Source organism: Sciurus carolinensis, chromosome 13, assembly GCF_902686445.1.
Source record: "Sciurus carolinensis chromosome 13, mSciCar1.2, whole genome shotgun sequence".
Classification (NCBI taxonomy): domain Eukaryota; kingdom Metazoa; phylum Chordata; class Mammalia; order Rodentia; family Sciuridae; genus Sciurus; species Sciurus carolinensis.
The window spans coordinates 85596441-85667850 of record NC_062225.1 but is presented as its reverse complement, the minus strand read 5'-3'; the positions used below and the strand labels follow the sequence as shown (position 1 = coordinate 85667850).

At 47.3% G+C, this 71410-nt stretch overlaps 1 protein-coding gene across 1 annotated transcript; it reads left to right on the top strand.

Annotated features, from left to right (window-relative positions):
- Positions 1-24503: 24503 nt before the first annotated feature.
- Positions 24504-47755, top strand: Trib2 (tribbles pseudokinase 2). The gene is made up of 3 exons (XM_047523396.1): positions 24504-26130; positions 30800-31092; positions 45390-47755. The coding sequence occupies exons 1-3, from the start codon at positions 25861-25863 to the stop codon at positions 45856-45858; spliced, it is 1032 nt and encodes a 343-aa protein (XP_047379352.1). The 5' UTR covers positions 24504-25860; the 3' UTR covers positions 45859-47755.
- The last annotated feature ends 23655 nt before the right edge of the window (positions 47756-71410 follow it).

The following is a 71410-nucleotide window of genomic DNA, read 5'->3' as shown; positions in this document are numbered from 1 at the left end:
AGCTCCTGCTTCCTTCCTGCTTCTTTCCAGGTTCCACAATCCCCTTTTGGCTTCATCTGCGTTTGGCTCCAGTTCTTAGTCAACCCTGTGACTCAACGACTTGATCTCAGCTTAGCATCTCCGGGTCCACCCGCAGTCTCCGCTCTGCCCCCTGCCCCCACCAGCTCTCCCCAGTCCTCTCTCTCTCTCTCTCTCACATCTGGCAGTCTCCGCAGAGACCCTCGGCGCTCCACTGAGCCCCGGGCTTGCCTGGCTCCTCCCAGCCTCACCAGGTCTCTGCGGTGGGTCTGACTCTCCCCGAGACTCAGGGCTTGGCTCCCATCTCGCCTGTGTGTAAACTGCCTCCACGTTTGTGAAATCGGGGGCGCCACTGAGCCCTGCACTGTCAGTCCGAAGAGCTCCTAGGGATGAAATGCACCTTCTGCCTCGGTGCGCAGCCCTCCTGGGGCTGGGTCATGCTCCTTCCCCTGCTCTCCTGTCACTTGTTTTGCCTTTCTCTGCTCTTGTTTGTTTCTCCCTAAGTTTTAAATTCACGTGGAGCTTGGAGAGCCGCTTCCCTGAGGTCTCGGCATGTGAAGTCCTGAGGTTGAGAGGGGCACATGGCCCCGAGGGTGTGAGGCAGAGGGGGAAGCGGGGCTGGCGGGGCAGGCGGGATGGTGGCTGCCAAGGGTGGGGGCCGAGGCTGGAAGAGCAAGATGTCGTGAGCCACGACAGAGGCTCTCCACGACGGAGAGGCTCTCCAGGACGGAGGAGCGTGTTCTGAGCTCTGCGTGGGGCGGTGAGAACTCATGGGGGCTTTCAAGTTTTCAAAATGACTCAGACAAAGGAATATTTAAATGTATCCCGGAAACACAGGTAGGAACCAGTTGAAGGGTCTTAGAAGTTTCCTAATCGAACGTTTGCACTTTAAAAATAGAAATGCAAAGTCCAGAGGTGAAAACCACCCGAATCATGCGGAACGTGTGTCAAAGTCAATATTCTTTACGCCATCACCCATTGGTTTATCAAGTAGCTACTTTATCCTCAAAGGACAGGGCACCAAGGTGGTTAAGAGAATGGACTTCGGATTTAGTCCTGAATGTCGATGCTTGTCCCATGTGCCACTGAGCCCCCACAGCAAGCTCTGCAAGGTTAGCCTTGGCTTCCTTTCCTTAAAACAAGATAGTAGTACAGTCTTGCGCCCGATGATGATAGTGCTGTTTGGAAAGCTCTGGGGTAAATGATTTTGCCTTTTTTTGAACACAAGGGAGCACGTAGGCAAACTAAGATGTCCTCAATGTCAGTAGGAAACAGAACCTCCTGGGACCGTCATGCAGGCACTTTATCTTTCCCCAAAACATTGTCATGCGGCACCTGACTACTTATTTCAGAGGTTTGTCCCAAGGACAGAGGGAGGTCTGCAGCAGAAAGCCTTCTATACAGTACCCAGCATGTAGCGAAGCTCAGAGAGATGTCAGCTGCAGCTTGGCAACATCTATGTTCCAGGCACAAGTGGATCTCACACACACACACACACACACACACACACACACACGTATGTATTATATATATCATATATGTAATTGACTTATACACTTAGATTTTGACATCATCATCAACTATTAAAATGCTCATCAGTACCCTGAACTTGATCGTGTTTTAGTTTCTCACCCTGTCTGCAGGCAATCGACCATGTTCATGTAGCCTGTCAGAAGGGCAGATGCTGCAAATATTAGGAAAAGGAGCAGCTTCTTCAAGCATCCTAAACAAGGACCTTCAATTCTGCAAGACCAGTCCTTCTCTGTTCATGAATATGCATGAGCTCAGGTCAAGGAGGCTCTGCCTCTTCCCAGGCATGTGACTTTTTGGATGCGTCTTTGAATCTTGATGTTCTCGTATTTGAAATGAGGGAATGAGTAACCACCTTTGGAGGATGCTTGAAAGTTAATTAACGAAAATGATTCCAGGCTGTCCTAATGAGTTCTACTCCCTTCTGGACCCCTCTGCCCCTCCTGTTCCAGTTTCTGTCCCTGAGCCCTCTTGTCCTCTCCATGGAGTTTCAAGCTAGCAAGGTGGTCTCAGGCACGTGGTGGGGAGGATCCTGGGGTGCACTGTAATAATCCTGCTACGTTTAGTGGGAAGAACATGTACCTTGGAGAGGTGCTTATTAAGTTGGCTGAAAGGAGAAATGTTGTCTTTATGTATGGTGCAAAGCAAAATAAATAATAAAACACATTGTTAGGCACAAGCTGGTAGCAAGTGGAGGGTCCCTGGAAGACCACAGCTCCAACCTGCCTCGCTTGAGTTACCTGAGGAACAAATTGGACGGAACGGAACGAGGGGAGTAGTGAGCACCCACAGATGCACTTGCCTTCTGTGCAGATGGCTGCTTTGCGCCAGACACTTTGCTTTCTTGAGCCCTAAAGTCTTCCTGATATTTTAGATTCATGCTGTGACTTCTTAGTGGAATGAAATTACAGCAGCTCAAAATTATATCAATAATTATATTCTACTCAGATGAGAACAATTGTGTGTTCCAAGATGCTAGCAGGACCTCTAGTAACAGTCTGGAAAGTAATTTCTTTGTGCCAAATTATTAGGTGGAACATTTTAGCAAGAGAGTTAGAGGAGAGACTGGGAGGCCACTCAGACCTGAGGAATTTTGTTGTCATCCATTAGCTCTGTGGCCAAGGGGTCAGTCCTTGATGCCTGAGTATCTTTATAAATTAGAAATAATAATATGATGATGATGATGTTTGAATGAGAGATATATTTGTACCTGTGTTATAAATATTATCTCAAAAAATAAAGTATCAGAAAAATCCACAAAGAGATCAAACCCATGATGAGAGTTCCCTGGGAATTGCCCATGATAGAGTTTAGGTTCATGTTAAAAATAATAGCTTGATTCTTTCTACTCCCATTTGGAGACTACCTTCACCTCTCGATTCCGGAATTGGCCATTGAGGTGTTAGAAGATGGGACATAAAATGGATATGAATCCCAGGAAGCATTGCAGGGCTGGGCTTGGTCTCTTCTGGTGGCCTTTTGATCCCAGAAGAGAAAGACCCATGGATCAGAAACCAGCCAGAGCTGGCTGACCCCAGGGACTCTTAGAAGCTGGTTTCAGTAACAGACTTCAGTTGACCGCAGAACTCTAAGAAGGCATGCTGATTGTGTGGGCCGTGGAATTTTGCCATGGCTAGCAAGGCAGTGATTTTTGTGATATTAACTAACTCACCTCCTCCTGACGTATAGCAACCTGTATCTCTCTTTACTCAGCACAGGCCTCGTTTATACTTGCTGTTTTAGTGTCTCATCTGTTTTACATTTTTCTTTTCCTTGTTTTTAAGAATGTTATAATTGCTTGGTGCACCAAAGTGAGATAGTTGGTCTGATAACCTTGACTTTGAGCTCAGAGTTCCTTTCAAGATCTGTACAGTAGAGCAGACATGCATGCAGGCAAGAAACTGCCCACTTCAACATGTGATTAAATCTGGAAAATGGCCCAAGACAACACATCTGCCCTTTCCAGACAGGATGTGTGACGGTTCTCGCCAACAGCAGCACGTGGGGGACTCTGGTGTGTCAGATGGCAGCTCCCAGGAAGAGCTAATTCTTTCCACTCTTGAACAGCAGTGTGAGAAATACTGGAAGCTGCCACATCCAGGCATCTGGTAAACCATCCGTTGCGCCAGGAGTAATTAAACTCAAAAGGTTCCTGGGGTTCTCAAGCCACCAACCGAAGAGGTAAAAGAAACAGGTAAAAGGTTAGATGTTAGTAAATTATGTGCAGGTAACAGCCTGAAAAAGCTGCTTTAAAAGAAGTGAATGCCATTTATCATGTAATGTAAATCTACATCTATTTTTGAATAATTTTACTTTATACCAGGTTTTTTTTCCTGCTATTAATTATGTGGGCATTGAAGAACTTTTAAAGTGCTTCCTTAATTGTATATAAAGACTAAGCTTCTCTTCTTGAAGAAAGTCAATTATGACATGGCACAACATCTTCTAGCCTGGAGTTACTGTGATATCACCAACCATAGGGAAGCTCTTAGACCAACTGTGCTGAAGAAACATCAGAAGTCATTTCAGAATTATTTTAAGAACATGCCTCAGAGCAGTGATTTAAGTGGCAGAAGGCGGGGTGACATCTTTCTGAGGAGCATGACTTTGCAAGGAGGGCAGGTCCCTGTTAAAATAATTTTGTTCATTTATGATCCTAAGTTTTGTTGTGCCTTTACCAAGAAATGAGAATTCTCATATGTGGGTTCTATTAGTACAGGAAATTCACCAAGAGTTCAGTGATTTTTAGTTTTGCAAAATATGTAATTCAAATAGAAAGTCAAATTAATTTCAGTAATGAATCTTTTCCTTTTCAAATCATGGAATCAAAGTAAAGGCACACAAATGTTAAAATGAACAGGAAATTCAATTTAAAAGTTCAATATTAAAGATCAAATTAATTGTTTTACAGTGTAATGTAAATGTTGAGAAATCCACGGAACAGAACTGTCCTTGGAATTGGTTGTGAGACAAATGTAATTAACAATAGCATTCAGACAAGCTGCGGAAATCTACCAATCAACACGAAAGATGTCACTGTTGAAACGTACAGATAAATACAGGCTCATATATATGCACTCATAGATGTGAACATGTTTAGCAACTAAACTGCAAAATTTCTACTAAGCGGAGGTTGAATACTAAAGAAGAATCTATTTACATACATAGAGGTACACATACGTGTCTACATTTTTTGCTCTTCTTTAATCAGATTTTAGAAACGTTTGATTTATTCAGAACTACTCTGAAAATCAACCTAAGTACCCTATAAGACCGTTAAACTTTTTGTAAACAGGCCTCCTAATTTGGTTATATTTTGTTAAAAATTGGTTGGAAATCTTTAATCAAGCATTCAAAAAATGGCATGAACCCTCTCAAAAAAAAAAATAACAACCAATAAAAATACTGCAGCTTTTGAAGCGCTTAACAAGTCGCAATTATTAAAACAAAGCTGGCAAACAAGGAGACATTAAATTCTGTCCCTATAAAAGCAAAGGAAGAAGTAAACAATGACGGAAATGTGAGGGATGTTCAGGTTCCGGGGGACAGCACAGGAGCAGAGGTGTTCTGAATGGGGCCAAGCCTGGCAGCTGGGACAAGAGTTGATGTGAGGTACTTATGCTTTTCGGTATGAAGAAAACGGTTAACAATATCCTCCCCATCAGTTGAATATGTTCTGATTTTCCCAAGTACTTCAGCATACATACAGTCTTTTCACAATTAAAAAAATACAATCTACAGAAATGAGTCAGCTGAATGTGTCAAATTTATTAATTTCATAATGAAATTCTGAGGATTAGAGACAATTCTATTAAAAATAAAGAAAATGAAATTATGTTGAAAACATTTTCACAAAAATATTACATAATTTTGGAGACATAAATGGCTAAGTAATTGTTTAAAGTATGTAAATATATTCCAAGAGTAAAGATTCATCTTAGGTTATTTTTTATGTCTCAGATAATCATAAAAGGAACCTTTAATATTTTCTTTTATGTATGGGGATACATAGTGTTTAAAAGTTTTCATGTTTGAAAAACAATTTTCGTTTTGAAAATGGTTTTGAGTAGGACTCTCTTATAGGTCTCCAATATTATAAAATTAGTTAATAAATAAAAATGCCCCCCCCCACATATGTAATTGTGACTCTTTTTATTACCCCCTTTTAGTCCCTAAGTGCATCATGGTTTGAAGAGTAACTTTGAAGGGTGACTCTAAATCAATGCCACAAGTGACAGCTGGGTCATGCCTGGTTGAGTATCACTCTGACTTGGGAAAACAGGTTCTCTGTCACCAAATGCAGTAGAGAATGTCAGAGGGGAAGAGGCACAGGCACTTGTAGAGCATCTCATGACTAACAAGGACCAGGGGACTTCAGTCCTTCCTCATTGTTCAAGGTGAATGTGAGTCCTCCCCAGCAAACACAGGTGCCACAGTGTTTTCCATGAACTGTGAGTCATGCAAGGTAAGAGAGAGTGCTTTCCTACCAGGGGCTGTGATTAGTCAGTTTTCTCTTTCTTGAAGGCTAAACCAACAATAAAGCATTAATAATGCTTTTAAAAATAGCTCACACAGGATACTGAGGTCAATTTAATTGGCCATGCATGAGTCATGTATGTGCTTTGGGTCTTGGGTATATTTCCTGATCATAAGACACACATGTCCCAATTGTGTCTTACCTTTACACTCTCCAAAATATTGAGGCTCAAATGGAGGAAATGTGAAGATCATAAGTCCAGTAACAACGCCTTTGGGCAGTCCTCAGGACTCTACCTTCTTGTGCTCCCTGCCAACCTTCGTGGGTTCTAGAACCACCGTACCTGTCTGTGGGTGTCACATTAGAGTGGCTCTCTGCATGTGCCATTTCATAGGACGTGTTAAGTCACCTGTGAGGACAGACCAGTGTTACAATCCCCTCTACCCTCGAACAAAGTAAATAAATAAATAAAAGTCATGTTTCCTTTTATTAAGTTTCGCCTTGCATCATTTAACTCTGAAAACAACCTAATGAAAAGTCAAGATCACCAGCTACAAAGTCTTAATGTTACTCTTTAGTTCTAGGCATTTGACGGCAAAATAGTGCTTTAAACTCTGTACTCCCTCTCAAAATTCTTTACATTTAAATATTATCTCAAACTGGGTGCAGAGGTATACACCTGTAATCCCAGCAACTCAAGAGGAAAATTGAAAGTTTGAGGCTGGTCTCAGAACCTTAGCGAGGTCCTAAGGAACTTAGTGAGGTCCTGTCTCAAAAGAAAAAATACAAAAGGGCTGGGGATGTAGCTCAGGGTAAAGCACCCCTGGGTTCAACCCCAGTACCAAAGAAATAAAAAAAAAATCCTATCAAATGCTTAAAACAAATTGTGGAATTTAAAATTCAAGCTCAAAGTCTATCCAGCTCTTTTAATGTAAATATTATTAGAAGACATTGGGAATGAAACAAAGATAAGTGTATGTAGATGCACACACACTAAAACAGTTCATCACTATTACAAGGTGCAAGATAAGGAAGCACAGATTCCAGAAAATGACCCATTTCATATACGAGCACTTTATATATAACCAAGTTGATATTTCAAAATGTCAGGGGAAAAATAAATCAATCACAAAACGAGGCAGAGAAACGAGGTATCAAATTTGGCTCAGGATAAGAACCATGCTTCAAAATGTTCAACATTTGAAATTCTAGGTTCTGATGTATTACAAATGTAGGTTCTTTATTTAATACATATTTATGAAACATCACTATCACCTAATGTTAACAGGACAGCACTGACTCATATCTGAAATTGTTCTCAGGTCAGTTTTGTCACTTCAATAAAATATATCCTCCTTAAGTACAATTTTTTTTTTTTAATTCAGCAAACATTGACCAAGCTCTTTCTCTGGGTAACACACTAGGAATGCAAAGTTAAAGGGCACAGTTTTCCTCTTATTACCAACTTTGTGGTTCTTCTGCATTTACCATGGAACCCAGTTCAATTCTGGTTCACAAAGAACTTTAAATACACATTGAGGGCCAAGAACTTTCCTGTAACCTAAAGAAAAGGAGGAGGAGAAGGAGAGGAAATGGGAGGCATGGGAAGAGAGAGGGGGAGAAAAAAAGAGAAGGGAGGGAGAGAGTTATTGATTAGTTTCTGCATTTAGAAAAAGTGTGTAGTCTTCCCTCAGATTCTGTCAGGCATTCCCTACAGGAAGCCCACATCTGTAGAAGCTCAAGTCCTCTAAAGGAAATGGTTTGAGATTTGCATATAACCAACACACACCCTCCCATATACTTTAAAGCAGCTCCAGATTATCTGTAATGCTAATATGATGTAAATGCTCTATGAATACTTGTTACACTCTATTGTTTACGAATAATGGCAAGAAAAAGTCTATACATGTTCAGCACAAATGCAATTATTTAAAAATATTTTATCGACACGTGTTGATTGGTCACATTGATGGAATTCATTATAATACTTCCATACATGCATACAGTATTCATTGGTTATGACCACCTACCCTTCCTAAACCCTTGCCTGCCTTCCAGAACCCTTCCTCATCCTGTATGTGGAAACTAAATGTTTTTTAATCCATGGTTGCATATCCATGGAAATAAAACTGACCTATTAAATATTATTGTTAAAAGGACAAACAGATAAGCAATCTCAATGCAAAACAATAGTTCTAAAAAGGATATAATGAGTGACTGTTAAGGGTCTGTTAAGGCACAGAAAGAGAAATTTAGCCAAAAGTGAGGATGTCAGAAAGAGATCTATCAGGTCATGATGCAGGGTCCTGAAGGCTAGCAGAAGCCAACCAGTGCACTAGAGAACTGCTACCCATTATATAAACGCATGCCACACTGACTGAATGAAGAGAAAAAGATTTGTTGGACTGGGTGAATAGGTGAAAGGATGGTGGAATCAAAATTGTCTTACATGTGGTTTCTGACTTCAGTGATCTGTTGGAAAGAAGAGACGGGACCTCAGGCACTCAGCTACTTCCCCCCGGAAGTCTAGAGTTTTTCAGTTAGGATGCTCCTGGCTGCAGGGTATGGAATGTGTGCCTTTGTGTAGCGTGAGCAGCAAGTGCTGGTGAGTGGTATCTTAGTACCGAATCTTGAGACAGGAGTCGGTTATCCTGCAGCTCGGTTACTCCAGTCCTCTTCCTCTGGGCAGCTGCTCTCCTCTTCTCTGGCTTTCTCTGTCAGGTCTCCAGATGCTCCATAACTGTCAGCGTTACATCCCACACAACAAGTCCAAGGCAGGAGTGGGGCTTCTCTCCATCAGCCTCTCTCTTCTGCTGGAGAGGAAAATCTTACTCCAAATTTTCCCAAGTGCACTTTCCCCAAACTCCATGTACTGCATCACCTGCCTTGTGCATGTACAGGAAGGCTGGGACATCCCTGTGATTTGGGGCTCTTTGGAGGGAACCAGGTTTGATCATCACAGAAGCATGGGAGAATGGCTGCTGGCTAGGCCAACAGCAGCACCTGCCTCATGAGCTAACGGAACACTACAGAGAAGAACTGGTGACACATAAATACGATGTCCCATGTATTAAGGTGACACATGTGACCTCAGTTCCTAAATATTAAACATAAGTGAAAATTGAGATATGGTCTGTAAATTATTACCATTTCTTATGCTCTCCTTCTCTCACCCAAGGTTCTCTCCATAATAAAAGAAGTGAAGTTTTAAAACATATCATAAGTTCAGTAATGCAGACAACATCTTCTCTTTTCCTCACTTGACTCCATTCTGAGAAACTTTATGAGCCCGCTAGAAAGATGGAACTGAGCAGGGAACATCTCTTTCGTGCCAGAAAGTTTACAAGGAACCTGACACACCTCATCTCACTCCCTCCTTACACTGATCCCAAGACAGGCATGAGCAGAAAAGGGAGGATCGCGGGATGAGTACTTGTCTCAAGTCAGAGAGTGGAGAGACAGTGGAGCTAGATGTCCACACTGGCCCTGCCAGATTGCAGAGAGTGCTCCTCCATTAGCACATCTCCGTCGGGAGGTGATTCCATGACCGTCTGAATATGTTAGCCATTCCACATTTGTGAGTGCTGCTGCTTTGGAAACTCCTCAGTACTGACAACTGGCGGAAAATGTCTCTTTTAAGCCCTTCCTTGCTTGTTAATTTATTACTGCACATGAAAGATTCCATTTTCATAATCCAAGAAATTTACACAGATTTTGCAATGACAATCATAAATCATATTCAAAACAACTGAGAGGACTGAAATTCCAAGCGTTTGCCCGAGGTTTGCAGAACCTTTCATTTGAAAGATTACGTAATTTGTTTTGAACCTACACGTTCATTACTGAGTCAACAGATAATTCACTGAACACCCACCATGCATCTCACCATACACTCTCGTGGACGTTGTGAGCCTTGGTTTGTGATCAGACTTTAATTCAACAAATATTTCTTGATTATGAGACTGGCATAATGATAGATTCTGACGGGTTAACGAAATAAGCTGAGGCCAACTGGCCCTTGTCCTCTGGACTTCTGTTACTTGAAAATCAATCTTCAACTGTTTCAGAAAAAAAAAAAAAAAAGTTACACTCTTTTCCCTAACACAGAAGCATGATCACATTTATAATGGCGCAGGCTGAGTCCTGGGTTTTCTGTTTTTATCCACTGCACATCCATCCTCAGCTCTCTGCTCTGAGACAAATGGAGTCAACCCCTTATGGGTGGCTTAATCTGGGCCCCTTGCTGCATAGCTTCCCCTTGGGTTCAACCATACATTATCACCATGACCAAGGTAATATTTGGGTGATTTCTTTCCTACTCCCTCCTTCTTAAGCTCCACTCCCTGGTAGGGGCTTTCTCCCCCACCCCCAGGACTCTGGCTCCCCCTGGGGGTTTCTCCAGGCTTCTGGTTCTCTGGGGTGTACAGTAACACCATTTCCCCTTTGCCATTTCAGTGATGGAGGTAGTAATGGCTCCCGGGTTTTACTAGTCTCTGGGTGCCTTGCTTTCCATGGTTTATCCTCCTAATCTGACCCACACACCTGCTAGGATTCCCTATATTAAAATCTCTTTATTTGAACCATTGGGGAATATTCTGTTTCTTACTGGTACCCTGGCTAATCAAAAGATGAATGCTAAAGAAAACTTTGAAATCCAATCTCTCCTTTACATTTTCCAGAGATGGAAACTCGGGTCCAGAGAGGGTTTCACTTGCCTGAGGCCACGCATCCGCTGGGAAGTATGGGAGCCAGCTCACCTTCCTCTCTAGCTCAGACCTCTGGAACAACCTCAGAGCACCGCTGTGTGGGACCCATTTCCTTTATGGGTTCAGCTCTCCCAGACTTTGGGCAATAGCCATTCTGCAAGCTTTTGAGCCTGCAAGCTAAGGACATGAATGAACTGAGTCATTCCCACAGAGTTTCATTAATTTTAAGGCAATTTAAGATTTCTGAGTCATGGGTTTCAGTCATTTAGACTTTCCCAGCTGGTACTGTACTTGCCCACACACATTTTTCTTCAAAGATTGCATCTGTGTCTAGATGTGTGGTTCTGCCCACTTTCCATCAGTTTCTGAGAGAAACCGACCTCATAGAGTGATACATGCACAGCTATGCCTTTTCCATTTGCCACGTGCATTTTCTTTGCAGGAAGGCTCAATGGAATTAGCAGTCTGCAGCCGCAACCAGGCTCGATCCACCAGAGACATGCACAACTCCAAATTCCATATCCAACACAATATTTTACCCAGCCTCCCAGGAAAACTCAGTTATACCATATGGCGACTACACTCACTGAATAATATTTAGCAACTTGATGAACAAGGACTGAATCATATCTCAACCATCTTGGCCAAATATTGTTTTATATAGCAACAGTATTAGTAATATATATGTTTTAATTTTTTATACTAGTACTTCCTGCTACACCCACTGAAAATTAAGAGCTAGACCTCACTGGAAGTAGACTGCACAATAAAAGAGTTCTTGCTCATTAGCAATCTTCAGTTCAATATTGCGTTGTATGTATGATACATTCAGAATGTCTGCTTTTTCTTTTCCTCCAGAACAGCTGCTGGGATTGAGCAATAGTCTCCCAGGGTAACGCAGCAGGGAATCCTGGGGCATTTCCCAGACATTGAAACAAAGGCTGTGTATCCATGAGGAGGACAGGTCTTGAGCCCTCTTCCTCCCACCAGGGAGAAACCCCCACCCCATAGTGTCGAGCTGTAGAGAAGAACAGAAACAAGCCTCTGTGAGTGGGTTGCCTCTGGCTGGGTGATCTTAAGAAAGTCACTTTCCTCTTGGAGACTCAGTTCAGTTGTTTAGCAAGAATAATGATAAAAACCATTTGTAAACTGTTACACAGCATGCAAGGACTTGGTCGATCATGCTTAATGTCCGGACATGTCTCTGCTCTACATAAGCAACCAGGAGGAAATGGAGTCCTTACCTTAGTAAACCCACAAGTTGAAAATGGGAAGATGCAGAGATAATTTCAATAAAATATGGCAAGGCTAAGACAGAGATAAACTCGTGGGAGAGACTTAGCTCAACACTTGATTTCCTGAAGGAGCTGGTACCCAAGATGAATCTCATATGATCAGCAAGATTTGTGGAGCTAAGAAGGATACATCTTCCAGTGAAGACCACGGATATTTGTTATTAGAGAACATGATGGGTCAGGAAATAAGGCCATATTTATAGCAATTAAAATATTAGTTATTACTACTACAGCATCCATGTTTCAGAAAAATAAAAAATAAATAAATAAAAGAATTTCTGTGAAAGCAAGCCCTGAACTATAGCAGCAGCAACTCGTCTCTCCCCACTCCTATGACAACACTTATGGCTATCTCCATGGGAGACTGTTGGTTGTAAAATGTAATATAACACAAATGGGGGAAAAGGCATTCTGCTTTACCTGGACGCTCTTCTGCACTCAAATCCCTAAAGAAAACAAGTCAGTGTCTTCATTCTCGGAGAAGTAGCGTTGCCTTCCATAGCCGCTGTGCGACAAAGTTTGAAAAATGAGGAATGAACAAACTCTTTATTGCCAAAGATGGAAGGAGTTTGTTCATCGGGAAATCGAATGTCCTCATTTCATAGACAATGCGATTGAGCTCTAGTGAGATAGAGGAATTGACCACAGACACCTAGAAAATTAAGTCAGTGAAAATAGGTATAAGGTGCCCTGCATCACAGCTGAGGGCTCTCAGAAGATTCAGATGGATTCTAACTCTTTAGGACAGAGGATATAACTTTCTAGACATGGTCCTGGTACACACGGAGTTCCTGATCCACTGAGAGATGAAAATGTACCTCTCTCAACTATGACAGAGTAATCAGAATTCCTTATAAAAACACCATTGCAAGAGGCCATGCACACCAGGAAAGGAGATAGCCCCTTAGCCAGACATATTAGGAGAAGGAGGAATTGAGATTTATTCAATCTGCTTAATAAATATCTATCATCTTACAGTGATCACCGCGGGAATCTTTCTTTCCTACTCTTCTGGGTGAGGCTGGTAGAGGAACTGGCTCACAGAGCAACTCAGCGATGCCCCTTCCTTGTTGCAGTTGGCTATTGCTGAGCGAAAACCGACCCCAGCTCTTACTGATGGGCAACGACCATCGCTCTTTAGCTCATGACTGCATGGAACAGATGGCATGACTGTGGTCATCTGGTGGCAGTAGTTTGTCAGCTCCTTGTGCTGTCCAGAGGCAAAACACAGCTTCATTCCTGTGCCAGAGCCTTGTCAGGTTGGTTGCAAGGTTGGGTTGCACTGGGACCCTCTCCCTCTCCACATGGCTGTGGGGCCTTTCCCTGGGGTGCCTCCAGCAGGCTCGTTGCTTGGACTCAAGGCATGCCAGCTCAGGGCTCCAGAAGAGGAAGGCAGAAGCTTCCAGCTACCGAGGCAAGACCTAGACCTTACCATGCATCTTATCTGTCATTATTATTGGTCGGAGCAGTCTCGGTGCAGTCCAGATTCCAGGGGAGGGAAGTAGATCTGCCTCCTAACAGGAAGTGTTGAAGCGTTGTGGCCATCATCTGTCTGGCACATTTCTCTCTCTCCTTTGGGTTGCTTCATGTGTGTAAGAAAATCATGTTGATTCACGGCCCAGGAGAGAATGTTAAGGGGAAAAGAAAGATAAAATTCTCAGATGAGAAAACAGTGCAGTATCCAAAAGCTGCCATGATACCGTAAGTTCACAGAGGATCCTGCGTCCTGTGCCAACTCCTGGCACAGTGATTGGCACCTAGAAGGTGATCAATCGACAGAGCTGAGCTAATTGACAAGAATCTGCTACTATATTTGTTGTTATGTCAATGAATTTCTTACACTGAACCTCCCAGGAAAGGTGCCAGGGGAATCTTATTGCAAAACTAGCAGTTTATTGGGTTGACAAAGAACATCAATTAAGGAGATTTTTCAGAACACAATGGAGTCTTTTAGTTGTGAAATGTGAACTTAAACAGTAATCGTTTAGAAATATCCTGCAAGCATTTGAAAACTGGCTGGCAGATGTAGCCCCTTTCACTCAGGGGCAGACTGAGTCCTTGGTGGGCACCGAAGAGCAGAGGCACCTACGGATCTGGTTCAATCCCAGGATCCTTGGCCTGGTGCAAAGTCCAGGCTTTACGTATAGCACAAGACAGCTAAAACAATGTCACTCTAGATTCATTCATCCAACAAACATGGTGACAACCAGCATGTGCCTGTCACCATCCTAAGCACTGAGGGTATAGAGGGAAGGACAGACTCCAGAAGTCAGAACCCCCGTATCTCCAGATTATGGCAATCTGTCCATTCTGAGAGTCCAGGCAGATATGTGGATTTCCTGAGGTGGTAGACCAAGATGGTGGGGGGCAGAAAGACTCCCAGCCATGGAGCAACCATGAGGGAAGAATGCTTGACGGATATCAAAGGTGCTTCCTGCCTTTCAGTGTATGCCAACAGGTTTTAGTTTATTTCCTTTCCTTTTGAATATAAACATTTCCACCCCAACATTCTGATATGCCACTCTAAAAACTGTTATGGTAAACAGCTTTTGAAATGGCTTCCCATGATCTCAGTCTCTCACCTTGTGTAATGCCTTCCTGTTGCATTTAGAATGGCCCTGATACTTTGCTTCCGATGAGTAGCGCTTGGCAAAAGGGATGTGGCTACCAAAGATGGACAGCCACTGGGCACAGCCTCCCTCCCCGGCTCTTCTCACATACTTGCTCTGATGAGACTGGGGAGCTGCCTTATGCAGAAGGCCCTGTGACTGGGAAGGGAGGGGGCCTCCGGTCCACATCTGTGGAGGAAATGAGACTCGCTGTTCCACAACTTAAAGAGAACTGAGTCTGGCCAGTAACTATGCCAGCAGCCTTGGAAGTGGATCTGTCCCCATTTGAGCCTTCAGATAAGACCACAGGCCTGTCCTGCACCCTGATTGCACACTCGTGAATGGGCCTAAAGCAGAGGACTCAGTTCTGATCAAGCACATACAGATTCCTGATTCACAAATATCATAAATCTGTGTTAAGTCACTAAATTCAGAGAGCTAATTTGTTATGAAGAAATAGACAATATGTGCAAAAATGAGGAATAAAATTCAGCTACAAATGTCATACACTTTCTACTATGCCATGTGATTTCTGGCCCATAGAATCTCTCACCTAGGGGACAGAGACCATCTGGCCAGAGGAATGAAGTCCTAGTGTTTTAGCTCACCATCACATGGACCTGTGAGGGTATAAGGCCCTCCTTCCCTTCCCTGTGTCTCTGCCTCAGGACATGTTCTTCTTTTGACCTGTTGGCTCAAATGCTTCTTCCCTCACTCCATCTACTGATGAAAAGATTCTTCTGCTTCTCCAAAGACTCCAAATACACCCATGTGTACATACACACTTAGACACATTCTACATACTTTGTGTGTGTGTATTCCCACTGCTTTGCACCAAGGACTATTCTAAATAATAAAGTGGCAAATTCTGAGCCTTTATTTACTTTACATTTTATAATTGCAGTTGGCTTTGTGGTAGGATTACTTTCTGTAAATCTTGTGTGCCTTGACTCTATTATAAATTCTGAAGTCAGGGATAAAGCCCTGTTCTGTGATGAATATAGTAATAGGGTCCCCAAAATGATAGCAGTTCATTGACAACAGAATTGTGACCACCCCAAAATTTCTCAATTGAAATTCTCAGCTTCAAAGTGACTGTTTTTGGAGATAGAGAGACAGGGCTTTTAAGGAGGTAATTGAGGTTAACACAGGTCATAAGAGTGGGCCCTCATCCAATAGGGTTAGTGTCCTTCAAGAAGAGGAAGAGATATGGGGATGCACAAGCACAGGGAAAAGGCCAAGCAAACTCTCAGGACAGAGCAGCCATCTGCAAGCCAGGGAGGCAGGCCTCGGGAGAAACCTACCCTGCCAACGCCCTGATCTTAGACTTTCAGCCTCCAGAAGTGTGAGAAAATAAATATCTGTTAATGAAGCCACCCTGTCTGTGTATATTGTTATGGCACCCGAGCTGACTAAGGCACTGTCATTTGACAAGAAGCCAGCCAGGCAGGGCCAGAGAGATCTGGGATGGTATGGAAAGGTCACCAGCAATAGGCTCAGACACGCCTGAGCTTGGATTCCAACCCTACCTCTAAGAGTCAACCAAAGCAATTCTTCCTGATGGAAACCCAGATTTTCTTCTCTGCAAAATGGGGTTCCTCTTCTCTATAATTCATGTTACATTAGGAAGATGTGAGGTAGTGTTTTCAAAGTGCTTTCCGTGAACTAGTAGAAGAAAGTATCATTTCCTTTCTTCCTTCCTTCTTTTCTTCCCTCCCCAGGGAGAGAAACAGGAGAGGTAACAGGGTCAAACCAGTAATGCAGAGTCTGAAGCAACAGGATTCAATAGCACGTATTCACACCTTATTTAAAATACGGATACATTCCTCAGCATAGATATTTTTAGCATTAAATTTTATTTTAAAAAACTGTTCTTTGAAATCTTATTTCCCTTAAATACTGGTTTTGGGTCTCTCCATTAGAATTTTTTTGCCAGAAACAAGTGTTGCCCCCTCCATATCCACATTTGGGTCCTGGATATCTGACTCCTCAAGAAATCCTCTTTGACCAGTGTAAAAAGCTGACCAGGATTCTTCTTGAACATCCCCAACTCCAAAATGTCCTTGTACCCCAGGTTCTGGCAGGTGGTGTACAGAACCCTTTGGTCTGCAATGCAAAATGATTTTCTAGTCTTTTGGGCATTTACAGAATCTTATAGCTATCAAGGTAACGTTGTTTATTCCTGAAAAGACCTTGCAAAAGAGTTTGCAGGAAGAGAGGGGATGAACTAAATAAAAGGGTTTCTGCCATGTGGTCTTTGACAGTTCAACCTTTGTTTTGCCTGTTTCCTCGAGACGTTTTAGTGAACTTTGTGAAGGAATATGTCAGCCACAGCTGGAATTGACCTGACTTTGCAACAAGAGCTCTGGAGAGATTCCTATTTTCTTTTCTTTTAAAAATGTTTTTATTAGTGCATTACAGTTATACATAACGGAAGAACTCATTTTGACATAGTCAAAAATGCACATAACATAACTTGCTCCAGTTCGAACCCCAGTATGGATCCCTATTTTCTGACTGGGAATCCCAGCCACGACTCTTTGATTTATGCACCAGAATGTTGAGGTTCCCGCCTCTCCCCACTAGGCTGAGAGCAGCTACAGAAAGAAGATGCAGCATCTTAGCATGTATTTAGATTTCTTGCCTAGCACAGCATCAGTGTGAGGGAGAGAAAGGAAAGATTCGGAGGGAGAAGCAGGGGAAGAGGAGAGGGAAGGAAGAGAAGGAGGAGGAAGAGGAGCACTAGTATTGACTGACCTGCTGGTAAGAGCTAATGCCCACTACCACCCACACACTGGACAGAGGACTTCACCCACATGTTACCTCGGACTCACAACTCTATGAACTTCATACTGTCGTTGTGTCGTTTTGAAATTTAGCAGAAACTAAGGTTTAAAGATATTACATAGTTTACCTAAAGCCACAGAGCTGCTAAACTTCAGAGGAAGTCCTCAGTTAACTTGGTTGACTTTTGCATCGAACGTTTTTCTAGATGTGGTTTCCCCAGGGGCTGTCAGGGATTAAGCCCAGGAGTCACTGAGTGGCATGCCATTTAGAAAGCTGTTTACTTCCTGGAATCAAATCCCTTTTAAGTCATATTTGCTAGCACACCCTTTTATTGAATGATATAAAATTTTATGTTGTCCCAATTATAACAATTATACTTTCATATATTTCTTATTGCCTAAGAGGACAAACTATGAAATCAGTTATTTCTTTACACATTTTGCATTTTATTAACTGCAAAAGCATGTGAGCATATTTGTATTTTGGAAGGAGCATCGTGTAGACAGGAGTCAGATTTACTTTGATCCTTCCATAGTGTGCTGAGTAGAAGGCCTCACGCAGAGCTGAGGGCTGTACCGTATGTGCTACATCCCAAGCCCACTTGGGGATTCAGGACTCACAGTTTGGAAAACGCTATTTCATAGTTACCCACAGTTTTTGTTCAGAGAAGTCTTCCTGTTTTGCAACTGTTAATGCTGTACTCCGATGAAATCTTGGGCACAAGGCCCCCCCACGTGACCCGAATTATCTTAAATTCAGAGTGGCATTCGGAAGGGAATAGAAAGAGAGGGAAAGGGACAAAGGGCAAAAGGACAGAGGACAAAGGGGAGTAGGGAGGAGAACTGTATCATCAAAGGTCACAGGATGTGCAACAGAAGTGCTGGGTATGTGCTCCTGGGCTAGCAGCCTCCATGAAACGCAGACTCTTCTACTGAGGATAGTTACGAAACCGCCTTTAAGATGTTCTTGTGAGGATTGAATGAGACAAAATATACGAGCACTTTGTAGACTGGCCAGTCCAGGTCACATGTTGAGCCTTATAACCTTCAGTCTAGGATCCCTGGGCTGTCCAAAGCCAAGGTGCCAATTGACTGAATTGGAACCGGAAGTGATGGACGTTCCAATTCATCATGGTCCAGGCATTGTTGGTCCACTTGGGAGATGTCCATTTTTTTTCCTATACCAAAGATTGGATTTTAAGATGTGAATCTTTAGTGACCATCTGATGGAACCTGTTCCCTTTGTAAGGAAGGTACACACTGTCATCTCCATTCCACTAAAGAAGGAACAGAGATGGGGAAGTCAGTGCTTAGAGCTCTGACGCTTGAGAAGCAGAGGGATGACCTTGACCCCGGAAGATCTGGCCCCTAAAGTCTGCCTGTGGGCAGGGGTAAAAGCACATGCCAGATTTACCAGAACAGTCTTCAGGCAGAGCCCTTTTACAGTAACCTTGCCCTGTAGATAAGCACATTTGTAGAACTTCCTGGCTGGCTGTTTCATTCTACCTTTTGGTATTTCTCTACTGGTTGTTCAGCAGTCCACCACAGGATGGTAGAGAGTTTGCAACACCCAGCACACCCTCATGGTGTGGGTTTCCCACTCTCCTCTAATTGAAGAAGAACCACAGAAGTTCTCTGGCCTCTCACTCGATTGTGAGCACTCCACAACTATGAGTCCTACAGGAGAAAAGCTGTGAAACCAAAGCCTGAAAAAGAAATAGGTCCAACATGGAAATGTCTTCCGTATTTATACATTCGGCCAAAGAGAGAAAAAAACTTCCCCTTGCCCGCCATCTTAAAGCCAACCACTGAAGAGTCAAACAAAATGCACAGTGAAGCGTGTATTAGGAATCGCCTTGTAAATAAGAAGTGGCTTCCCAAACAAGAACTGTTTAAGAAAAGAAAAGAAAGAGAGAGAAGGAAAGAAAATGACCAAGGAAATCAACATTACGGGAGGATTTGAAGTGGTCCATTTAAGCTGAAGGCTTAGTCAACTCTAGAAAATCTGACAACAAGCAACATGATGTAGTGAAAAATATTATAGTTTCAGAATTAACAACTTCTCCTGCCACCTTTCTTCCCAACACACACACACACACACACACACACACACACACACACACACTCACCTCCAAGGCTGTTGAACATGGGTCACGGCTATGGAATGAACCCATTACTCTTCTCTGGGTCCTTGTTCTTTCATCTGTAAAGTGGGGCTAACAATTTCAAGTGTTGTAGAAAAACCAGAGACAATGGCCTATCTGGTTTAGCACCCCAAAGGCAGAGTTAAAGTCTCAGTATTACTGAAATTGTGAGAGAGATCTCCCAATTAATGGATCAGTTGGACATGGATCAGCCAACATGGGACAGAGACTAGAAGCAGAACCCAGGCCTCGTCACCACCCCAAATGCACCTCAATGTCTTGCCCCTATGCACAGCTCAGGATTACTGTGCACCTGGCCACCAAGTGTAGGCCAGGGGCTGCTGTTATGAAGGTGGACGCTCTCTTCCTTCAGCCTTCGCCAGCTCTTTTCCACAGATGAATGCAAGAAATGTTTTCCAAAGTTAGCACAGGCTATGGAAGACAACAAGGGGACATGAAATCAATGTGACACTAGTGGTAGAGCCTAAGAGGGCAGTGAAGAGTTCAGTTTTAGACAGTGGGGCTCCTGAAATGTGCTATAGAGCCGGATGTTAGAACGGTATCCTGACTTGGTTTCCCCACGTGGCGATGAGTTTGCTCTGGTCTGAATCAGAAGCACTTACTTTCTCACTGCCTTTACCTGCTTGGACACTAGGTTATCTTCGATTTCATGACTGCCAAGTATCTGGATTGTAATTCAGGTGTTAAGCCACAAACTTCTTCCTATTTACCACGTGCAGCCCAACCCTCCTTGATTTTAAACATGCTATTTAAAACTTCAGGTATCTGCAAAGTCAAGTAAGAGAACTTGGAAAAATCTCCTTGAATTGAGGGAGTACAGCAAAGTGAAGGGAACATCTTGGAAAGAATTCCAGGGAAACATGGAGGCACCAAACAAGGAGGAAGGAGTGAGCCACGTCCCAGGCACAGAGGGAGGCCTCTGGAGTGGTGAGAAGCTAGTAGGTGTGTAGCCAGAAAGAGTGAGAGGAGTCCTAGGGAAGTTCTTGAATTCCAGCCCAATGACTTAAGCCTAAGGCTCCAGATATGGCCAAGAAGACTGATGCTACAGTCTGGATGTCCATGTCCCTCTGAAATTCGTACCTTGCATGTTTAATCCCACCATGATGTTGTCAGGAGGTGGGGGCCTTCGCAACTGGGTCAGAGGGCAGAGTGCTCATCAAGGAGACTAGCACCTTACATGCAGGCCCCAGACGCTCCCTGCCCTCTCCAGTGTGTGAGGACACAGGGCAAAGGTGCCGTCTATAAACCAGACTTCACAAGACACCAAACCTGCCCATGCCTCCATCTTAGAATTTTCAGTGTCCAGCCGTGAGAAATGAATTCATGCTGTTTACGAGTCACCCAGTTTATGATATTTTGTTACCGCAACTCGAATGGACTAAGACAACTGTGTTTTCTACAACTTCAGGGATGCCACCCACAGCCATCTCAATGGGAATAAAATAGTTTGGAGCTGAAGAGACTAATCTGAATATCAGCATAAGCTGACACAACTCTACTGTTCTTCCTGGAATTTTGTCACAGATGTCTGAGCACAGGCATGGCTTACTATAAGAGTTAAGACAGACGGATGTCATCACCTGTGGTAGATATTAGTCCTAAAGAGAGACAGTAGTCTTAAGAACCCTTCCCAAAAATCATTTCCTCAACACACACAGCACTGAGCTTAAAGTTTCACACATAGCAGGTATCCACTATATGTATGTTAAATGAGCTTTGGTGTGACTGGAGAAGTAAACACATTATCAGGACAGAGAATGTTCTAGAAAGTATGTGCAGCAGACTACTGACCTGAGGCAACTGGATTTGACTGTCCTACTACAGAGTAGATTGATTACAAATGTATTTCTTTATGATTATATGATTCTCATTTTAATTACCACATAATATTTTATCATAGTCACATACCCATGTTTAACAACTCCCACATTTCTTATTGATGTTATAAACGATTTCTTCTTCCTCCTCCTCTTCTTCTTTTTTCTCCTCTTCCTCCCCTTCTCCTCCTCCTCCTTCTTCTCGAATGTTGGATTGCTTTCTGTGGATATATTCCAACAATAACAACAATATTATTGACTATTTACTGTCTATTTTTTACTGGTCACTGTGCTGGTTGCTTTATTTGCATCTTCCATAATTTTCATGTGTTAGAAAAAATTTGGATAATAATTACACTTAATAGATTGAGATATTCTAAATAATCCAAGATCATATGGCTGAAAAGTGAATAAATGAAGGTTGAAACTGTCCTTTCTACTATAATTTTTTCTTTTTCAACTTGAGAAGAATTTCTGAGTCAACAGGCAAAGTAAATTGCCTGGTATAAATTATCTCATTTATCCTGCACTACAATAACTTCATGAATTTGATCAACAAACATCGCACTTAGCCACAAATTTAGCCTTTAAGAAAAGGCAAGACAACTGCTGGCGTATAATTTCATCAGAAGTAATAAATTCACTATCAATCATGGATAGCATCAGTCACAGATCCCTGCAGACTTAACTTCGCTTGTTCAGTTAAAGTTACAGTACTCTCTTCCCTTGGAAGTACAGTGGTTATTAATAACATGACCCCAGGCATGATCTTCATAAAACCGCAATATGATCATGTCACTTCCCAATTTAAAGTGAGGGTCGATTCTATGTCTTCCCTACCATGAACGTATCTTTTCAACCATGAATATAACAATCAGCCCTTCCCAGTCTAATCCCAACCCAGTTTGCTGGCCACCTTCTGGCCACTGCTACCATGCTACCAACACTGGAGCTGGGTGAGTTACTAGAAGTCCGGAACATCCCACTCCTTTGCTTTTGTACATTCCTTCTCTCTGCCTGAAATGCCAACAACAATCTCTTATTCATATTATTTTATGACTCACAAGACTATTTCAAGGTCCATGAAGAAAGGAAATACATTTTTTAAATTGATGTATCTCCATATCCAGTGTTTGGCACATAGTAGGTTTCAGTAAATATTTGCTCTGGATTAATTCAAAGTTAATAAAAAAAGAAAACACATTTTCTGGGAAAACTCCCTGAAGTCCAGGAAAAGTCGTCCCATCTCTGTGTTCCCTGGAGGCCCTGATATCCTAATTGCCACACTGTTACACAATGAATTATTTGTTTCCCAGTCTTTCTCTGGGGCTAGACTCTGAGCTCTTGGGTGGCAGAGACTAATCTTACTCAAGCTTGGATCCCTAACACCCAGCTCAGGGCCCAACTTAAAGTAAGCCCTCAGAGAGTTCCTGGTACTGCAAACACAATCCTGAAGCAATCATGTGAGGTGAGCCAGTCTGTGCTATGCTTCTCATTTTACAGACAAGAAAAAATATGTCCAGACTCAATTTCCATTTGAAAGCAAAGGCTGGTACCAGAACAGATCTCCCAAGCCCCTGACAAAGCTCTGTGGGTGGCCACCAAACAGAGGCCAGGCACTTCTCTTTCTGACCCATCCACAGAGGTTGCCTGGGTGCTGCTGCTGGTACTGGTCAAGTGTTCTCATGGGGTGGATTGGATTAAAGGCCCCAGCTTTTCTGTGGTCTCCACAAGAGCCTAAGGGAATCTGTCCATTCTGGGAGAATCAGGTATTGAGTCCTAGGCAGGTTTCTGGGCAGTAAGGTGGGAGTCGTGCCAGGAGACATGGGGTCACCTTACCTACCCTCAAACTATACTCTAGACTGCAGGCAGGGTCACCCTCCACCGCTGGCCAAACACTAGGAACTCCTGATCACTGCAGTGACCCTGTAGTCCCGGGTGGGCATCATCACAAATAGCTCTCTTTTTCAATCAAATGTAAGCTACTTGGGGAGTTAATTATGTGGCCCCTGCCTCACCAGAAGACGTGCCACGTGCACGTAAAAGCACAGAGGGCTCCGAGTTCTCTCAACAGTCCTTTCCCAGGCTTCGGCCTCTTTATAAGTCTTCTCCAACTACATTGCTTCTCGTTTCCAGGATATATTGGGTAAAGCTGGGGCGTTCAAAGTCTGAACAGGCTCCTTCTCTTGTGTTCTTTCCCAAGCCAGTGGTCTGGAACCTTCCTAGGAAGTGAAAAATAATCTGAGGGCGAAACTACAGCCTTCCCCTTATGCCAGCATTGCGTGCATTTGTGGTCCACGTGCTGGGGCGTAGGAGGACTTGTGGAGTTCAGCACTGTGGCTGGGAGCCCACAGTGCTCTCTGGAGGTGTGGGTGCAAGGGTGGGTCTCCCCTCCAAGGCACTGTGGGGACTGTCCAGGAAAGGAAGAATTACTGACTAAAATCGCCTAAGTCAAAAGGTGCTGAAAATAGTCGAAGCCCAAGCTGGGGAGTGGGGCAGGGTGGGGAGGCGCTGACACAAGCTAAAAGTCAGCAGAGATTTCTGCTTCAATGAGAAGTGTTGGGGAGAGATATTGAAACTTGTTGTTGACATCTCAGGCAGCCACGCTGGTGCAGGTACAGAGGAGCTGCTCAGTCAGTGCAACACTGGAGCAGAGGCAGCCCGATGCTCAGAGGATGCCTGGCTTTTGGGTGGAAAGACTACGGGATCCGAGCTAGACTTGGGTGGTGACGAAGGGTGACTGATCAAGGCATCTCCAGCCCAGCAGCCTCAACCGAGCGCGCAGCGGGGCCAGGCGCGCGGCAGCACCCTGGGCCGCGGAAGGATATTGCACTTTGTTTACCTCGTCTGGGCAGCGCTAGGGAGCTGGAAGGCCAGCGCCGGCGCCCCCGACCGGGAGCTGCAATGGCAGTGGCAGCCGCCGCGCCGCAGGCTGGCGCGGTGAGCCGCCAGAGGACTGGCAGCGGCGAGGCTGATTGATGGGCGCCGGGCTCAATGAGGGGACCCGGGCGGGGGCGGGGCGGGGCCGGCTCCGGGCCGAGCCAGTCGCGGGTGCGGCTGGGGGGGTGGGGGCTCCGTGGAAATGTGTCGGTGACATTGAATGGGGAGACAGAGCGCGAGCGAGGCGCGCGCGCGCGCACACACACGCGCACACAGCCCGGCTCGCTCCGAGATCCCCGGCCACGTAAGTAACTATTAATACCGCCTCGCCGGGAGATGCGGGCGTGCTGAGCGCCAGGATTGGCCTCGGGCACCGTCGGCCGGCCCCTTTAATTTTTAAATACACAGTCCTCTTTTACCTCTGGGTGGCAAGGAAAAAGAAAAGAAAAGAAGAAAAGCCGTCAATTTTCTCCAAAACAAAACCCCGCCGGGCAATTTGGGTTGAGGGTAGCGGGAGACGGAGTGGTTGCAAATTACTCCGAGGCAAGATCCAGTTCTCCAGCAGGAAAGGAACGCCGCGGGTTGGCCGGGCCGGGGAAGCTTCCCCTTCCAGCTCCCGCAAGACCCCCGGAAGCCTGTGCGGGGGAAATCGGAGACCACGGATCCTCCTGGGTCCCCGCCCGCACTTCTTGCTTCATTCGGAGGAAGATCCGGAACGCGAGCCAGCGGCCACAGCATGAGCCTGTTCTGACCTCGGCGCCGCGGGCCAAGCCCTGGGCTTTGTGGCTGTACCTGCGCCCGGCGGGGCGGCAACTCTGTCCAGCTTTTGCAATCTTTTGTTGGCAGCTCTGACCGCTCCAAGTTAAATGATCCCTGGCTATTTTTCTTTTTTTGTGTGTTTGTTTAATTTTTGGAGCGCTCTTGCGATCTTGGAAAAGCCTCAGACGCCACCTACAGTTAAAACGTAGGTAACTGCCCTCTCCGGCACCCCCCCTTCCACGCCCCCCACCCTTTCCACCAAAAAAGGGGGTGCAGCGCGGATTCTGGCTGCCGTGCGTCGCGAGCCGGTAGATCCGTGCTTATTTCCTTTTTTCTTTTTGTTTGGTTTCTAACGCGTGGAGACCGAGCCTCCGCCGTGCGCCTCCAGAAGACTGCACAAACTACAGCCGGGCTTCTCCGCCCCGTCTGCGATTCGGAAGGCTGCCTGGGGTTCGCTTCGGAAACCCGGCGCCGCAGCTCCCCACCTTAACATTCCGGTTACTCATCTGTATCCAGTTGGGAAAAGAGAGAGAGAGAAACTCAAAAGTGTGGCGATTCTGCACATCGCTGGCTGCTTTGGGGTAACAAAAGGACCCGAGTTGCCTGTCGACGGAGCACCCCCGGGAGCCCGGCTGGGAGCGGACGAGGTGCTAGCGGAGCCCATCTGGGGGCTTCCAACTCTTTCTCCGCGTAACCCCTCTCCGTCCCTCCCCTCTTGTTCCCTTTATATCCGTGGCACCGAGGCGCCTGCAGCCGCACTCGCCTGCGACTCCTCTCTCCAGCGGGTTTTTTGTTTGTCGTGTGCGATCCCCACACTCATGAACATACACAGGTCTACCCCCATCACAATAGCGAGATATGGGAGATCGCGGAACAAAACCCAGGATTTCGAAGAGTTGTCGTCCATAAGGTCCGCCGAACCCAGCCAGAGTTTCAGCCCGAACCTCGGCTCCCCGAGCCCACCGGAGACTCCGAACTTGTCGCATTGCGTTTCTTGCATCGGGAAATACTTATTGTTGGAACCTCTGGAGGGAGACCACGTTTTTCGTGCTGTGCATCTGCACAGCGGAGAGGAGCTGGTGTGCAAGGTAAAGAGCCCGGGGTTTGGTTTTGCTTTTTGTCTTTTGAAAAGGTTCCTCGGCCCTTAGGAAGTGGCCGGAGGGGGGCGGGAGGTCGCCGAGCCCTGGGTCCTGGGGGAGGGAGATTCGCGGGATAATTATCCGTGGCCTTGTTAAATGGTTTTGTTTATTTATCTGCCCGTGTTGGACTAGTTGCGAAGTTTTTAGACCATTGCAGACAATGGGGCGGGCTGCGGCGGGGGCGTTCTGGGGAGAGCCCCGGCTGGGGAGGGCGACGAGACTGCGCGGGGGCACGGACGCGCGTGCTCCCCGAGGCTCGTGGAGCTGGGTGCGCGGGGCAGGCTGCCGCTGCCCAGGGGATTTCTCCCTGTGTCGATCCCCCTCCCCTTCCCACGCGAATAGGGAATCCCCCGCTCTTTTAAGACAACTGATGACTTGGTTCCTTTAGCAGCCATTGTTCTTAGCAGTGTGCAGGTGCTAAACCTTTGTTCCAAAGGTGCCCTTTAAAAGCCACACATAGAGGTGTCCCCTCTGGCTGAGCCCAGGGGTCCAGCGCAGAGAAGGAGTTTACAAAGACCTTTCTTTTGCCTGGTGCTTGGAAAGGAGGGTTGGGGTGGAAATCCTAGCCGCCTGCTCACCTTGGGCGAACAGTGAATTCTCTGGGTCTTGTATTTTTCTTCTCATCTCCAGTCTATCTTGCCAGCACGTTTCCCCCATCCTTATTCCTCATCTCTCCTCCACACACGTTTGCCTGCAAGGTTTTGAGGCTAGCATTTGGAGTTCCCTGGATTTGCAGTACTGATACTGAGAAGTGATGGACACTTCAGTTTCTTTTTTGTCTTTGACCTGAACAGTGACTGGCTTGTGTATGTTTGTGTGTCTGTGTGTCTTTGTGTGCACTCAGGGCATCAAAGGAGGGATGAGGAGGGGAATTGTTGCAAAAAAAAATTTTTTTTTTAAAGACTCCAGTGGAGCATACTGCTTCTCAGAATTGGGCATAGATCAATAATTCATTCTCACTTAATTTTGGATTTGCTCAGGCTTTTTTGGGGGGTGGGGGGAGTGAGGATCTATGCTGCCTTTGAAATGGGCGCTGTCCTGCACAGCTGTATTACAAATAATGCATCACACTTTTCCCATTAACCAGAGTCTGCTTTGAGGAATAACCTTATTTCATACTAGACTGGAGTATTTCATAGCAAAAATTGGGTTAGTGGAGATAGATCTCCAGTTAGTTTTGTGATTGTTCAGTTCAGACCTTAGGGGAAATCGGACTCTTTAAATATTGCTATTTACTTGTCCAAACATTTGGCATTTTGCATCTTTTCCAAGTTATAGAGACTCAGAGCAACTGTTCCCGGTTAACCAAAATTCAGTAGGCGGCTCAGAGCTGGATTGAATTCTCCAAGTCCTGCAAGGTTGCACAATAGACTCGGCATCCTCTGAAATGAATGAATTCCACAGAGCTGCCACTCTGTTCCGAAATAAGCACATCGCCCAGCACTGAGCGTTTTCACTCCGTTTGCTCAACTTCAGTGTAGCATTTTAATATTTTTTGAAGGCTGGAGATGCTTTTAAGTAAAAAGACTCTGCAGCCAAATTCTGCAGGAGCATCTTGCTGGTATTTCTTTGTTTAAAATCAGAGATGACTCTGGCCCCTGCTCGCTCTTTCTCCCTTCAGGCCCTGCAAGACATATTTCACTGTAGGTTAACCTTTCAGTGTCATTTGCACACTTGATCTCTGGCCTAAAACTGTACTTAATCTGCTGGTTTAGTTATTGCGAAGATTGGATCAGCCCTCACCAATTACAGTGTGGCTGCAAGTGGATTTAAGTGCAGTATCATTGTTCTGCTTGACAGAGGTCATGCCTGTGAGACACAGCAGCGTCTGTTCTCCTGCCTTCTACCAGAGGTGATGTGGGTGACTTCTGCAAACAGAGCTGTGTATATCCTAAAGAGCTCCGAGGGAGTTTTATCAGGCTGCATCTATGAACTGCCTTGAGATACACACTATGGGTTCTCAGCTCACTTCAAGGCTCAGCAAAATCTGCACATTGAATCCTATTCCTTTTGACGTTTTAGAATATAGGGTTCATGTTTCTTAGCTCTCTGTTAGCCCAAGAAAAAAGTCTTTAAAAACAGACTGAATGGAAAGGTGCTGTTCACCGTGGAAAACTACCCACAGAAATTTGTAGGGCACTCTGTGGGGAGAGGGATTCCAGGGACATTTAAACAAAATGATCCAGCCTGTTTATTGTCTCCCATGTGCCTACTTTGGCTGGGCAAGTGGAGGAAGGAGCTTTAGGGGTCTTTAGCTGTATCGTTTTCATAGAAATGCCGGTAGCTACTGTGCAGATTGACATAATTACTATCTTGGCAGAAAGGGCACTTTCTTTTTGCAAACATTATTAATGGTCGCCTAATCTTACAGCCTTATCTGAACTGTCATATTATATAACTAAGGCTCCAAATTAAACATTTGAAAGAAGCTGGCAGCCAGGCTTAAGGCTTGATTTTGCACTTGAAGGTGATGGTTTAAATACCAATCCAAGCCTATAAATGCCTGTTACAGCTACTAATAAAAGTTTGGCTCCTTCCCATTTGGGAAAGCATAAGTAATGATTTTATTTTTCATTTCTGTCCACCATCTTGAAATTTGGTCTCTTCTACAAAAAGGTATGGCTGCATTTTGAAGCTGCCACAAACGTGTTTGATTGTTTGTTTCTTTCTGGAATTTTGGGTCCATTCAGTTTTTCAGCAGTGGGGAAGGAGAATAGGCTAAACATGCTGAGTCAAAAGCACCTTTTATTTTTTAAAAGGCAACTGGAAACAGGAAGTGTATTATAAATAATCATAACTCGAAGCCCCGGCAGCAGAACCCGCAGCCTGGTGCTTCAGAGCAGATCAGGCTCATTACATAACCGTGTCAGTAGCCCCTGCAAAGCGTTTATTCCTCTATGAAATTTCAGAGGCTTCCGCACGTTCTATTGCCTGCAGTCTGGGTGTTAAAGTTGACTCAAGCATTTCAGATTCCTAATTGAACGGGCCTCTGAGGTGACTGCTCTGAGGTCATCCTTTGACAGTATCAGGGTGTGATTTGTGGTCTCTGGAGAGGCTGAAGTATTCATTCTTAAATTCTAGGGTGCCGTGGCAGCAGCTGTGTGCGTTCCTGAGCTGCCTCATTATGGTTCATTCACAACCATGCTGTTAACTTTGCTCACTCAGCCCCAGTTAGCACCAGCCCCCTTGAGGTTCTTGTTGTCCCTGTTTGACTCACAGATTTTTTTGTTGTTGTTGTTTGTTTTGTTTTTTTAATGCTTAGAGTGACTGAACTTTTGGATTCTGAAATGGCAGCCTCTGTCCCTGAGTGGGCTCCTGAAGACCTGGGATTCCTTTATAGGGAATCTAATATTGTGCGTGCATGTGAGCTGGGTGCTGTCAGCCAAGAGGGGCAGTTTTAATCAGATTCCTGGATGGAATCAGGATCCAGAAATGCTTGATGGCATCTTAAGTTGATGTCTTCATTTGGTGGAGGGGGCGGGCGTCTAGTGACCCTGTGCCCTTTATCCATCCTGTCCAGGTTAGGGGTGGCTGATCCAGATTAGTGTTCATGGTCCCTGCTCCTGCATTTTCTCACCACGTTGCAAAGTGACCATCATGGACAGGATATTCTCACTTAAGGAAGCAATTGATGGAGCTCACTGATTGCCATCTGATAACCTGTAGCGTGCTATTGGGGTGTTTCTCCTGTGAATTGTGTTGGGCCATGACACCCTTCACCTGCCCCTCAGTCATGCCGCCCTGGTACCCTCCTCTAGCCCACATTCCTGGGAAGCGAGGAGAACCAGGTCCAACCCAGGCACTTGTACAGCTGACGTAGCTCGGGTCTTGAAGTGAATGAAAGCATCCCTTCCAACCTCAGAGATTTCTGTACTGTTCCTTTCTGTTAGGTCTGTTTCAGAAGGTATTGATGGTACATTTTCTTTTTAAGCAACAGCGAGGTGGCATTTCACAGGCTAATTCTGATTCATGGAAAATCATTGCATAACTGGTTCATTGAGCTAGAGATCGGCGGAGGGAAGAGGGATGCCAGTCGGCTCCTCCATTGACAAGGCCTGCATCCTGTTCCCTGCTCTGCCACTGGGGGCATGAGTTTGTCTCCTTTTTTAAGCCTCAATTTCCACATCTGTACAAGGAACATACTGAATTTAGAAAACCCTCAGGCCAACTCTGGGTATGAGGGCGTTAGTTGTTGTGATATGCTGCCTGTTGACGTGCATTTTTTAATTTCTTTTCTTTGAAGGTAGATAAGCTCTTGTCTGTGTTTCTTGGGTGGGTCCCTTTCTGATCTTGCCTTAGTACTTGGATAAACAGAGGCAACTGGGTTAAAGGAGAAAACGATAAAACTTAATGTTTAGGTGCTGCTTTCATTTTCTCCTCTAATCCTTCCAAGACCAAGTGAAGATTCATTTGTCTGTTTTCACATGACAACTAGGAAGATCAGAGAAGTCAAGAGACTTACTCAGTGCCACACAGCTGACCCCAGACAGGTCTGGTACGGCCGGGGTCCAAGTTCAGTGCACTGTCTTCTTAAACACATGCCTGTGGGAGGTGTCGGCCTGGGAGGCTTGGTGGTGTGGGAGGAGCCTCTGACTTGGTCCTGTTCCTGCGGTTCTAGGTGTTTGAGATCAGCTGCTACCAGGAGTCCCTGGCCCCGTGCTTTTGCCTGTCCGCCCACAGCAACATCAACCAAATCACGGAAATCCTCCTGGGTGAGACCAAAGCCTACGTGTTCTTCGAGCGAAGCTATGGGGACATGCATTCCTTTGTGCGGACCTGCAAGAAGCTGAGGGAGGAAGAGGCGGCCAGGCTATTCTACCAGATCGCCTCGGCCGTGGCCCACTGCCACGACGGGGGCCTGGTGCTGCGGGACCTCAAGCTGCGGAAATTCATCTTCAAGGACGAGGAGCGGTAAGGCCCCTCGGCTGCGTGTGTGTGAGGGGCTGCTCCAGCCGCCACGTGGAAGGTTGGAGTGAGCCCTTCATTTTGCTGCCCGTGGTCGGGTGAGGACAAGCAAACGGGAGGACAGAGAGCGGAGTACCCTAGCACTTAAGTGCCACTGGAGAATCAGCACCTTTGTCCTCAGGTGTCTCGAGTGCGGGAGGGTCAGTGACCTGGTGAACGTGTGTGGTTTGCTGTCATGAACTCCGCAGGTGACTGCCGAGCCGCGTGGCATTTGCAGTGGCACGGGAGGCAGGACTTTGCCTAGAATCAGTTGTTTATAATTCATTCACTCCTTCCGTAGCTGTTTCCAAGCATGTAGCAGGTGTGAATCACAGTTCTCAGCGTGATGAATAGCCAGATGAATTAGAGCCACCTGCCTTATTAAAGTGCTATGCCTCTTGACAGGGGTGAGTTCCTGGGTCCCCTGAGAGCTGGGCTGGTGGGGGACGTCAGCTCTCACTCGGACTCGAAGGGGCAAGAAGGGTTTTACAGAAGAGGTGGGTGACTGTGTAGCTAAGGCCTGACATCGAACGTGTCTTGAGCCACATGGGAAGGACCGCCCTCCAGGTGAGGAGACTGCAGATGTCAATGCGTGCCCGTGAAGGTCTCCGTGACTTCAGGAAGCAGCTGCACAGGATGCTGGGCATCTGGCTTCCGTCCCTGGTTCTGCCGTGAACGCAGTACTTTCTATGTAGCAGACCCCCCGGGGCTTTGCTTTTGCTTCCAGCTGACTTTGGTTGTTAAAACTCCTCTGAGCCCCTCCCTTTTTTTTCTTTTTAAGAATGTGCTTTATTAGAAGGATGAAGTCCACATCTTTATATGCATTGATCACTGTATTCCAAGAATTGAATTGTAAGTGGCTCTCCATAGCCCGTGTCATGGATTCTTAGGACCGCCTTGGAAAGAGGCTAGAAAAGAGGTCAGTGACATAGGGGACACTCTGTCACAGAGTCATCATGGGCCTTGAGGTGGACCATCTGATGGTGGGGCCAGGAGACTTGGTTCATTCAGTCACTCAACAAACACTTTTGCTTGCCTTCTGCATGTCGGACATAGCCCTTTTGGTCAGAGCTTTCCACCTTCCAGTTAGTTGGCCATCTAGCCTTGTGGCCAGTGATAATTTCAAGCTTTCGCTTATAGAAGTCCAAAGACAACCCGATGACTGAGATCCAGTGATGTGTGCTTTGTTATTTTAAATTATTATTATGATGATGTGCTTTTTAATCTCCATGGTTTGAACTAATTGAGGAGTTAATGTCTGGCCAGCGCATCGGTAGGAACAGCGGGAGAGGGCCTGCCTGGTGTTACTCAACGCAAATGGCGTTTTTCATGGGTGTTTACAAACCAGCTGCTTAGGCAAAGAGCAGAGGGCGCCTGGGCTTCCTGGACCACCAAAGTTGGCAACTTTTCCATGTTTTGATCCACAGAGGGCAATCACTGGCAGTTAGTGTTCTGCTTTGATTGTGATGCCGTCACCTTTATTGACGACCTGAAGAAGGGACACTCTCCTAAGATGCGTGTGGGAGGCTGGCCCTTACCTTTTCTGTTCCGCTACCCAGGCCTTTCTGCTCTTGGAGCCTGGAGACCCAGGTCCTTATCCTGCTCTTGATTGTAATGGCCTCTGTGACCTTGGACCCCCCACTTCCCCCCACCCACATACGCTGTTTCTCATCCCTCTGCGTGTGGCTCCGGAATCCCGGCTCTACGTTCTTCTCGGGCTGTAGCGCTCAGCTGTGTGCTTCCTGGAACATTCTCGCTGGGGAGGTGCTGAGCACCAGCAGAATACTGAAAAAGGTGCTCTCTTGGCCCCTCTGTGTCTCACCTTTCTTTGGAGACTTAACAGCCTCGCCTACAAAAAAGGAGGTGATATTTTTGGCCTCTTGCTTTACAGTTATAGTTTGGCTCACTTAATTCTGAAAGCTGGAGAGGCGAGCGTCCTCGGGTCCACGCTGGGGCGAAGCGCTGACGTGCAGAGTGGTGAAGTTTCAGAGCCACATGCAGAAAGAGCAGAGGTGAGAGGAGACTCCAGCAGGACAGCGCGGCCCTGGAGAAATCCATTCACTGGGGTGGGGTCAGGGTGCATTCCCGGGCCGGGCCCTCCCGAGGGACCTGTGCTGTAAGCATCGCTTTCCAGTGTCTCCTTGGAGAGGGGTTTCCAGGCCTCAGTGAGTATCAGGTGGCCTGTCCAGGGACAGCAACTGTGTGTTCCTGCCGTGAGCTCAAGTAGGGTGGGTGACCCTGCATCATGGAACATGGAGCAGGCATGGACCCCAAGGTTCCAGGGACTGTGCTTCTTCCCTTTCCTTTGGCTGCCAGGAGGGGAGAGCCTGTTCCTCAGTGTGGACAGCTTGCTGGAAGTGGATTGTGGCCCCAAGTCAGACCACAGTGTCCCCACTGCAGGCTTTTCCCTGGCCTCACTCCTCCTTCTGAGATGACTTGTAGGGGTGTGAGGAGGAGTGTGATAGAGCCAGGAACCTGATGCCCCCGGGCCTGGGGAACAAAGATCAAGGTGCAGGGAGCTTCCAAACTGAGGACCCAGGTCTCTGCCCTTCAGTCTGGGGCTGTGTTTGAACTGCGAATGAGCTCAGCCCTCTGAGAGAGGATTAGAGGGTGTCCCATGTGAGATCAGAGGCACTCATTGGAGCCCACACGTTAAATCAAGACTTTACAGTTGAATTGTAAAGGGTTGTCCTCGGCTGGGAACCTGGCCACATCTGAGACCGCGGGAGAGCCCCTCTGGCCACCCAGTCCTCCACACTTGTCACAGGTGGGACATGCGGGAGGACGGCACTCCCTATCTACTGAGAGGGGACAGGGCTCAGAGTCCCGTCCCGTCCCGAGGCAGCCGGCCTGGGATCCGCGCAGTCCCCAGAGCGCGCTCCCTGCTGCGCATCCTGCTGGGCCAGGACAGGTGTTTTTGTCTGGGCAGCTTGGCCGAGGTCACTTCAGGGACATTCTGAACGTCTCTTCGGTGGCTCTCACCCAGCCCACCAGCTTTTGGTGGACGGGGACGAATGCCTGGTGGCCTGTTTACTTCTCATCGTCGTTTTGTTTTCCAACCTCTTGATTTCAGAACGTGAAACTTCTGGTTTCGTCACGCAGCAGATTTCTGCCTCTCTGTTTCCTGGCCCTCCTGAGTTTCACAGAAGAGTCTGTTAGGTTGTTCTGCCTGGAGAGTGGCCTGCAGGTAGCCGGTGCCCGCGCTTCCCCAGGGGAATCCTGATCTCCCTGGAGCTGGTGCCCGGAGTCCCCTCCACCCATCCTAATCGGGCACCTTCAGGAGGTTTCCATTTTTTATCTCTTGACAGCATCGAAAGTGGGTTGAATCTGAAAGAGTTTTGCAAACTTAAACCGTGGTGTCTGTGTCTGTTTTCTGACCCCTGATTCATTCATGAGAAAAGTGGAGAAGCGGATTGGCTGTGCTTCACGAGGTGTCCCGTCATCAGACACCTCCTTGGTACTTCCGTCTTGTCCTTCAGGGATGTGCTCCTTGTCCTCCTGTGATCTTGAGCGCCGTGGAAGGTGGAGGAGCACGTAGCCGAACCACCTTTCGGGACAGGGTGAGCGGATTGCTTACACAGAGGCTGCAGACTTCAGACGGTCCCCAGCTCTGCCACCCTGGCCATCCCTAAACAGGTCTTGGGGCCCCTGCCTCTCCTCGGGTTCGGTCCCACGGTCGCTTTGCAGATGTCATTCTCAGGTGGCACGGGGGCTTATGTGTCCTTACCCAGGGGCCATGCCCTTGTGCGGAATGGGCAGCAGCTCAGATTCTTCCACTTCTGGTGTGCTTGGGTCTGGGTTCAAGATTCAGATGCTGGCTCTACCACTTGTTGGTCTGAGCTTGGAGTCATTTAATGTTTCTGAGCTGGAGTTTCCTCAAAGTAGAAATAATAATGGCATCCCTGGGAAGTAGGCGTGAGTATTAACTGAGATGCTGCTGTGATTCATGGGTGGGGCAGACACTCGTTAAGTGACAGCTGGGCCTGGAGTAATTGAGAAGCACACCATGATAGATGAGCAGTCCCTGGGACTCAGTGTGTCCCTGAAGAGTGAGGTCTCCACGTGGCAGTCTTTCCTGTGAAGAGCAGGCCCTGGGGTGCAGGGGTTCAGATGTAGGCCACACCCCCCTCTTGTCTGTTTAATTATAATCAGTAAATCAATGTTAAGAGGTTGACATGCCTGTCAAGAGCATCTGATGTGGGCCTGTTGCTCAGAAAGGCCAGAGGGTTGACTGGGCAGCTGCAGGGGGAGAGGCCCACAAGGCTCCTGTCTGGCCTGGGTCGGCCACTGTGTCTCACCCTGGGTGCCTACAAAGAGACCCGTGGCTGACGTCAGGCGCTGTGGGTTTGCACTGCTCCAGTCTCTGACTTGGACTGCCTAGGGCGAGCTGGTGGGACCTTGCTCCTGCAGCCACCCTGCTCGATTTTGTCCCACTGGGTGTCTTTCCTGGGACAGGGCTTCTTGCCACTCCGCCCCCCACCCCCGTCTCGGATCAGTGTTGACATTTCCTTGCACAGAAATCTCATGTGAACTGAGAAACAGGCCTCTTTACATGTTTCTTCTTTGGTTAAAAGATCTTTATCTCTTGACATGGCGGGTTTCATTTTCTGTGCAGTGTGGAAGCTGATCAGTGCTTGCCTCTGCCGGAGGGCAGCTGGGGCCCTGGAGCTGAAGGGCAGGTTTGGTGTAATAAGCACCCCCCGTGCCTCGCGGGGGCTGGAGGCCTCTCCCCCTCCCCCACTGAGGAGATCAAGGTTGTCCTTCTCAGGGCTGGGTTTCTACATTGGCTCTTCCTTTAGATCTTCCAGTTGTTCCTGCCTCCTGCGAGGCTTTAGTGTCTCACCAAATACTGAGGGTGGATGCTGGGACCTCAGTTCAGATTCAACTTTTCTTTCATTAATAGCTGTACACATTTCTGTTCTAGTTGTAAGCAACCTGTGCGTTAGGAAAACACTGTGCCCTTTTCAGTTTGAAGGAGCAAAGCTCCTGGGAAATTCCCTTCTCTATGAAGGCTAACTGTACTTGAGGCCTTGCCAGCCCCCAGGCGGCTGCCCCCTGCCCTGGTCCCAGGGTAGGTAAGTGTCCCTCTCCCATAGCATCCCTCTGCCTCTGATACCTCCTTTCCTACTCTAATGGTCCATGTGCGCCTCTCTCTACTGTCCTTGTCCCCTCCCCTGATGGACTGGGGAGCTTCCTAGGGACAGAGGCTTTCTCTCATTCATGGCTCCTGGGACTGGTGGACATTGCTATATATTGAATCAATGAAAATCTCCTTTTATGGGTAGGAGCAGCTGACTGGATTCTCATGACAGGAATAGAGAGGCAGGGATAGAGATCATTTGCATGTAGGTCCTTGCCTCGAGCAGGAGTCTGGAACCGTAGGAATCCCCATGGAGACATCTTTTCAAAGGGAGCTGTTTTCAAAGTCATACATCAAGTGAGAAATGAACCCATCGCTCTCGTTTTGATTTAATGATTGATGCCTAAGTGACATCTATTTAAGACACTGTTTTCAGTGTCTAAGGCAGGCTGTAATTTTATTTAGGAAGGGCTTTGCACTTCACAATTAGGGAAGGATGAGCTTGCTCAGAGCTCTGTGCTTAGAAATAGACAGAATAGTAGCTATCAGGCAGGATTTCTGGCCTGGCTGTTTGCTACTTAGTCAGTTAGCTGTGAACTAGTTGAGGGCCACTAGGGAACCAGGAAGAGGGCGCAGTGGTAAGATTTTTGATGCCTCCACTTAGTCCTCGGTTTCTTGGTCTACTGCCACTGAGGTCAGCTGGAGATAATGTATGTAAAGTGCATCGGAGGTTCTTAAGATTGTCATTGTCACTACTGCTTTCAGCCATCATCTGATGGCTTCCAGCCTCACACCTGGCGATTCATTTATTCATTCAATAATTATTTATTAAACACTTGTGTGCCGGGCACTGTCCTAGATGCTGGAGACAGAGCAGTGCTGAGTTAGACAGAAACCCTGCTCTCGTAGGACCTACGTGTCGATGAAATCATATCCAGGCCTAACAGGCATCAGACTGTACTTACTACAGTGCTTAACTTCACTAATTAAATTCTAATGAGCTGCTTTTGAATGAACCCATTTAAGCCCAGTGAGTGAAGTTCTCTATTAGTCCCAGCGTACAGATGAGGAAACCGAAGCCTGTGTTTTATAGCCTCTGAATGGCAGACCCAGGCTGGGTGCTCAGGTCGACGGCCCTGGAGCTTAGGCTTTTTCGTGGGAGGTTTTCTTCAGGAAGAACCAGCCGGGTTAGACCCTGGATAAAATGCAGCATCTTGTGCCCAACCCTCAGAACAAATGTTCTTAGGCAGTTGAGCAACAGGTGGGCGCCAGGAGAAGGAACCTGCAGAGTTGCATGGAGCACAGATGTTTTCTGAGCGGGCAGGACATCGCTGGGAGCACCAGCTAGCCAACCTATGGGCAGTCCTCCTGTCTCCTTCCCCTTCTGGGGTGTGAACTGTGAGGTGGGGCCCAGTGGTCTTTCTGCCCCCGTGTCTTGCATAGGACCGCATTGTCAGTTGATGAAATGGAGTGTGAGCAGCCCTCCTGCCCCAGAAGCATAAATAGTGTAAAATTAAAAAAGACCCTCCACCTCCCATATTAGCCGTGGGAGGCAGAGCGTGGAGACGCAGTCTGAGGCCCTTTCCCCAGCATTCTTGCCTTTTTCTTCTAAGTGACGAAACAGAGTTGAGCTCATGGCAATTTTCTTTGGGCTCTGGGCTTTGCGGTCCTTAAGTGGCTGCCCGGACTACATCCAGGCAGAAGGTTGGAGCTTCAGGGGGGCGGGGGGCTCTTGCACACAGGGTGCTATTTTGCAGTCCTTTATTAAGCACCTACTAGTCCTGTTCACAGCTGGGGGTTGGTAGTGTAAGAATCAGTACCAGACAGTCCTTGCAGATGGAGGAGACAAGGGGATAGTTATTTCACAGTTCCTGCAGTGGAAGGGTGTGGAGAGTGGTCATGTGGGGGATGGGCTTCTGAGTCTCTGGGAGGAAGGGGAGGGTCTGGTAAGTGAGCCAAGCCAAGAGGCAGGAAGGAGCCTGGTGCAGGAGGAAAGTCCTCTGGAAGATCATCCAAGGGCAGCAGAGATAAGGCGGGCAGGAAAGCAGTGGGCTAGGGCCTTGGACATATTCATCCTGACCTTGAACTTGACCTGAAGCCCAGAAGGAGCCTCTCACAGGTTTTCTAGGACAGGGACAAGGTCAGGTTCTTGATTCTGGAAGCCTATGTGAGGGGCTGACCAGGAATAGCAAGACAGGGAGCTGGCTGTCTGTTTCAGGGAGATGCTGCTTGAATTGGGACCTTGGCAATGGGACTAAGGGGTGGAGTGTGAAGGTGGGGGAGTTAAACTCATCCCTTTTATTTGCAGATGTGAAAATGAGCAGGAGGGGAGGTCCTTACCCAAGCTTCCTGATGTGTCAGTCACACAACAAGGGCAGCACTGGGCTTTCTGACCCCGCAGGGCTCTCTGGTTTGGGGCATCGTGCCAAGTGGCGCATCCCTGTCTGGCTGGAGAGCCACTGCCGTCCTGCTCTCTCCCTGAGCCTTACCCTCCTGGCCTGGTAGCTCCGCAGCAGCGGCACCTCTGGGTGCTCCTGTCCAGCACTGAGCTGTGGAAACTTTTCTGAAGGTGAAAGGATGGATTCCGAGGAGGAAGGAGTCACTTCCAATGCAGGGAGCAAGTGGAGAATGGAGTATTGATGAGGAATTCCCACCCGCCTGGGTTGTCCTGGGTTTCCCCATGTTTCCATGGTGACCGGAGTCCTGAAGGCCCTGCAGCGTGCAGGCTGCCCTGCGCTGCATTTTCCTGGAGGGGCTCCAGGTGGAACGATCCCCTGTTCGTCTAGTTAGGCACAGTTGGCAGAGAAGCACCCCCACGCCCGGTTCCATCGCAGCTGGGCCGCTGGTGCTGCAGAGGACACCTGGACACTTGGCTCCAGCAGGGCTTCTCATCCCAGTGCTGCTGTTTTCCCAGAGGTTCTTCATGTTTCTGAACCACAGGGGTCCTTGCTGGGATCTGGTGCCTCACATCAGTGCAGAGGCCCCCATCTCCTGGGGGTGTACGGGAAGGAGGCTTGTCCTGGTTCCACCTTATAGAACCAGCCAGCTCCCTCCCGGGAGGCCCTCTTAAGAGACTTCCTCCCTCCACCCTGACTTCTCTAGGGCCTCCCTACCCTCCTGAGCCACCTGAGGTCCAAGGAGGATGGATTCGCTGAACACACAGGCCCTGAGTAGAGGAGGCTTTTGGAGGTGACTTGGGGATGTCTCTGCAGGTATGAATCGGGATCAAATGAGGGACAGCTTACTTTGCATAGTTAAGTGGTGTGTCCAGCTCCGGTGGGGACCCTGAGTCAGCAGGATGGTTCCCAGGGTCCCTCTAGCAGTTGCCTCTCGGGGGTGGTTTCCTGCACAACTGGACTGACCACCAAGATCACACGTAGAGTAACAGGCAGAGCAAGGCCAGACCTGGCTGCAGTTGACATTTTCCCCTGGGCCCTCCTGGGTCCTGGTCCTGAGGCCTTCAGTGACTTTGTGGAGATCACTGACCTCAGGCCACGGGACTTCCCATCCACACCGGGCGGACTTTGCTGAACTCCAGCCTCAGCCCCACCCTGGCCCACCCTGTTCCCATCTCTTGCTGCCAAGAACTCAGGGTGAGGCTTAAAGGTTGAAAAGAAAAGCACAATTTGCTGTGGAGGCTGTTTTTGCTAGGGTGGGCGGAGACTCGACTTGGAGGTTAAAAAACTGGGTTCGAATCCTAGCTCCTCCCTCCCTCACCAGGTAACCTTGACCAGGTCGCTTCTGCTTCCTGTCTTCATCTGGGAAGTGTGCACGTCCAGCCCCCTGTCCACATCAGAGCTGTAACTTTCAACTGTTGGGCGTGGTGGTTTTGCATGTGTTTGGGGCTAAATAAGCAGGACCCCACGCTTGTCCCCATCCATTCAGGGTCCCCTTGAAAATTACTCCTTTTTTGACACTAAATAAATCTATGCTGTTGGTGCCAGGATGTATTTGGAGAAGACAGTGTGTTAGAATCCTTCCAGCATGGATTCAGACCTCAGTGTTTTCAGTGGCCCTATGTGTGGCTTAGACTATTTAATTCTCTCTACCTTGGTTTCCTTTTTATTAGGAAGTACACCTATATCACAATCCAGGCTATCAAAACCTTAGTAAATTCTAATACATAGCTGCTGTTCTCATTAATGTAGCCATCACTGTGATTGTTCAGGACACCTTGTAGGAGCATTGTAGTCATGTTAGCTTACCATTTAAAGAAAACTCTGAAAGCAGACACTGAGAAGCCGGAAGAGCCCTCTGCAGGGTCTGTTGCTATTTGCTCTTATGTCATGGAAGGGAAGCTGATGGAGCCAGTGGTCACACCACTGTTGGGATTTAGTGGGGCTGTGGTGGGTTGGGGGACGGGCTTTTAGGGCCCACCCGTGATGCCCCGCAGCTCACCATCAGGAGGGGAACCACATCTAGCTGGTCCTGGCGTCCTCACTGGGCACGCGGTCTGGAGACAGGAGGCCTGTCACTGCTGGGCTGGGCCATCGGTGGATACTTGTGTGTGCCCTGGGGAGCCCTTGTCTGTTCACCCAGTCAGAAGCAAAGCAGGCTGTCTCCTTCCTACCTGGTCACAAAAGGCACAGAGCAACCAGCTTCTCTGGCCAAACGCATCCTGCCCTGGGCTCCTGCCTGCACAGAGATGTCTGCCATTTCTAGCTGTGTGGTCCCAACCATCGCCCCGCTCCCCCTTGTCACTTTCCAGAATCTTTCTCCTTCGTAGACCACCTCCGGTCCCACCAGCTCTGCACGGCACGTCAGTTACTCCAGCCTGCACTGAAGGAAGTGGTGGGGCTGGCCGGGGACACACAGCTGGGGCAGGAGGCGGGACGGGTGCAGAGGTGCCGGGGAGGAGTGTGGTCACAGCCTTCGTGTCTGCTTCGGCGTGCCTGGGCCTGCAGTTCAGACCCCCCCTCTGTTTTCCCACTGGCTCTGGGGTTGGAGGCGGGGACTTTGCTTTAGGAGTAGGATCCACAGAATCACCCGTTGTTTTACAGATGTGCCCTGCTGGGCTCTCAGGGACACGTGTCTTGCGTTATTTCATGGAACCCTCACACGCTGAGAGGATGGTGTGTCTGTGTCACGTGTGCATCCCCAGTGCCCAGCTGGGAAGCTCAAGCGGAGTAGGTGCTGCAGGAATGCCTTCAATGCCCCAGTGATTGGCGGGACCCCTGAATCCCAGGTCCACAGGTGCACCTGGTGATCTTTATGAAATCCACTTGTCTGCTTGGGATAGTGGTCATCCCTGGGCTGTGTAGGGGACATCAGAAGTTTCAAGACTGTCTCTTCATTTCTGCGCGGTTGCTGGCTGCACCAGCCAAAGCCCTTCTCATGTATGGTGGCTCCCGGGGGCCGTGAGGCCCAGCGTCCCTGCAGCTGCTCGGCGCGTCCTCCGGCCCTGGAGCTGGGAAGCAGCGCGTGCCTGACTTCCCTCCGCTCCCCGCGTGCTGCGCATCCCGGAAGGCCCCTGTGTAAAGACAGAATCCAGACCCGGTGCCTTGACCCTTGCCTGCAAGCGATGTAAACAAGGTCAGGGTGTTCCCAGGAGGAAGCGAGGGCGGAGAGGCCTGAGAGGGCTGCATGTCCTCCCGGACTTTCTCCAGGCCGCTCTTCCCCTTCCCTGTCCTGCCTGGGGCACAGACAGTCTGGTGAGAGTGGGATTGGCTCCTGATCCCAGTGCTGGCTGGGGTACACCTGCGCTGCCCCCTTGGAGCTTTTTCACTGAGTGACCCTGGTGTCCTTGGCTGTGTCTGCAGCATGGGCAGATGGGGGCCAGTCTGAGACAGGTGAGCCCCAGCCCTTGCCAGCCTAGCCCACCACCCCAGGAGCTTACTCAGCCTCCCTGGGCATCATGCTTGCCATCCACAAAAAAAGAAGCCTCTACCCTCCTGGAAGCTTAACTCGTGCATTTCAGGAGACCGTACATATGAAGGTCTACCCTGGGTTGGGAGCGGAGGTGATGTTTCTTACTTGGAACTTGGTAATGTTTAAGGTGAGGACTTAGAACCTGCTGGTGTTACTGCGTGTGCTTTGCTCTCTGAACTGCCCTGGTCCCTGTGCTGCTGTAGCCTGTGCTGGGCCACATGACAAGCAGCCCCAGCCCAGCTTGCTGCCACCCCACCTCTCAGGGAAGGACAGGGTGCCCAGCAGGTCAGTTTACAGCAGCGTAGTTCATTCTCGAATTCGTGAAGAGGTGCGCTCCACTTGGGGGATGGTAACTGACCCTTTCCTCAGGCCCTGGTCCGTGACATGGGCTCAGGATGCTCTGAATGTGGGCTGCCTGGTGGTGGGGGGAGAAGGAGGAAGTCCAAATCTACACTTGCGACCTGGAAGGGGACCGGGCAGGAACGGGCTGCAAGTTTGGCTTGGCTTGAAGGGGTCCAGCTGGGAGGCTGTCGCTTACAGGGCAGAGTCAAGAGCAGGGCCAGTGCAGGACCGTCCCCTTGGTTCTCATGGTGAGTGGCTGCTCAGGGCCAGGTGCTGCAGCAGCGGGATGCTGCTCTGCGTCCAGTGACTCCACCCACATGCCCAGGAGCTCCTGAGGTGAGGAAGAGGGGTCACCAGAAATGCCGTCGGAATAACTGAGTGTGCCGGCCAGCCACGTGCATGGGAGTGTCCCTTCCAGGGAAGGGGATTGGCGTGCGGCTCGACCTGGGGTCACCAGCAAGGCCTCCACCACATTCGCTTGAGTAGAGACCTGCAAGGACAGACCTGTGCACAGCTGGGAAGAGGTGTCCCAAGCATCAGGACAACACGGGCAGAGGCCCCCGAGGGTCTCTGGGGAGCAGCGAGGAGGCTGGGATGGGCAGGGCAGGTGCTCTGAGGAGGCACGGGCAGGAGGCACCCTGCAGGTGGTGAGGACATTGGTCTCTGTGTAGCTGGGGTGACCTGGAGGGCCAACACTCCTGCAGTGCTGTGGGGAACTGGGCCCCAGAGCTGACTCCCAAGCCTCAGGCCCTTCCTGCTGACCTGCAGCTGGTCACTCAGGTGGGAGGGCCTGTGGTTTCTGTCCCTTCTGTGTTGGTTACTATTCCCAGACCCTCTCTGCTGCCAAGCCAGGGAAGGTGGGGGTGACAGGCAAGAGCTGTAAGGGTGAGGTGGGCTGGGGACACTCGAGAAACCCCCCAGGCCTGTGGTTCAGGCCCGGCTCCTCGCCTCTCCCGACCGCTCTGCCTGCGTTTGCACTGACCCATCTCCATTCGTCTCTGAACATCTGGTAAGGCTGCCGGGTCCGCCCACCGGCCACCTTAGACTAGGAGAAGCAAGAAGGAGACAGATATTTGTTGTTAATCAGCTCAATTCCAGATTAGCACAGATAGACCCTCCTGTGTTTGTAGGGCATTAGCTGCAGGGGCAGGAGAGCGCGCATCTCCTAGAGATGATAATAGAATGCGGTCACACATCAAGAAAAGACATGTCGTTGTGTATCCCAGAATCCCAGAATGCAGAGCTGGCAGAGACATTAGGACAGCCTTGTCCAGATGGTTGCATGACAGTGTGCATCTATTTCATTGCTGGCGAACCAACTGTACACTTAACAATGATTAAGATGGTAAATTTTACGTAATGTATATTTTTACCACGTTAAAGCCTTTTTAAAAGCCGTGCCGTCTCTAGAGCTGTCTTTCAGGCTGAGACACAGTTGGAGTGACTTGGCCCCAGACCCAGTAGGGGAGAGGGTGGATGCTCGGATGTGCCTTTCAGAGGCAGAGATCAGCAGTACAAATGCTGTGGACCTGGTTGTGTCCTCTGAATCCTGCTTGTCACTGTCACCTTCACAGCAAGCCCTTGAGGGTCTGATGGGATGGGTGCACCCAGGTTTAAGGCATCAGAACTTCCAGAATTCTGCAGGGAAGTGCTCTGGCCAGGAGAACAGGAGGGGGACTTCTGTTGCCACTCAAAGAAACTTGGCCTTCCACTCGAAGAACTGCAGGGCAGGAAACGGACAGCGCAGTGGAGGCACCTGGGTAAGGGGAGAGGCTGGGCCAGGCGTGGGGCGTTCAGCAGAAGTTGGCTCTCAGGTACTTTCAAGTTCGAGTGCAGCCTAGAACAACAAATCACTATGCATCCTGGTCCTCAGCTTCTTCCACAGTAAATTAGGCACAATTCATTAGGAGACATCAGCTCCTTTATGAAAGTGTTTACCGAGCAGGCCTCCTTAGTTGCACCCAGTGAAGGCATCAAGTCTTGCTGGGCCTCCGGGTGAGATTGCCATTGCTCCACCTCTTTCCAGCACATGGAGGGAAGTCCGCTTTCCTGTTGGCAGCCGTGCATAGTCCCTAAGTGGCAGGAGTGAGTGGTGAGAAAAGGACCTTGGGTCATGCTGCCAATGTCCCCCACCCCAGAAGCACAGACCTGTGGCATGGGCAGGAGATGTAGGCAGCCCAGGTCCTACCGTAAGCACCAGGTCAAGAACCAGACATTGGGAGGAGGACGGCAGGGCAGGAGACACTTCCAGGAGACTGTATGAGGGTGTCAGCCTCAGAGGGACTCCTGCTCAGACTGTCCCCATTTCTGTCTCCATCCTAAAAAGAGGCAGCTGGCAGAGCAGAAAGACATCAGGGTCAGTTGAGGAGATATGGAGTGAAGTCTTTGTTTCGCAGCTAAAAGACTGTGAGCCTTGGTGTTGGGATCTGTAAAATGGGATGCTAAAATCCATGCCTCTCAGCAAGCACTGGTGAGGCCAAAATGCAGTTAATGTGCATTCTGCAGCCTGCATTCTGTCTTGTCAGGAAGCCACAAGCAGAGCTCATGTGGGCTTCCCAGTGGGTCTTTTGGGATGGGAGCATCCAGGTTTAAGACATCTGAGAACTTCCGGAAATCTGCAGGGAAGTGCAGTTCGAATCCTGTGAAGCCTATCCTGCAAATATGACTTTGAAAAAAATCACTTAATCTCTTGTTCCCCCGTGGCCAAGACAGGGGTAACTAACGGCATTTATGGTTTGCTTAGTTGCTGAAGATTTGAGTTCCCTAGTAGGTTGTCAGTTTCAAGAAAGGACCTTGCTGGTCTGTTCTCGCCCTGTGTCCCCAGCCCTGGAACAGGGTCCGTCCGGGGTGGATGAATGAGCAGCTGGATGAGTGGATAGACGCCGGCGAGCAGTTTGGAAACGCTGTGTCGCTGATAGGATTGGCGGGTCTCCCTCCCCTCGCGGCAGCTCACGTCTCCCTGTCTCCCCTGCAGGACTCGGGTCAAGCTGGAAAGCCTTGAAGATGCCTACATCCTTCGGGGAGACGACGACTCCCTCTCCGACAAGCACGGCTGCCCGGCCTACGTCAGCCCGGAGATCTTGAACACCAGCGGCAGCTACTCGGGCAAGGCGGCGGACGTGTGGAGCCTGGGAGTGATGCTGTACACCATGCTGGTGGGGCGCTACCCCTTCCATGACATTGAGCCCAGCTCCCTCTTCAGCAAGATCCGCCGGGGCCAGTTCAACATTCCAGAGACTCTGTCACCCAAGGCCAAGTGCCTCATCCGAAGCATTCTGCGGAGGGAGCCCTCGGAGCGGCTGACCTCGCAGGAGATTCTGGACCATCCTTGGTTTGCTACAGATTTTAGCGTCTCGAGTTCAGGATATGGTGCTAAGGAAGCGTCTGACCAGCTGGTGCCGGACGTCAACATGGAAGAGAACTTGGACCCTTTCTTTAACTGAGCTCACATCCCACAGAGACTTAGCGGGTACCAGGAGCGAGAGGGCCCCAGAAAGGAGTTCTTCCAGGGAACGGGGGGCCTGGCTGGGTGGCGTGAGGGACACTCGCTCTCACTTATTTCTTGAATCAGAGAAGGAAGACTTCAAGGAGCTGGCTAAACATGTGGCAGGGGCAAGAGATGCAGGGTAGGGGTGGGGTCAGGGGGACAGGAGCCCCCGGAGCTCTCCTCCCCGGGTAGCCCGGGAGACCACCCGTGTCCACTGGGCTGCTTCCGCCGACCCCACTTTTCCTTTTGTTCAGAAAGTAGTTGCTGATCTTGATAGAATCAAAACTCTGCCTCAAACACACATCTTGGCATTGCACTGTTAGCATTTAACTTCTTGTTATGATTCAGGGAAGGAACGATTGGCCGAGGAGATTTTTTCCTTTTCTTTTTTTTTTTTTTTTTCTTTTAAACAAGGCAACCACCTATGTAATAATTAAGGGGATTCGCTCAAAAAATAATTCGGTGCACACAGACTGACCTGAAACCTGGGTGCTAAACTAAAAGAAAACAAAAGTCCAGTTGGTGTCTCTCAATCACTCTCCTCAACTCATTTCTTCTAAACGGACTCTTTTTTAACGTCCTGGTTGGGCGATGACGTGTTCACGCTCTGCTCCCTGAAGGGGAAGAAACGTGTCCTCACGGGCTGTCCTGTTTTGTGTCAGCTGATTTGTGGCAGGAAGCTATTAGAAGTCCAGCTTCCAGACGCATTACGCTAGTGTAGTCGAAAGGGGAAGAAGAAAGGAAAAGAGAAACTCAACTCCTGTTTGGTTTTTGTCCTGTGAAGGGTTCGCCTCGCAGGTCCCCCTCTTTGCTGAGTGACAGCAAGGGCCCCAGAGGGCAGGAAGCTCCTGAAACCTGGCACTTGTGCAACTCTCTGATCTCAACTACACGTTTTGTCTTTTGCTTTATGGGAAACTGGTGAAATGAAACAGGTTGTCCCACATGTATAAAACACAGGGCAGCTATTTAACTTTCTTTACGAAGAATGATCCTTTTGGCTCGGAAGGCCCTCTGGTTTGGACAGAAAAAGCGGGAAGGATAATAAGCTGAAAGCTTGGATGATATAAATAAAACATCCCTCTATCCCAATGCGCACCTTTGTATTTTCAAAAACTCTTCTATTTATTAAGGAAAATGTCACATTGTGATGTATTAAGCCAGTACTTCAATTACGGGTCTACTTGGGATGACATGTTACATGCTGTAGTTGACATTGATAATTTTCTTTTCCCTTGTTTGAGTATTTCTGTCCCTAAAATAACCTTTTATTTGGCTTTTCTAGATAGCTTTACTTGATTTCGAGTGGCAAAATGTTTTTTTATTACGGCTTTTCTATTTGCTGTATGATACAGAACTCTTTTGGCATAAATATTTGTGTTCCCAGTACCTCAGTTGTTTGAATTTTTCGGCCTGTATATGTTTTGTGAAATGGTCCTGTTTTTGGGTAGGTAACACGTGGACTCTAGTATGTAAATGTTACTTGAATCTGTGCTTCATTATAGTATGTGGCATGTATGTGCGGACTCTTGGATGCTTTCTGCCTGCTCAGCAGGAGCCCCTGTCCCCAGGAGGGCGGCTTCACGGTTCACAATCAGGAGACAAGGCGGCCATCGATTTGCCCTTGATTCTATTTTGATAATGGAAGATAGAGAGGAGAGGCTTTTTTACATTCGGAAGATGGTGCTGTGTCAAGAGGATCTTTTTCTTCCCTCTCCCCTATTTTTTAAGTACCTTGTAGGAGAAAAGATTGGCGACGTGCATGGTGGGGATCGATGGCCTCTGGTGCTTTGTCCTGTATTTGGTTTAATGTTTTTGTCCTAATCTCTTCAATCAATAAAATTGTGCATATTTAACTAAAATTCTGAGCTTCCGGAAGTGATGATTTTCTAGAAACTGCCTGATGGGTGGCACCAAACACCAACCCTGAGCTTGTATGTTCTCTAAGGTCTCACTCCCCAGGGGTTGGGCATGGTCACTATTTATAAAAGCTGCCTTTGAGCCTTTTGGGGCATCTGCTGGCCACATAGGTGTAACAACTCAGTGACTAAACCAACCTTAAGAGGGACGAGTTATGTTCCATTACAGGTTTGGAAATAAGCCCAGGAAGGTGCGCACCTGTCCAGGGTAAAGCAGCCTGTAGGTAGTAGAGCCAGGACCGCCCCCAGTCCATTTGGCCCCAGGCTTGTGGACTTGTCTTTAGAGCACAGAGGTCCTCAGAGAGTGCAATAACAGCTCTGAGTAGCCAGGTTACCTGGAGCACAGGTCATCCAGGCTTCCATGTGGATTCCCAGGGGAAGCAACCCTTGCTACAAACTGGATTGGAGATGTCCAAGAAGCACACCCAACTCCGGCACCTAACGTCCTCCTGGGGACCTTCTCTCTGTCCAAGACACACAGCATTTCAGGAATGGATGGACTCTACAGGAGACCCCTTTTCTGGTCCACCTCACTTCACAGAAATAATGATAGCACAGAGAGGCTCAGTTCTAGACTGGGACACTTGGTAAGCGTCTGCCATTTCAGTGCAGGTGGGAGCCAGATGGAAGCAGGGATGGGATGGAGTGGTGGGAAAGCCCAGGACTGAGAGAGGCCCACCTTCCACAGGGGGCGTCTCACCTGTCTAGGGCTTCCAGAGGTATCCTGGAAAGAGTAGCTCCTGGGAAGAAGAATCTAGGTAATGAGGTAAGAGAAACAGCAAGGGTACTCTATGCAGACGGAACTGCGTGACAGGGACTAAGACGTGCCCAAATTGCCACCTCTGAACCCAGGCTGTGGTTGGAGCTCACAAAGTCCTTGCAAAGATGGGTTTGTGGTGCACAGGACGTGGCCGAGGCAGAGGCTTGGTCGCTAGTTGGACCAGTCTTCTCAATGCCCAGAGTGCTTTTCATGGAGAGCCATCACCTCTGTCTCCCAGCACCTGACCCAGCGGCTGGCACATGACCCAGTGCCCGATGCAAGGAGTGTGTTTAGGAAATAACTGTTCACTAGTGTGTCATTCGTACCACAGGGACTCTGCACTGCGAAATCCCCCTCCAGCCCCAGGTTTCTCAGCATGCATCATTAGGATGCAACCGTTGCAAGTATGGAAGCCGACCTGTGGTGTTTGTTGGGGCACATATAGCCTGATCCAATTCTGCTGCTCTTTCCCTGCCTGTGATTAAGCAGAAGTGGGCCTGTTGCCTAACGAGAAGCCTGTTGGAACTGCGTTCTGTCTAACCGTCGCATGCGTGGTTGCTGGGGGCCAGGCGTCTGTGGCACGCACACTCCAAGCCGCTATGTAATGAGCTTCCACCTGCGCGGGGACCCAGACTCAGCAAGCTCTCCTCTGCCCCACAAACTCTCGAGAATTAGCCAGTGGAAAGCTTTTATTTTCTAATTCCTTTGGGGGTAGACAGTTCACCCACTTCCTGCCAGTTGAACAGGTACAGGGCAAAGCGGCCGGGGCAGAGGGAGGGAGAGGCCTGAGCTCTGAATCCCTGCTCTCATGATGGTTGTGACCCAGCAAATCTCTTAAACCTTGGTGAGGACTAAGGGCAGGTGTAGGTCCACTGAGGTAAGGTGTGCTGTAGGCTTAGTCCTGGGCCCGGCTAGAATAGTGACTCTTACCATGTTCAGACAAGGGCTATCTGGGGAGAGTCCCTTTGGCCAGGGAGTCATACTGGAACAGGATATGTTAAGAGCCATCAAGGAAGCTATTGAAACCCTTTCCTGCTGTAAACAAGCAGACCCACTTGTATTAATCTGAAATATGTGGTTCTCCTGCAGGCTTATGTGGACTTATGATCTGTGATCTGAATCTCATGTCCCTCGAATCCCTATATGGCAATCAAACATTTACTGTGATGGTCTTAAGAGGCAGGGCTTCAGGGGAGGCGAAGGAGTCACAAGTGGTTTCCCCAAGAGAACAAGACCTAACCTCTTACCAAGGAAGTTGAAGGGAGGGACCATGCAGTGATGCAGTGAGAGGCGCCATCTTGAAGCAGACAATGAGTCCCCACCACACACAGCATCTGTTGGCACCTTGTTTTTGGACTCACCTTCCTCTGGAACCATGAGAAATAAATTGTTATTATTTATAAATTATAGCCTAAGACATTTGTGATAACAACTGAACAGACAATGTTTGGAAAACATTGATCATGTCCAACTCTTAACATTTTTCTGATAAAGCAATGAAGATCTGGAGAGGAAAAGGCCTAGAAAGGACCAGTGTCCTCCAGAGAGCAAGGGATGGAGTCTGGGAGGGTTGGTGGGAGGGACTCTGAGTGCATGTCTCCCCACAAACTTCAGGGGTTCTTGTTGTTAGTCCAACTATGGCCACCAGAATCCAAATTTCACTCCACCATGACTTCCTGCCCAGACCCAATCCAAACTCTTCAGTGACAAGTTTTGGGGCCAATCTGTCATGGGCTCTGATAGTAATCTGCAATAAATGTGAATTATTTGTCATCTATAAATGTCTTAAAAGTGTTCATTATCTGTTACTTTTTGCTTCCGTCTATATAAGTCAGATAATTGCCCAGTGTCCCAACAGGGAAGAAGGGCCAAGAAATTCAGCTTTGCAGCTTGAATCTCACACTAGGCTCAGAATGGACGGTGTCAGGTGTGTGAGGTGTGTGTTGTGTACATGGAAATACCCAGGTATTGGTGGTGTACTGCCCAAAACCGAACCCTGGAACAAAGAGGGGTCCAGCAGGGAGGGGGAAGCAAACAGAAACCAGCATCTTGAGAGGACATGCGCCTTTCAAGGTAGAAGCAGGTTTTACAAATGGGTTAAGGGAGGCTTCAGGATCTTGGTGAATTGAAGGAGGCCATTTGCTAAGGAATGGTAAATCCTCTCCTCGACGCCAGAAATCCCAGTCCCCAAAGTCGACCCACCCAAATCCTCTCAGCAGAGACCCAAGCACAAGAACATGGGACCTATTGCCAGGGTCCCTCCTTTCCCTTCTCACACCCATTCCAAGAATGCTTTCTTCAGCTTCCAGACACAAGGGAACAGAGAGGAACTGAGACCATCATGGAGGCCGAATGAATCTTTCACCTCTGCCTGAACTTGGGTGCATTTCATCCAGATTTGGACCGGAGCCTTCAAACACCTGAATCTTCTCCCTTCCTCTAAAGAGAAAGTCCTCTTCATTCAGACAGTTGAAACATTTAAAGTTCAGCATCTGCTTCATCTGCTTGGGCTGCTCTAACATAACACCATGTGTAGGGGGCTGAAGGAACATTTCTTTCCCACAGTTCTGGAGCCTGGGATCCCCAGGACTGGGGTGCAGGTGGACTTAGCCTCTGTTGAGGGCCCATAACCTGGCTTTCCCACAGCTATCTTTTTGCTGAGCCCTCATATGGAGGAAAGAGGGAGAGAAAATGAGATTTCTTATCTCTTATAGGGCACTAATCCATTCGTGAGGGTTCCACCTTCCTGACCCAATCCCCTCCCATGCCTTCCACCCCAACATCACCACAGGAGTTAGTGGGAGCCAGGGTTTCAGCATATGGACTCTGAGGGAGACATAAGGAAGCATCCAGAAGGAATGAAAAGAGAACAGAGTTTGGAATGAGAAGACCTGGGTTCTATGCCCTGTTGGGCCACTTACTTGCTGTGTGACCCTGGGAGTCGCTTCATCCATTAAGTCTCCATCTTCTCAAGTGTGAACTAGAAACAAAGCATCATTGTGAAGGTGAGTAGTTTCTTGCATTACCATGCTGCACAAGCTGTAAAATCATCCACAACTGCTCTTACAGGATGGATGGCCCCAGCTGTAGTACAGGTCTTAGGTACTAAAATCGCAATTGTAAGTTGGATTCAAGGATGAAGTAGGACTCAGGCTGGAGGTGAGTCAGCATCAGGCCATTACCTCAGGTTCCCTCCCCAGGATACAGGGCTGCACTAGTGAACAGATTCCATCCAGTCCCCCTAACCCCCCCCCCCCGCCCCGGGATCCCTATCTAAGAAAGCAGGCTCCAAGATTACTGAGTAGTGGAGATTGAGAGAGGGCCCCCAACCAAAAGCACTCGGAGGAAAAAGCACGTCTCTTCCCAGTTGGATGTTGTTCATAGGAAGCAGCGATACTGACAGGGCAAACAGAGGACTGTGGAAAGGCAGCTATGGGACTTGCTGGGGCCCAGGTGTTTGTGTCCAGAAGTGTGTGAGCACAGGTCAGCCTGTGCACAAGCACTCTGTCCCCCTGACCTCGACGGCTGCTCCTGGCACAAAACCTTCCTGTCCCTCCTACCGTCCCCTAAGACCTTGGGTGGCTGTACCTTTTATTACTGTTTCCTAAATATCTCTGGGTTGTTCTTACACCTTGATCTTCTTGGAGTAGAGGCCCCACTTTATAGGCAGCCGGGGGTGCTTGAGTACGTGGACTTCAGTTCTGCAAACTCAGAGGCACTGGTTCACTCTTCAACCGAGTTCCTGGTGTATCTAGCTTTCACAGCTCCGAAAATCTGAAACACTCCAGCGTTCTGCAGCTGTATGTCCTTTGTCTCTTTTCAAGATCTTTTAGAAATAACTTTATTGAGGTGCCACAGAGATAATAAACTGCCCATGCTTACGGTACACATTTGGATAAGTTTGGTGCAGGTATACTTTGGGACACTGTTAACTTTTGTATTCGATTTTGTCCTCTGCCGTTTTATTAAACTTACACGTTCTAGTACTTTGCAGGATTCCGTGTGGTTTTCTACATGAATGAGCACGTTATCTATCAATGGAAAGTTTTGCTTCTTTTCACTGTGGCTGCCTTAAATTAATTTTTCTTTCTTTCTTTCCTGTTGCATTGACTCTGACTTCCAAAATGATTTTGAACCAACAAGACCAGATCAAATACCATTTATATAATTGCTAACATTCAGCGTACTTGTTGTATCAATAATCAAGAGATACTAAAATCTCTCATTGTAGTTGCTAATTTTTCTATTTCTGTCTGTAGTTCTATCAGTTTCTGCTCCATATACTTTGTAACTGACATCAGGTTCATACGTGTTTAGGGTTAAACTATCTTAATGAATTGACCCCTTCATAATTATGAAATGAACTTTTTAATTCAATCTTTGCTCTGAATACCACATTATTTGATATTAGCCACTCCAGATTTTTCTTTGGTTAGTGTTATTTTGATATATGTTTTTTCTATCCATTTGGTTTTAGCCTATTGATACATTCATATTTACAGTGGTTTTCTTATAAGTAACTTAAATTTTGGTATTTTTTTATCTAACTTTCAGTCTCTCCCCTTTGATAACAATGTGACTCCTGACATGGCTGGTCTCTAGTCAAGCAACTTTCTGTTCATATCCCGTTGATCCCATCTGGCCTTTAGTGTCCCTTTTTCTTCTACTATATTGTTTAGGATTAATTGAACCTTTTTTATAGTTTTACTTTATTGCCTTGTTTGGCTTATGTACTTATTCACTTTCCATTGCTGTGACAAAATATCTGAGAAAAACAACTAAGAAAAGAAAAGTTTATTTGGTTCATGGGTCCAGAGGTTTCTGTATGGGTATGGCAGAGGAAGGCTCGTCACCCTCTGGTGGCCAGGGAGCAGAGAGAGAGCCCGCTGCTTTTATGACATAGTCCCTTCTCCCAAACTCATTAATCTGCTTATGAGGTCAAAACTTTATGATCCAGTCAGTTTCCCAAGACCCTCCTCTGAGCTCTGCTGCACTGGAGAATGAGATGTCAACATAAACTTTGGGACATTTAGGGTTCTAACCGCAGTAGCTTATTAGCAATCACTGTTTTGTTATGCCAGCGGTTGCTTTAGAATTTCAGTTTAGATACTTACAGTCTGCCTTACAATGACATCATCACTTTAGGTACTGTAGAAGAACCTTATAATGTTCAATTTTTAGTTGTTTCCTCACATCTTTATGTTTACCTGTGCTGTTACCTTTTTCGTCCTTGGTGAACCCAAAGAAGCTAAGCAGACATGCTTCTTGTGCTTCAAATAAGAGATGAAAAATGTAGCTATCTATGTTTTACTTTGAAAATAAGAGTTCTGACCACCGTGTCTTTCAAAACTTTGGAGAAATAGCAAGATTCTGAGTCTTCTGAAGACTGATTTCCCACCCTCTGAGTTATTGGCTTTTTAATAAGGCTAGCCAAACATTGCTCATTCTCCTTGATCAATTAGTGTTGTCTGTGTAATAGGACCTGTGGTGTTTTATGGGGTCTCCCCAGGGTCCATATCTCTTCAGAATGCATTGTGAAACAAAGCTGTAAACAGCCCTGAGAAAATCAGTGCATGTGTATTGTTGTACATTCCATGCCAATGCAAATTATCTTTGGTCTTCTGTTTAGATTGGGATAGAAAGTAGTGCGTTTGCAAAACCTCTGACCCCATAGCATGTATCTAAACCACCTTCATCTGCTCTACCAATGATATCAAATCTGGCAACGCATCCTTGATTGAGGCGAATGTTTGGTGGAACTTGTGGTAGTTGATAGGCTTTCTCTGGGATCCATCTGGTTACTGTAGGAAGCACACTGCTATATTAAATGTAGTGTGAGGGAAATCATCACTCTTTCATCTTTAGATTCCTTTGGGTGGCTCTAATCTCCACCCTCTGCCTGAGGAAGCAGTGTTGTCTTTTATTTACCTTCTTCATGGGAATGGAGTGGGTGGGTAGCCAACCTCAGAACCTTTTATTTGGGCCTCCCAGCTATGCTGACTCGTACCCCCTGGCTGAAGGACACAATGGGGGTTATGAAAACTGTATAGCAACTGCCGAGGATGTCACATTCATTTGGGGAACAGGACAATGGCTGTTAATATGTCTGCAGAGCCTATGACCCATTTTGAACTGGTTCCAGGTAAGGAGTCATTATCACTTGTCCCCTGTATCCTCCACTTGAATAGGAAGTCTCTGCAACACTTGGAGTTTCTGAAATGAGAGTCAACTCCTGCCTGTGTCCAGAGGACCTCAAAATCTCTTGAAAGTCCCTGTCTTCAGTGATATCCAAATAAATGACTGTAGTTCCTCCTGGAAGAGGGATAAGAATTCATTACAGAAGATACCTGTAGACTGTTCATGGTCCCTCTGAGGATCTAGCCACATTTAACATCTAGGGGTCTCAGTCCAACACCTTACTCAAACATAGAAACTGGTAAAAAGTGTGTGACCCTTTGTTGGAGTAGTTTTATTGCCCTCTTTTATTTATTTATTTATTTATTTTTGTAATGCCTGGCTGACACCTTGCTAATCATGGTTTGCTGTGATTCATTGTCCACACTTCACTTCTGTTGCCTCAGGTGCCATTATTCCTGTTGCTGCCCTCCAGCACTCCTGAGGTCCCCGCCTCCAGCAACACAGCATCTCTCTGAACCTGCTTCCATCAACACTTCTCTTTCCCTGACCCTTATTCTGGGCTCCTCTCTTACATTTAAGGACTCTGACTTCACTGGGTCCACCTTCATCTGCTCTACCAATGATATCAATCTGGCAACGCATCCTTGATTGATGCAGGTTACAGGTTCATTTCCAATATTTTTAGATGGGCTGATTAGTCACATTAGCTCCATCTGCAACCTTAATTTCTGTTTTCCATGTAGCTTAATCCCTTCCAAGTTTTGAGGATTAGGACTTGGACATCTTTTGGAGTTGATTTTCTTTCTGCAACAAGTAGTAAATCCCAATCTGAGGAAATTGTCCCCAAACCAATCAACTCTCCCTTTTCTAGTTTTATGTCCTAGTCCCCTTGACCTAGAATTTTAAAAATTCAGGACCACAGTTACCCACAAATACTCACGATAGCTAATTACAGTAGTTACTTTGCAATGTTAAAGAGCAATGTTAGTGCTTTTTCTCCATAATCCGACCTCTATGGAGTCAAGATGACACTTTGGGTTTCTTGATATCTGCTTTGGTTTATCTAGTTCATCCGCCTCAGAATTCATGTCAAAATTTAGTCCCCAGTGTAACAGTGCTGGGGTGACAGGGCCTTTAAGAGGTGGCTTGGTTGTTGAGAGGGATTAAAGTCTTTCTCCAGGGACGGGGTTAATTCTCGTGGCACTGGGTTATTGGCTGCCTTAGCATGATGTTACGAAAGCCAGTTTGACCTCCTCAGCTTGCTCTCTTGCTGATCACAGTTTGGTGCCGCCTGAGACCCTCACCAGGTGTAACCACCCAATTGAACTTCCCAGCCTCCAAAACCATGAGCTAAATAAACTCCTTTCCTTATAAATTACCCAGTCTCAGGTATTTTGTTATAACAACAGAAAATGGACTAAGAGAGTGTCAGTGTCATTGCCCCCAAATGTCCAAGAGCTAACATCCAGGTATTCCTGTCCCCTAGTGCACGTGTTCCTGAGCATGGTGGCCGTTGTCACCTGAGTGGAAGAACAGTGGAGTCATTACCGTTACACTTACATGGATGATGTAGGGAGTTAGGTAGCTACTCAGCACAAGCTGACCCTTCAAAAAGGAGAGACTTTGAAGGGGACCCTGTGGTCTTGCAAGAGAAGACCCTTTGTTAAATTTCCTTCCATAAAGAGCCAGAGCTCTTAATAAAGAAGAGCAGGCCACTTCTTCACCCTCAAAGGCTTCAGGACTCTGGAAAGCTGAAATCTTTGGAGGAATCCACCAAGATGTATCAGGGACCCAGATTTTCCCAGCCATTGCCTTTATTTAAATTTGTTTTTTAATAAATCACCCAGTTGAAAATCTTTTTATTAATGAATATCAAATGGACTATGACACTCACTACACCAGATAAGGACTTTTCTCTAAGCTACTAAAGGGACCCTTTGGCCTTCACATGGAGTCTTCAGTTAACTGCCTTCAAGTTTTTATTATCCCCTGGTATGGAAGTGCAATCCATTAGTCCACACATTGTTCTTCCATACTTTTCATATTCTGGAATTAATGTGCTGTCCAGGGCATATCTCTTTACCAGAACATTCTCTTGTAGTTACCACTGGTAGAAGTTTTAGAATTGGGACACCCTTTGTACTAGGGACTAACCGTGTCTTGCAAACCACCTGGCTTGGGGCCCTCATTGCCAGTTGAGCTATGGGAGATTCAACCTCTTCTACTCAGTTCATCACCTGCTTTCTCAGACACCCTACTTCTGGTATTACCATCACTGCGTCTTCTCCAAGAAAGAGCAAAGTTGGACTCACACATGCAGGAGGTCTACTGAAGGAAAAATAACTGAGAAAGGAAACCAGAGGAAGCAAGGTTGGGCAGAAGGAGTCACTGATGCTGAACGGACACAGCCTTGGTCAGCCCCACAGGGGCTTCACAGCAAACATTGCCCATTTCAGTGGAGGGCACTGTACATCATCTTGTTTAGTCCCTGGCTGGGCCATTTTGAGAAGAGCTGAGATGGACCTGGAAGAGTTAAACTTCTGGACCCTGCCAGCTAGTCACCATTTCTTGAAGGCAGATTTGAGCTATCACCTTCTGGGGCATCACTTTGATCAACACCATTTGTGGAATATGTCTAAGCAAACCATTTTTAGGGAAATGAGAATTCCACCCTAAAGATTTGTTTTCCCAATTTGAATATGACCCAATCTCTTCTTTGACAGGAGATGGGTGTGAGGGATGCCTTGTATTCTCAGGGAGCTTATGAGATAGATGAAGAGACTCAAGTTTAAGGCATTACATTTCCAGATCTGAATCCAAGGTCTGTCATTTCTCATTTAAAAAGTAAATAAATTCAGATTTCAAAGGGAAGTCCACATCCTTCCTGGAACAACCCGGCCCATGGGAAGCAGCAACAATGGGTTGCATCCCTGGGCGAGCTCTTCCTCCCCTGGCAAGGAAGAGCAAGATCTGTGGGGCTGGCAGGAGCCTGAGACTCCAGATGTTCCCTCCACCCTGGCTGACTAGGCAGTGGCTGGGGTCTTAGAGAAGAGTGGCCTGGGGACAATTTCCTGGGGACAGGCCTGGAAGGGGTGCAGGAGGAGGAGGCAAACCTCTCACTTTATGAGTAGGGCTGGTATCTAGTCTCATTTGCCAGCAAGACTTCTGTCCCCTGGGTGTCCTGGGAAGCAAACACAGGGAGAAGAATGTGCCCAGTGAGGCTGCCACCCTGTGATACCTCCTGACCCGCAGGTGATACTTCCTGTCCCAGGAAGACACAGCCAGGGTCAGCTGCCAGGGTTTTTGACTTCTAATACACTGCTCATTCAACAGAACCAGACTGAGGACATGAAAAGGATTATTATTATTATTATTATTTTGTATAGGGGAATGAACCCAGGGGCACTTAACCACTGAGCCACATCCCCAGACCTTTTTATATTTTATGTAGAGACAGTGTCTTGCTAAGTTGTGTAGGGTCTCCCTGAGTTTCTGAGGCTGGCTTTGAACTCACAATCCTCCTGCCTCAACCTCCAAAGTCTCTGGGATTACAGACATGTGCCAGCATGCTTGGCTGAAAAAAGAATTTTAAATAGAGAGCATCCTCATGAACTACAAAACACCACTACTTACGTCCTCTATGTACCTTGCTGAATGAGTCCTGTCTTTCAATGTTCTCCACTTGACAAAGAAGTCCGAGACTCAACTCATTTGGGCCCCGTTGGTATAGACAAGGACACCCAAGGTCAGGGAAGGGCAGGCACAACACACTGTCCTCACATCTCCATCCTCCAGCAGCTCAGGGGCACACCTTCCACAAAGTCAGGCTCGTTCATCTCTGCCCCCAGTGATCCGTGTGGGTCCTGACAGTCAGTATTCATCAAGTGTGTGATGAATGAATGAAGGTGAACCACAGGCCTGCTTAGGGTCATCCCAGAGGAGCACAGAGCATGTCGGACAGGGTTATTCAGAGCTCAGGACTCTGATAGGAATCTCACAGGAAGAGGAGGAAGGAACAACGGCCACAGAGAGAGGAAGCAGGGAACCACCAGTGAGCTGGAGGAATTACCCACATCATTCTTTATTACAGAGGAGACTGTGGTTTTAATACATTCAATCCAGCTGGCAGATGGGTTGGATACAAAGCTGTAGACAGATACTAAAGTGTAAGCCATGATCCCATTGAAGGTCTAAGCTCTTTTTACCAGTTATGGGACTGAAATCTAGAACATCTGAATTTCTTGAGTGGGTACCATGTAATATTTATCCTGGAGTTCCATGTAGGATCTAGTCAATGGCTGCCAATCAACAAATATTTATGGAAAGAATGGACACTAGGTTTAATCAACTACTGTTTCTTCGCAAAACCCCTGAGTGGCTTGATACCTTTTTGCCAGGATTTATTTTGAATAATGTGGACATCCTCTCAATGTGACTTTGATGCTTTCATATGATGGTTACAGTATTCACCAGTCCCAGGACAAAATCTTAAGAGTAGCAACCTGCAGAACACAAGAGTGTTCCAGGCCACTAAGCATCCCTTTAGATGAGTGTCCCTGCAGATAAACTTGACCATCTCTGAACTTCATCCATCCAGCTAGGTTTCCTTGTATCTTCCCCAAGAGTTGATTTTTTAACTTATTGTCACCACAAGAGGACTTTTGTTAAACTTTATGTTCTGTAGTTTGAATTTTTTTAGACTGCACATTTCTCCTTTTCCAAATATAAACTGGCTTTGTTATTTAACATGCCTTTTAAAGCTACACACATGTCATCTACCCCAGATGAGATTCTGGCATTGTCCCGTGGGAAATGCCTCTGAGTCCCAGCCCTCAGGATCAGCAGAGCACAGCATAGCCGCCTTGAATCACCAAGGACTGCCAAAACCTCTGTGGGACCCAATGACATGGGTTGTTGAGTGCTATGCTGTGCTCTGCTGATCCTGAGGGCTGGGACTCAGAGGCATTTCCCATGTGTCATTTATAAAATTGGAATGGTGGTAAGTGTCTTGCAGATTTCTAAACTAACCGGCTGATAGGACGGGCCTTGCCGAAGTAGTGGGCGAGAACCGTGACATCAGGAGCAGGGATAGGGCGCGACTGACAGCTCTCCCTGTCTTGTCCCCGGGGACAATCTCAAAGGCCTCAACATTCCCACTGATTTGTGAATACCTTTCCCAGGGAGAAGGGCCGAGAGAAGTCGCAGCTCAGTAAGACCCAGCTTTCCTCCCGGTGAAGGCTGTTGATCCCGTTTCCCTGGGTCGCCCTTGTCAACAGTAGTTCTCTCTTCTCCTGTGGATGCAGGACAAATTCACTTCCATGAATGGTTAGGCCTGGGCTTGGCAAAATTGTCAGTCATGTTTAATATTATAGCTAAGCCACTCCATAGAGATATTATCCATATTTATGAATTTGCTTGTGTTACCTGACTTCTTTCTTGACAAAGTAATTAAATATAACTTCAAGAACAGAAATCCAGGACTAAGGATGTAGCTCAGAGGTAGAGTGCTTTCCTATCATGGTGGAGACCCTCAGTTCAATTCCTAGCACCTCAAAAACTGAAATAAGTAGAAATCCCAAACCGAAAGGTGAAAGAGGAAAAAGTAAGAAAGCATGTAACTTAAAAATTTAGGATAATCTTGAGGAGGGAACATAGATCTGTCTTCCTTTCCACTCTTGCTCTCTTCTTTACCCTCCCTTCCTTTCTTCCTTCCTTTGTGTTCAGCCAGACAAACAGCAAGTAGTCCTGAGAACCTTTTCTGTATGATACTCTGTGCTGGAAAGACAGATGTTCAAGACACAAAACTTCCCCACATGAGGACGTCAGAGTTTGCCCTGTGGTCAGCTGAGAAGCTGGACCCTCACAGCACTATGTGAGCTCGCTGGAATTTAGTCAAGTCCAGGAGTTATGGGGGACTGGATTAGTCAGTTTTTTGTTGCTATGACGAAAGTATCTGAGAATTACACTTTAAGGGGAGGAAAGGTTTATTGTGGCTATGGTCTTTCAGAGTTTTCAGTTCATGTCAGCTGGCTCCATTGCTTTGTCCAAGGTGAGGCAAAGCATCATGGGAAAGAGGGCATGGCAAATCAAAGCTGTTCAGTTCATTGTGGCCAGGAAGGAAAGAGGGAGGAGTGAGGGAGAAGGAGAGAATGACGAATGGGCACACTCCCAGTCACCCACTTCCTCCAACTAGGCCCCAGCACCTTTAGTCTCCACCAGCTCCCAGTAATGCCATCAGTGTGAAGTCCTCAGTGGGCTGATGCACTGGTGAGGTCTGAGCCCTCCTGATCCAATCATTTCCCCAAAGCTCCATCTGCACATTGCTGCACAGGGCGCCAGGCCTCCAACATGTGAGCTTTGTTGGAACATTCCAGAAGCAAACCATAGCAGGGACCTAACCAGCCTAAGGGGATGTGATGGCCAATTCTGGGGAAAGACTAGCCACACTGAGTCCTGGAGGATGAGTAAGTGTGTGAGACCCAACGGGGTATTTTCTAGGTGGAGTATCCAAAAGCACACAGGTACGGGACTGTGGTATGTTCCTGGCAGCCACTGCCCAAAGCTAAACACAGCTTATTGTGAAAAGACCACATCTAACTCAATGAAAAGTGTTCACTAATGGGGAAAAACGTGTTTTCCTATCACTGAACTCTGAATTTGTGTTCTCTCAGGAATTATCAAGAGCATACAGTTTGCCTTTATGATAAGCAATGGTCTCAGGATCAGTTTTAGCACAGATACAGATGCAGCGTTTGCTTGATTAAACTTATAGTTCTTAAAAAGTCCTAAGAAGCATGTTCTCAGCATCAAATTGAGTAACACAACATGCCAGAGAATATATAAGCCTAACAAAGCAGAAGTTCCACAGGGACTGGAACTACCTCGGAGGGCTTTCTTAGAAGGACACCTCTAGATCTGAGCCTTATTAATTTCCTGATTAAAATTCTGCCCAAAGGGGTTCTGCGTGGCTGCTGCTGCTGGGTATGCTGAACGCTGGGCCTCAGCCTTAAGTTTGGACTCCTCATTGTAGAACACCTGATTGGGCAGAGGAGCACTAAGTATGAATCCCACCTCAAATTACCAGCTCAGGTAGCTAAACAGAACTTTGTCCACTAGGGCCATTGTCCTTCTGAATCCCAGGTTTAACAGACCTGCTTTCACCTAGATTCAGAGTTTACCTTGCCAGAATTGTACCATTTGAAGGAAATAGTTTCATCCTTGAAAACAATAACAGCAACAACAACAACAAAATTATCATCTCATACACACCAAAGAAGAACATGCTCATATATGTGGTCACAGCTGCAGTAAAGTTCCTCCTCCCAACATGTTAAAACCCTAACTCCCCCAGTGACGGTATTGGGAAGTTGGGCTTTTGGGAGGTGAATGGGATTTTTGCCTTCATAAATGTAACCTCAGAGAGATCTCTGCCCGCTTCGGCTCTGTGAGGTCGCAACCAGAAAAGAGTTGTCTCTAGGAAGCCAGTGCTCACTGGACGTGGGATCTGCTTCACCTGGCTCTTGGACTTGTAGCCCCCAGAACAATGAGAAATCAGTTTTCACTGTTCCTAAGCCACCCATTCTATGATGCATTCTGCTATAGTGGCCCAGGTGACCTGAGACAGGGGTACGTGGTGCAAGATGCTCTTTGTCTGAATTATGGTTCCACCTCCTTGAAGCTGAATGATGTTAGGTAAGTTACTTAACTTCTCTGTGTTCCAGTTTGATGTCACCTACCTCCTATGTCTATTGTGATGTTTGCATGGGAAAATATACATAAGAGGTGTGATAAAGGTTTGATATTATTATTATTATATGTCCAGTTTCAGTCAATCTTAATTTGCTTTCTATGAATCCTAGGAACCTCTGGGATCGAGGTGCTTAGAGGAGAAGAAAAGGAAGCATGATTACCAACTGGCTGCTGAGGAGTCCACAGCAGCCCTGGTAGGCCTTGGGAAGGAAGTCCTGTGTTCCTGGTACCCGATAGGCCTCTCTGCAAAGCGGGTGCTAGGCTGGGTAGGCCAGGGCTGGGGCAGAGGTGACCTCAGGTGTCCCCAGAGTAGCAGCTCACTCACTCAGGAGAGAGCCTATGGAAACTGGGGTGGGGTGCCAGGAGGTGTCGCAATATTATTTTAGAGGATTCATCTGCTTAGTATTATGCTTCCCCTTATTTAACCCTCGGAGGTTTTGGACTCTGTCTGGTGTGAAAATTTTTTTCTGTTTAGAAAGAGTTCCGCTCATTACTTTAGCAGACGGCACATGGGGAGAACTTGTTTATCCTGCTGAATGAGTCATCAATATCCTGCTCTATACTAAGCCACGGAATGGGGGACTTGGAAGGGATCTCAGGCCTCCTCCAGCTCAGCCCCCATGTGTTGCCAGAGCAGAGACCCTGAGAAGAGAGGGACTCGCAAGAGCTGGCCCTCGGGGACAGGCCTCCCAATTCCAAGTCTTGTGTGCGTCCATTAAATGCAACAGCCACCTGCAGAACCTTGGAGGGACGAGGGGTGAGGGGTAACCATGCCTGACAGCATCCACAGCGGGTTCCAGTTTCACCTCTCAGCACCTCTGGAAATGATTCTCTTAAAATAAGGGGCATTTAATGAGGACACAGATAGAAAACAACCTCACCGTTCTTCCTACCTAAAAAGCATCTGTGCACTTCCAACAATCACTGTTAGGGACTGGACGACGGAGGAGAACTGAACAGATACTAGAGGTTACAGTCCAGCATGCCCTACAGTCTGTGCCACTCAGGTGATTTTAAAATTGGTTACTTGAAGCACTAGGTCCCCCAGAGATGCCCCAGGTCCACTTGGAAGCTGCATTGGCGATCAAGCTGGGCTACACTCTCCTCCCCACTGCCTCTCCAGTCTGTCTATACTGAACGTCCGTGAGATTTCATTTGAAGACAAGATCTTGTTGGCTAACATACATGTTTGTCTTTATATTATTCAGAGGATCTTCATTTGTAAAGGCAACAACTCAACTCATGTTATCTTGACAACAGAATGATAAAAATTATTGGAAACATTTGGATACATCTAATCTTAGGCGTAGCGAGAGCAGGGGCTTCAACCTCTAATACATTGCCCTTCCTCTGGCTTTGAGAACCCTTGGATTTGCTCTCTTCTTTCTGCATTCTGCTTATCTTCACTTGGTTCATTAGTGATGAGCAGCCTCTAGCTATTGGCAGCCCCAGGGTATGACTTCTAACAGAAAGAAACATTTCCTCTTCTTATATCTCTGCAGAAATCCCAGGGGAGAAAATTGTTGGTTCTGCAGAGTCCCTTGTTTATCTCTGAATAAATCACTGAAGTCAAGCATGTAGGGACAATCTTCCTGGTCAGCCAGTGTTCAGATGTCAACCCATGAGATGGGGACAGGTCACTATGATTGACAATCCCACCAAGATCAAAGAGAATGGCAGAACAATTTTCTGGAAAGATAGGATGAGAACGTCTGTTATATCCTTTGTGTCTCTTTAAAGATGTGATTCTGTGATAACTGCTGTGACCTGAATATACTTTGTCCTCCTTGAAAATCATATGGAATTTAATCTCCATTATAAGGTATTAAAAGATGGCACTATTTGGGACCTCTAAGAGGCGATTGGGGCTATGCTTTCATGAATGGGTTAATCATTCAAGTGATTAATGGATTAATGCATTCAAGTGATTTTGGATTAATAGTTTATCTCAAGAGTGAGTCTACTATAGGAAGCAGTTTGGCTCATCCTCCAGAGCATTCCCTGTCTCTTGACATGTGATGTCCTGCACTGTCTTGGGACTCTGCCAACAAGAAGGTCATCACCAGTCACAACTCCTTCATCTTGTACCAGAATTGTACACCGAAATAAACCTCTTTTCTTTGTCATTCACCCAATCTGTGGCATTGTGTTATCAGCAAATAAAATGGAATAAGACAAGCACCTATGATCTTATTCTACTTGCTGTGGGTTTTTTTTCCCCAATACTGACTGATTGCAAAGATGATTCTAAGCAGCTCAAAATAAAGCAAGAAAGATGAAACTCAAACCCCTGATCCCACAGTAAAAGACAAAAACGAAGCGATCATCACACTATTCTTAGATGCCCTAGCTGGGGCAAGACGTGCATGCGGAGCTGGGGAGCTTGGCCTTGAGTTTCGGGCTCCCCAGGGAGGCAGAGGGAGGAAGGAGCGCGTCCTTCTCATTGTCTAATCTTAGAAGCTAGTTGCCAGGGAGCAGCAACCCTTTTCTAATGCTCAGATCTGAGTTTAGTTTGCCATAGACATTTTTGTCTATGAGACGCCCGTGAGCTTTTTAAAAACCAGCAGAGTCTTCCCACTCAGCCTCTGCAGCCCTCTGGGGCTCTCTCGTCTGCCCGTTGTGAAAAGTCAATACATCCGAGGTTTTTTCAGGATGCTGTTCAAGTGACAGGGCCACAGTCTTGAGAGAGCTTATGCTGAGGAAGGAGGACAGTGCTGAGGAACCAGGGATCTCGTCAGCTGTTGCAGACCCCTCAGGAGGACCAGCTGCACCACCCTCCTTCGAGGGAGTGTCCCCTTCCCTGGTTCCATGAGAGGACGCAACCACGAGAGCTCAGTCAGTGTGCTCAACGTAATGGAGACAGTCACTGCAAGAAGCCGCCTCTAGAAAAATTTGAAATCCAACAGTCGAGATGTCAAGTGACTCAGTCCTGCATTACTACGCTGTGAGCAGGAAATGCAGAGAGACCCGTTTTCCAGGTAGAGAACACACGAACACCTGAACATTCCAGGAGGAGGTGAGAGAGCCTGGTGCAGGACTGTGGTCCCAGGAGCAGTATCCTGAAGGCTGGAGGACCTGGATTCTGTTTCTGACTTAGCCATTATTTGCTGTGTAGCCTTGTCAAAATTTCTCCTTTTTTTTTTTCTTTTTTTTTTTTTTAATGAACCCAGGGATGCTTAATCCCTGAGTCACATCCCCAGCCTTTTTTATATTTTATTTAGGGACAGAGTCTCACTGAGTTGCTTTAGGACCTTGCTAAGTTGCTGAGGCTGGCTTTGAACCCACAACCCTCCAGCCTCTGTCTCCCAAGCTGCTGGGACTGCAGATGTGGGCCACCGTGTCCAGCATGCTTTCCTCATTTGGACTTTGTTTAAAAAAAAAATCTATGAAATAAAAATCCTGATTTTTATGATTACTGAGATATGTTTTTACTCTAAATATCCATATCTAGATTACATTTTAATTATAGAGATTCTAGGAAACTGTGCCTATTTGATTAAGTGATGACTTATTGTTTTCCATAGGAAATTGGTCTTAATTGGTAAAATCAATAAGATTGTTTATTTCCAAAATATTCTTCTTAAAACATCTTGCATTTCATTGAGGCAGACTTTGAAGATCCCTCACTTCTAATGGTGTGCTCTTTGTGAATAACCATGCTCTTCAATACATAAAACATAATGAAAGATAAATGTGTCTTTAAAATTCTTATTCCCTGCAGCTTCTCTTTTTGACTTGTACTTGGGTCTGTCAGCTGTCAAAGCAACCTGCACCTCCCGACTTGCCTTGCAAGAGCATCCCAAAGTCAAGGCTGGTTTTCCCTGCCTCCAGAGAAAGACCCAGAAGTCCTTATGTAAGAACAAGTCTTCATGCTTCACAGTGATAGGGTGCACAGGTTGAAAATAGGGAACAAATGATTCATCTAAGAAGTCTGAGATTCTTCTCCCAGTTCTTTTGTGAAGCTAGACAAATGTGTAAGAATGGCTGATGGGGGCTGTGGCCTCCTCTGTAATCCCACAGCCTAGGAGGCTGAGGAGTATCCCAAGTTCAAGTTCAAAGCCAGCCTCAACAACTTAGTGAGGCCCTAAGTAACTTAGTGAAATCCTGTCTCTAAAAAAATAAAATAAAAAGGACTGGTGATGTGGCTCAGTACACTATTCTGCAGTTTACAGTACCCTTCCATACACAGGATTCCGTGTGGTCTTTGCAAATAACTCTGAAAGTAGGCAGTGTTCATTGTGTTTCCTAGATGAGGCGACAGAGCCCCAGATGGTGACTCCAAAGTGCCAAAACAACTAGTAAGGAGGGTGGAACCAGGACCAGGACCAAGCTCCCACCAACCCGTTGCAAAAGTTTGGGTCAGCTAGCACTGTGCAGTAGCCCTGGGACTCTGTAACTCAGGTATACCAGAAGCCATATCCCAGTCTACCTGATTCACAGGTATGAAAGAGTTCTGAGAAGACACAAACACCATTCATTATTACTGACTGACCTCCAAATCTATTTCAAAAGCTCAGAAACATGGTCAAATATCAAAGACCTGAATTTAGCAATGCCTAAAGTCAAAACAAACCAAGTGCCACACAAACTCTGCCTTCTGTTCAGAACAAGGTGGTAGTATTAAGCCCAGGCCCTACCTAGGAGTCTGTCCAGCAGGACTGAGAGGGAGAAGTGAACCTTGTGTTTGCAGTTCTGGTGTGGTTTGGAGAGTCCATTTGTAAAAAGAAGTTACTTACTTTGGGGGAGAAACATTTTTGTGGACACAAAAACTGGAGACAAAACAGGAAAAAAAAATCATAGATTTGAAACCCGTACAAAAATAACAAATGAATAAGTTACAGCTTTGCCTTCACTTATTGAAAAACACTGTTCTTACCCACTGCAACTCTTGACTCTCTTCCTGCAGCTATTACTCACTGAGTCATCTCCTTCTTTCTTTTTTTTTTAATTTTTATTTTTACAGACTGCATTTTGATTCACTGTACACAAATGGGGTACAACTTTTCATTTCTGTGGTTGTGCACAATGTAGATTCACACCCTTCATGTAATCATACATGTACATAGGGTCATGATATCTACTACCTTCATCTTTTTCTTTCTTTCTTTTTTTTTAAGATATTTATTTGAAGACTGTTGCTTCTGGCTTTTTGTAAGACACCATCAAGCAAAGGTAGACATGAGCCCCTGCCTCCAGAACAAACATCCATCCCCTCAGCCTTCTCTGAGAGGAGAACAGTCCTGTCTCTGCTGTCTGAGTGCCTCTAACCCCTAGCCTCAGGTCATCATTAATTCACCTTCCTCTATCCTGCCCTTTTAAAATTCCCAGCTCTTAGTCCTACGACTCAGACTGCCTGAGCCTGACATTTATTGATCCCTTTAATTTACATAGGGTTGTCATCTTTTGCAAATAAAAATACAATATGCACAGTTAAATTTGAATTTCAGGTAAATAAATGATTTTTAGGGTATGTACGTTCTGTGCATTCTTGGGATCCTACATTGGTGAGAGAACAGAGCAGTCTTTACTCCTTCTAGTCTATAGAGAAGACAGCTGAGCTCCATGAGATCAAAGAAACAGTTCAAGATAATGCAGCAGCGAGGAAGCGACATGGCTGGCATGTGAACTGAGGGGCTGACCCCAGAGCCCCAGCTTTCCCGGGCAATGTGCTGCCTCTATTAAATATAGCAGTGTGTCTGCAGCACTCCACAGTTTTCAAAACGCTTTCAGAGGTATGATCTTAATTACTCTTCACAGGAACCCTCCGAGGTAGGTGCCATGTTCCATTTTTCTAAGACACCTTTTTCTTTTTAGCACTTTAACATCTCTGACTTCAGGATGCATTTTGTTGTCAAGAATGTCAGCCTAAATGACAGCATTGTGTTTTCTTTCCTAGTAATGCATAAAATAAGGACATCTCGGATTCAATTAAATGCAACATTTTTGTGTACTTTCTACAGCTGGGGAACCAGTTTCCAAGAAGGCTGGTCTCTTTCCGAAGGCAGTAGACACTATCGTTAACCTTTCCCACCTCCTGCCACCTGTGGGCTGAAAAGAAATTATAGACCTTTCCCCTGGACACACACAAGGGAGCTGGGCGATGCAGTGAGCTCTGCCGGGTATCCAGCTCTGCTTCAGACGGGAGGGGGCATTGCACGCTCCCCTTTCCCAAGCATCCGTCTAAGTGAGAGACCATAAAGACTGAGCAGGAGAAATGAAGAATCTGGTAAGGGACAGCTTGTTTCTCTTCATCTCAATCTTCCAGGGAAACTAGACAGGAAATCAAATCTAGCTGCAGTGTCATACGAATGAAAGATTGGAGAGACGGCAGGTGGCAGCTCGCCTTGGTAAAGTCATCTTGTGCCTGACCCGCCAGCTGGAAGTGCTCCTCGCAACCAGCAGGCTGCCTGCTCCAAGCCTGGGCCCTGGCCCAGTCGCTTTGTGACTCAGGCTGTGCCCCACCTCCTCCCCTCAGAGTCCCGGTCTCCAGTCTAGACTGTGTTGGAGGTGATCACTCTTGACACCGGGCCCAAACTTCTCAGCATGTATTCACAGAACCTCTCTCCAAGTGCTGGATTTTTGGGCTCCAAACAGCTAATATCAGGAAGACATCTCCCTTAGAAAAGAGAAACACATATTTTTGCAGGAAAAAGAACAAGAAGGAGAAAATTGAGGCATTGATCACAAGCAGACAGATCTGAAATTAAATTGATTTACACTTTCAGAGCCTGAGGGGCAAGGGTCATCTTCCTGAAAAATGATCATTTCCAAAGAGACTTTTGAAGACTACAGAATGAAAGGCATGAAGGGGACAGTCCTCTAAAATAACAGATTAGAATGGAATCTGCGGACTGTCCTTTGTGCTGGTTGGGACTGGATACATTGCACTTCTCTAAGCTCTTGGTAATAAATCACATCACTTGAGCCTCGCATCACGCCTTCGGGGTCAACACTAATGTTCTCATTTTAGAGACAAAGAAGGTGGTTCGCAGACCTCAGGAACCCTGCTCAAGTTGACAGGCTATTACTGGCTGAGTTGGGAACTAAGTCCAGAGCTTCCGACTTTGTTCTCCTCGCTCATCGTGCACACACCTCAGGGAAGTGAGAACAGAGACGGAGTTTTATTGGGAGAATTTGGGGGAAAGCTGGGAGAGAGTAGGTAGAGTGGGGAGGGGGTTGGAGCCTAGAAGGGGCTTAAGGATCTGCGCTGTGTCCTGCAGGTACTGACCTGATGGGGACTTTGGAGTGTGTAGGAACAGAAAGAGTGCAGCTGCATTGGGAGAGCCACAGTCTAAATCTAAGAAGCTAAGGGTTTAGATTAGCCTAAGGAGGAGGTGTCAAGATCACAGGGCTTTGAATGTTCGTTAGAGGATTATGAAGAGGATTCTCAATCTCCTCGCTCCTGACCCTGAAAATAGTCTGGTTATTGTTCGGTTTTGATTTTTTTTTGGGGGGGTACAGGGGCTTGAACCCAGGGGCACTCGACCACTGAGCCACATCCCCAGCCCTATTTTGTTTTTCATTTAGAGACAGGGTCTCACTGAGTTGCTTAGCGACTCACCGTTGCTTAGGCTGGCTTTGAACTCACGATCCTCCTGCCTCAGCCTCACGAACCACTGGGATTAGAGGTGTGAGCCACCGTGCCCGGCGTCGTTCTGTTCCTAAGTAGCATCTTACTTACTCCAGTGCAGCTGAGTTTGCTCAAGATGGCAGCCTGCTTTGACTCCCACGCGATTGGGTTGAGTGCAGGCTGCCCCACTTGAATCTCCGCCTTGGTCGCGTCTCCGGGTCCTCTGGTCAGTGTCCTCACCTTCATCTCTAAGGCAGAGGGGATGGCACTGTCTTGGAGGCTTTCCCAGGACCCCATGTAAAGTTGACTTTCTCCTCCTGGACTTCCTGCATCTGCCCCCGCTCGGCCCGGCCCTGGCTCACAGTCCTCCAGTGTCTTTCCTGCTGTCTCCTCTTGCACTCTCAGCTCCATGGAGATCTCACATCATTGCCGCTCCCTCCTGTCTCAGAGTCTGGCAGGGAGGAGAATCTCAACGTCTCCCAAGAGGAGGGGTGGGCAGTGTGAAGGAGGAGGGATGGGAGAGAAGGGACTTGGTTGAGCAAACCCCAGAAACCTGGACTTTCCCCTGTTACTCCAAGACTTTCAACCTCCTCTCTCCCAGCCTCTCACGTCCCTGTCACAAACCCTGCTCTACCCCACTGCTGTGTGACAACTGAAAAGATGCAATAAGCCCGATGTGTTTCCACAGGGTTAGTAAGCTCTGGTGACCAGGTGGTGCTTTGCAGGTGACAAAGCTCTTTCACTTCCATTACCATTTTTTTGGAGCAGAGCGGAATGTCTCCATGGGCATGTTGGATGGGCAGCCCGCGCTCTTTTCTTTGTAAGGATGAAGAAACTGAGTGTCAAAGAGGTTGAGGTCAAAGTTCAAGGTCACATGGTGACTAGGGACCAAGTCAGAAGGTCAGGTCACATGACACCCCCTTTTCACGCCTCCCTCAGGCTTCCTCTCTCTGAGATAATGCAAAGCTAATAAGACTAAAAATAATGAGAAGAGAGATGGCACTGTCATCTCCCGTGTGAGCCGCGGCAGAACCTCAGCCGGGAGCACCACAGCCCACACTTCCTGCTCACTCAGGAGACAGGCCCTGAGTCCTGAAGGAGAGTGGGCCCTGCAGAGCTGAAGGGGAGCTGAGTCACGGCAAGCCCGACTGTCTGATCAGGAAGAATGGCGTGGGTGGTCGCGTCCCAGACAGGAGACGCTGAGCCAGATGGAGATGCGCCTGCAGACTGGGATCCGCTCGGCTTGCTGCCGGGTCCCCGGGCTGCTCTCTTTTGACTGTTGAGGTGGCAGCAACCAGGGCCACTGGCAGCCCACGAGTCATTGGACCTCTCATGTAGGGACACCTCTGAAGGTGACTAGAGGCCATGGTGGGAC

What these genes read in the sequence shown, in the direction of transcription:
- Trib2 (XM_047523396.1), top strand. Translation starts at nt 25,861, where the DNA reads ATGAACATACACAGGTCTACCCCCATCACAATAGCGAGATATGGGAGA. An exon ending in GAGAGGAGCTGGTGTGCAAG is followed by an intron (nt 26,131 to 30,799) that starts GTAAAGAGCCCG and finishes CTGCGGTTCTAG; the next exon opens with GTGTTTGAGATCAGCTGCTA. An exon ending in ATCTTCAAGGACGAGGAGCG is followed by an intron (nt 31,093 to 45,389) that starts GTAAGGCCCCTC and finishes TCTCCCCTGCAG; the next exon opens with GACTCGGGTCAAGCTGGAAA.